General features: G+C 38.7%; 2 protein-coding genes across 6 annotated transcripts in view; both read left to right on the top strand.

The window, feature by feature from the left end:
• cpeb1b (cytoplasmic polyadenylation element binding protein 1b) overlaps window positions 1-3,923 on the top strand; it is a 6,390-nt gene extending 2,467 nt beyond the window's left edge. For both annotated transcript variants that reach the window (XM_043243359.1, XM_043243357.1), the window contains exons 5-12: window positions 37-289; window positions 444-557; window positions 1,302-1,406; window positions 1,667-1,803; window positions 1,949-2,147; window positions 2,227-2,321; window positions 2,476-2,556; window positions 2,628-3,923. In XM_043243359.1, coding sequence (XP_043099294.1) covers window positions 37-289; window positions 444-557; window positions 1,302-1,406; window positions 1,667-1,803; window positions 1,949-2,147; window positions 2,227-2,321; window positions 2,476-2,556; window positions 2,628-2,738 — 1,095 coding nt within the window. In that variant the 3' untranslated portion in view covers window positions 2,739-3,923. The remainder of the gene's footprint in view (window positions 1-36; window positions 290-443; window positions 558-1,301; window positions 1,407-1,666; window positions 1,804-1,948; window positions 2,148-2,226; window positions 2,322-2,475; window positions 2,557-2,627) is intronic.
• A 17,033-nt stretch (window positions 3,924-20,956) lies between these two features.
• Window positions 20,957-71,181, top strand: mtss1lb (MTSS I-BAR domain containing 2b). Of its 4 annotated transcripts, none has more exons than XM_043244432.1 (15): window positions 20,957-21,516; window positions 31,535-31,596; window positions 31,699-31,772; window positions 58,396-58,480; window positions 59,007-59,098; window positions 59,343-59,417; window positions 60,298-60,306; window positions 60,994-61,151; window positions 61,767-61,874; window positions 61,961-62,058; window positions 63,852-64,071; window positions 65,989-66,063; window positions 66,909-67,085; window positions 68,217-68,382; window positions 69,012-71,181. In XM_043244432.1, exons 1-15 carry the CDS (start codon window positions 21,433-21,435, stop codon window positions 69,788-69,790), a joined length of 2,262 nt encoding a protein of 753 aa, XP_043100367.1. In that variant the 5' UTR covers window positions 20,957-21,432; the 3' UTR covers window positions 69,791-71,181. The 4 variants fall into 4 exon arrangements, with proteins under 4 accessions (XP_043100367.1, XP_043100368.1, XP_043100369.1 ...); XM_043244434.1 differs by having other exon boundaries at window positions 20,958-21,516; window positions 63,939-64,071; XM_043244433.1 differs by lacking the exon at window positions 60,298-60,306.
• The last annotated feature ends 908 nt before the right edge of the window (window positions 71,182-72,089 follow it).

The raw sequence follows: 72,089 nt of genomic DNA, 5'->3' as shown, positions 1-72,089 counted from the left end.
TAACTTCTCTCTTGCCTTTTTTTTTTATTTTTGTAGTCGTCTTTGAGGATCTCTCCATCTGTGCCGTTTCTTATGTCCAGTATGCAACGGGATCCTCTCAAGCTAGCTCTGGGCTCTCGTATGGACCACAGTAGCTCTCCTCTCACCCCACCACCCAGTGCTACCCCAAGTGGTGGTCTGTCCCACCGCTGGCCTGGTGCCTCCATCTGGCCCAACTGGGACCTAATGAAGACCCCTGAGAGCCCCTTCAGCATTGAAAGAGAGGCCTGGCTTCACAGACAGGCAGCCTGTATGGCCTATTGCAAGCTACTGTAGCACATGAATTCATAGGCTATCCCCCTCCTGAAACCTCTATTCTCTCTCGCTGCTGTTCTCTGTACTGGTCGTTATCAATACATGCAAGTGTTGCTCTTGTGCTTATGTTGTAAATTTGTGCTCCACAGCCATCAATGAAGCTACCTTCACATGGAGTGGACAGTTGCCCCCCAGACACTACCAAAATCCCATTTACTCCTGCAAGGTCTTTTTAGGAGGAGTTCCCTGGGACATCACTGAAGGTAGAATAACTACTTTTAATGCAAATGTGAAATTGTCCACATTAAGGCCCAAACCCGTTTCTACCCCTTAGCCCTTTACCCCGTTTGTCACAGTCATGTAAAGGGGTATCAATTCTTTGTCCTCGTTGCCAGTAAACGTAGTTATTCCTCTAAAGTGTCTTGTAAGTAGCACATGCATAGAAAAGCGACATTAATATATAAAGGTGAGGAGAATAATAATAATTAAAAATTTACTCTTGACATGTAGTTTATTGGGTAGCTTTTTTTTTTTTTTTTTTTTTTTTTAAGTTTTGGATTTGCTTCTCAGTTCCATATAACTTCAAGCATTTCTTGGCTCATTCCATGTTTTACAGGCAACCTCTGTCCTTTTTAATCAGAAAAGCGTAGCTGGTTTTTAGTTTATTGTAGTTCAGGACTTCATCTTCCGGGAGTTGGTGATCTGTACTTTAATCTCTTTCAGAAAGCCATTTTTAAATGAAGATTAGCTATTCCAGATTAGGCCTACTTCTGGTTTAATTTTTAAACCCTGTCTGGGAAACCGGCCCTGTCTGGGATGTGTATGATGCATGACCTATGAGAGATTTATATATTAGGCATATAGATATTAAAGCTATAATTATTGTAAATGTTTTGATCATTAGGTTTTACAATTTCACTAGTCTTGTTCACAGAAACCTAAATAATATAGGTATGCCTTAACCCTGTTTGCTTCTGGACTAATGGCTTTTCTGTTTTTGTCCCCAGCTGGTTTGATAAACACTTTTAAATGCTATGGCCCTCTCAGCGTGGAGTGGCCGGGTAAGGATGGCAAGCACCCTCGCTGCCCTCCGAAAGGTAATATGCCCAAAGGTAATGCTGAAAGGGTAGGAAACTTATTTTATTACAGCACTGTTGTGGGATGGTGCGGCTCATGGCACTCAACATCTTGGTGACTACAAAAACCCTTCATACACATGGTGGGGGTGTTTATTTTATTTTTTTTTCCCCAATTCTTTGCAAGATGTTAATACCCAACTTAACATTTGTGTAGTCCAGTTTTGGAGATGGCTGCGTGATGGTTGGACTGAATGTTTTGATCATGTGACTTATTTTAACCCCAACCCCCACAGGTTATGTGTACTTGGTGTTTGAATCAGACAAGTCCGTGCGTGGCCTGCTACAGGACTGCACTGAAGATCTGCTCCATCCTGAGGGCTACAGCGAGTATTACTTCAAAATGTCCAGCAGAAGGATGCGCTGCAAAGATGTAAGTTGGTTTTTAGGATGGGATTAGATGGTACTGTTGACCTGGTTAGTTTTAAGTGGCCTAAAATATGCATGTGTAATTGTTTTAGTTGATGCTAACTTTTTTTTTTTTTTTTTTTTTTTTTTTTTTTTTTGGGGACCCTCAGGCACAGGTGATCCCTTGGGTGATTTCGGACAGTAACTATGTGAGTTGCCCCTCTCAAAGGCTGGACCCTAGGAATACTGTGTTTGTAGGAGCCCTGCATGGCATGCTGAATGCTGAGGCCCTGGCCAGCATCATGAATGATCTGTTCGGAGGTGTTGTGTATGCAGGCATTGACACAGACAAGCACAAGTACCCCATTGGTGAGGATACTGCCCCCACCTGTTAAATCAAGGTTAATGTACTTGATTACTGAGAACTGAATTTTTTTTTTTCTCCCAGGGTCTGGACGTGTAACCTTTAACAACCAACGCAGTTATCTGAAAGCTGTGAGTGCTGCATTTGTTGAGATAAAGACACCAAAATTTACAAAGAAGGTAAAGTGGAATATGAAACCCAGTGTTTCTTTACTTTCATTAAATATGGTAATGAGTTCAGTTGGCCCTTTGTTAGTCACATTTGCAACACGTCTGTGCAATAGAGGTAGATATGAAACCTTTTTTTTTTTTTTTTTTTTTTTTTTTTTTTAAGGTTCAGATTGACCCATATTTGGAGGATGCCATCTGTCAATCATGCAGTCGTGAGCCTGGGCCATTCTTCTGCAGGGATAAGGTGTGTGCACTTGCTCAATTCTGTCTCTGTGCATTTTAAGATGCATCATTTAATGACCTTCTCGTCCCCAGACCTGCTTCAAATACTACTGTCGCTCCTGCTGGCATAGGCAGCACTCCATGGACATCCTCAGTAACCACCGCCCTCTGATGCGCAACCAGAAGAAGCGGGACGCCAACTGAAACCACGCATGGCAGCACGATGCCTCAGCCTGGATGTCCATTGCGCCTGCTCCCCTCGGGGAACCGCTCCAGAGTCGGCCCCCTTTCAAAAGGCCCTCCCAGGAGTTGGGGCATGGGGAAACACTGTAGAAAGTTCACTGTTGCACTTTCTTTTTAGTTTGGCTTGTTCACTTTGGCACTGTACACAGTGAGATGGGTTAGCTGGGGTCCGTGAATGGGGAGACCCAGAGTTTTTGAACAAAGTTGAGATTCAGGCCATGGTTGGTGTTATGTGGGGATTTTTTTTTTTTCTCCCCCCTTTATATAGGTTGCTATTTTGTTTTGGTAAATCATTCTAAAGTCTCCTTGTTTAACAGAAGGAAGCCATACAGTGCCTTTAATTGGTTTTCCCTTTTCACATTAGCTTTTTTTTTTTTTTTTTTTTTTTTTTCTGGCACTTTTTTGCCAAGGTTTTTTACTTTTGATGCAACTACAAAAGCCAGATTTTCATCATGACATTTTTTTCACAGTTTTAGTTTTTCATAAATTTTTACATGAAACAGTTTTAAGGTATGGCATGGAAAAGGTCGAATAGCAATCCACCTGGCGGATTTTTAATTTTTGCGCTTTTGGTTTTTTTTCCTCCATGTTTTTGGAGCATGTTTTTTGCCTTATCAGTGTTCTGTTTGGTAGAACAAGAGGTTTGCGCATAACCCTGCAGATCTAATTGCCAATCCAGATCAATTTCAGTGCGTGCCTCCACTAGGCGTTGCTTTTACTGCTCTCAATCAGATTTCAAACCGACTTGATATATTAATCCTGAAATGAGAATGGCCATCGACTGCACGTAGTTTTATTGCACTTTTTAATTTGCACTTTGTAAAGGGGTAGGTTTTTAATCACTTATTGTACATCAGCAGGTGTTGTGGGTGTGAACCCTAATGGCTGCTTGTTGAATTTAAAACCATAGACTTCCCTTGAATGTACCAAGAGCCTTAGCAGACTAAATGCAAATGTCACTTTAATCATCCCCTGCTGAATGTCTGAATGGATAACATTACTTTCAGAACTAGGACTGTCTTCTCTCTTCATTCCATGCAGAGCTATTTCTCAAGCTCCTCTGTCATTCTACCTCATTGTTTGTCTGCCAAGTTTGCTTACAAGGTGAAGTTTGAATTTTGGCACAATAAAGGTGTTTAAGCATTACTTGTTCTGACTAAATGTTTCTTTTTAAATGACCGGTCTTTGCTTGTATAGTTGGGAATTTCGCATTTAAGAAATGCAAGTTTTTGGCTTTTTTTACAAAAAAGTTAACTAGCAATATTAATCTAATGAATGCCTGTATAGTCAAATTCAGTTTTACAAAAGGTCTCTTTTCTCAACATGTCTAGGAATGCACTGATTCTACTTGGCCAGTAGGTGGAAGTGCTGCATTTGTCAATGCAAGCTGGGTTTTTTTTTTTTTTTTTTTTTCTCCTCCTCCAAATAATTTGGTAGTGCAGATTAGTGAAGCTAAGTCTTATGGCTTGATTACTATGTACTAGTAAGGTATAGGCTTTAAATATGCGTGCATTTTGGTTCCAGATTTTAGATTTCCAGATGTGGAACCATTAGCATCTTCTCTTCCTCACTCCATTGACGGCTTAATGCATTTTATTTCCTTTTTGGAGAACGTAAGTTGGTTGGTTTGGCCCCATACACTATCGGTCACAATTCTCCCTAAAAAGCCATGAAAATGTTAGTCCTGCACACCTCCAAATCACTCCTTATTAAAATATCTATAGCATGATGAAAGGGCAATACACATGCTGCTTGCAAAAAAAAAAATAAAAATATATATATATAAATGGTAAAGGATGCTTGTTTCCAGCAGGGGCTTTTCTAACCAGCTAAGCGTTATTTACAGCTAAGTGGATAATTCCAAATAGGAACTTGAATGCAGAGTAAAGGTCTGGAAGAGTGTGTGTGTGAGAAGAACCTGCCAGCTGAGTCCGTGTGAATCATCCAGGAATCACAGGTGTGTGGAGGATGACGAGCGTCTGCGTTTACATAACCTCCTGTTTCTCCTCCTCTTATACACATCCCACTGACACTACAGAAATAACACCCCAACACCATCTGAAACTCGTCAGAAGGTAATCTGATCACTTGGCACGAGAGGTTGGTCCCTGGCACAGATCGTTTAAGCTCACACATAAGCACGAAGATTTTCTCACCGACGCTTTATCTACACATTAGTATATTACACCTGAATGAGGTCTGTATGAGAAACGTGGGCGTAACGTGTTATAGTAGACTCATTCCCAGCTGGACTGAATGGATAAACACTGCCACTGAATAGAGTTGTCTTGTAAAGAGGAATATTTATTTACCATAGCTTATGACCATTTATTTTGTGTCATGCTGCCGTTGCCCTTGTATTCTCAGAGGTCGTATGTGGTGTTAAAAGTGTTGGATTTAGCTGCTCTAAATTTCTGTTGACTTCACTGTGAAGCCATGGTAGCCATGTGTTTATGACTAATCCCACTAATGCTGGAATCCAGCAATATTAATGTTGTTCAGTTCTGTTAATAGAACAAGCCCGTATCTGATGTAACAGATGAACATATAGTATAAGAAACTGATTTTTACTACTTAAATGTTCCTATTAGAATCAGCTGATTGAATATTACCCAGGATTATAATGTTAAAAATGTTGATATGTAATTGCGCTTTTCATTCGGCCACAATTCTCATCGACATCACGCTGTATTTCTTCATTGGTGATACACTTGGGGAGCCATGTCTTGGCATGTCTAAACCATCCCTGTCAGCCATGTTCATTAAAAATAACAATTAAATACCGTGACATTACGAAGCGGGCCTCTATTAATTGGCGATAAAAGATCTGATAAAGCAAAACTAAGATCTAATTTTTTTTGCTTTGTAATGTAACCTTCACGTATAAGTCCTATGCTGTTTAAAGCTGCATGTGTTTTGCATGTTATCGCATTTTTACTCATTTGGATGAAGTACTATTTGTTTAACCCCCTCTTTATTGCAGTGGAGGAGCTGCGTATCATGTGTTGATATAGTCTGAGAGAGTAAGTGAGAAACGGAAACATGGCTGAATTGTGGAAGTGTCTTCTACACCCCCTCCATCCCCCTGTGTTTGTAAACTAAAGCTCTTGCAGGAAACAGAGGGTAATGGGGTTAGGGTTCAACTGTGCCTCTTTGAGGAAGCCTCTCCTCAGGACAGAGAGCTGCTAAACGATCGTGGGAAAGGGGGAGGGGCTTCGGCTGAATCTGCCACCACTTTACTCCATCCTACAAACTAACTAGACCTGAGGGAGTAAAACCCTGCAGCTCTGGAAAACAAAATGAGCTGCTCAACCCTTAAATAGGTAGTTAGCAAACCTAAACCAAAAAACACATGTTCTTGCAGGCACTAGAGGATTCCTTTTGGCACTTAAAAATATCAGTCTGCAAAAAAAATGCAACCCAGTAAATATGAAATATTCCAGTTTCCAACATTAGTTATAAAGAAATAAAATAGCAATGCCGCTGTTGCATTTGCGTCAGTGAAGGCGATTGTGGGTGATAAATTATGATATACTGTGCTAGGGTTTATTTGATTACAGATCTGAACAGAACACTGGAACATTTTACTGGTTGTCGCCACGTTTTTGTGACATCATGCTTTTGTATATACTTTGGATTTGAAAAATCACCTAAAGTATACATATTCATTTATTCTGTATCAAGAGTATGATTTACATCCTGTGCTCCAGAGGGCCTGACTCAGACATCTTTGCCCTACAGGGTCCAGACAGAGATTGAAACATCTCAAGGCACAGGTGCAGCCACAGGTGCAAGCAATTTTAAACAGTTCACTGCTTGACTCTCATTTAAAGCCTAAAAAGACACAGGTGCAGATGCATGAAAGGTTTTGGTTACAGAAACTACACACACATATATATATATATATATATATATATATATATATATATATATATATATATATATATATATATATATATATATATATATATATTTATATATATATATATATATATATATAATTAGCTTTGCATCACAGAAATAAACTACATTTAATAAATAAAAAAGCGTGATATTTATTTCAGATTTTTTTCTGTTTTCATTTATATATATATATATATATATATATATATATATATATATATATATATATATATATATATAAACATTAAATATTTAAGTATAAAACTCTATGCATATATATATATATATATATATATATATATATATATATATATATATATATATATATATATGCATAGAGTTTTATACTTAAATGTTTGTGTTATTCCACATGAACTCCAGACATATCACACAATCTGTTCAACAGATCTTTGACTTTCTCCTCTCATACTACATCTCTCTGATGTCTGCTGTGCTGCACAGTGTTTCAGAAGAAACATCTTCATCCGGTGGGAGATGAAGAGACTGACAGATCGAGGGAAAGAGATGGTCCAAGTGGAAGCGAGAGAGAGAGAGCGGCAGAGAGCAGCAGAGATGTGGACAAGCATGCTGATGCTGATCTCCACATTCTAGGCAGTTGTCATGGAGACAGTGCTGCCTCCTTGGTCTGGCTGCTCTTCATGATGTTTGTGTGAGAATGTATTCCAGTGCGTGTGTGTGTGTGTGTGTGTGTGTGGTGTCACACTGTGATCATAATGTCATACTGTTAGCATGATAGTACAGATTGCCTTGATAGACTTAGCCAGTGTTAAAACTTGGCATGAAAGCTGATATTCTGTGAAATGCTTGTTATTTATGACTATCTGTGGCTGTGTTGCCTTATATAAAAGCAATTCGTAGCTCAGTGCAGCTGCGGCCTTTCATTATCATTACTGAGGCTAATGCTCCCATCTCTCTGCCTCCAGTTACGACTGGTGGAATAACACAAAAAAAGGCTGTTGTCAAAGGAATTGCTATTGAAGAATCTTCCTGTTCATATTCCATGGCTTTCTAAACCCCTTGATTACTCTGTGTGAATCTACCTTCATAGTGAGCACAAAAAAACGTACATTCACCCAAACAATCTGCTACAATCGGACTGATGACTCAAGCAGACTGAAAACGCTTCATGTGAACAGTTCAATCAATCTGACGGAGACTGGATCTGAATTAAATTTGGATTGGATTGGAAAAGATGCGGTAGACCTGAAACAATCTGATCGACAGGATCAAAACTAAGCATGTGTCGGCCTCACTTATTTATTTATTTTTATTACAGCATACAAAAAAGATTCTTGTCCCTTTTCTCAAAAACGTGGATTTAATAAGCCTCAGCTCTGCCTTTTCACCTCACTTCCAAACAATACTTATTTGAAAAAGTAACTTTTTTGTCAATTTAAAAGTATACCCTCACTTTACTTATTTGTTGGAAGTTACTAAGCAATCTGATTGTGCAACTAGTGTTATTTGTAAAGGGCTTCCCCCAAAAAGATCTTTGATAATAATCTTATAATAAGATCTCCAGTTCTGAGTGTGATGACTGAAATCAGATTAGTTCATTCAGATGATTCAGAGAATTGGTTTATGCAGGCTGATTTGAAGTAAAAATCAATGAACAGAACATTCTTTTGAGCCAGTTATTTTTAATGCACCAGTTGAACTGATTCACAGTAAAATTTGGACTGATTTGATAGAAAACTATGTTCAGTGTTCACTGACCTGATCTTACACTACAGTCCTCAGGTTATAAAGCTGTGATAACTGTAGACCTTCGTGAAAATGATCCAAAATATCTATATTTTTGTTTCACAGACGAAAAATGGGTAAAATGGGCTTGGATTTATATAAAGATGAGTAAATGATGACAGAATGTTTCATTTTTGGGTGAACTATCCAAGAGACAGAGAGGGGGGTTATAAAGAGTTAGAGGAAACCTGGCTTCGGCACAGAACTGCTTGGCCTCAACCCTTCTTCCTGTGTCAGTGGTCTCCCGTTCATATGGGGCTGTCTGTGGTTTGTCACGTTCTTCATGAGCAATGAGAGAAAATATGTGTGGGGTTTCATGTGTGCGTCAGCACTGAAGTACGTCAACTAACTACATAAAATAACCGCCAGAACGATTTCTGACCACACAGAATTGTTTGAGAGCAAAACACAGTAGCCGCAAATTAAGCAGATACGCATCCAATGTGGATGTATACTGTCCTTGCCTGATTGCGCGTCCAAGCTATAAAAAAATCAACAGGAAGATGAACACGGCCAAAACATCATAAAGTGATGGAGGGACCGCAGTTAAAACACGTAGTAACTGTACACCATTGCTGAGTCTTCAAAAACATGCTGGAGAACCACAGGTCTTACATCCAATCAACATCCAAAACAGAGAATCAAACATGCTATCTGTCCACACCGAAAGTTTTGCAGTTGTTTCATGGCATTGTCTCTGAATATGACACATGAGAGTAAATTGTAACTCATGGACAGTGTTGGATTCAGTAAGCAAGAGTGATCAAGATCTGTAAACTATCATTGTGGTGACGTACAGTGAGAAGAAGATGGATTTGGTCAGTCAGAGTGCTTTACTTCCATGCAGAAACAGAAACATAAGCTTGTAGTCAGACAGCACGTATGGTCACTATTTGGAAAACACATGACTAATTTCACCTTACAAGTGCTGTGGATTCCTATTGTCTGAATGACCATACAACATGTGGAAAATACAAAACGGAGAAAAAGCATGTGTGAGGCAACATTTTTTTTTCTTTTGTTTTTGAAGACCTATGTTCCATGGAAAAGTTCTCCTTTTAGTCTGATGGGGATCTGAGAGGAAAGAATGATATGGAATGAATGGGGAAAACAGAGGTTTTTGCTTTCACCTCAGAAGGGTTTGTGGGTTTGACTGTAGTACAGTTGAAACACCAAGCAGCGCTAACCGAGAGGTCTCTAACAGCCTGTTTACATTTGAGACCTTGAGCATGACACTGAACCCTAAACTTCTCTGTGTTTGGATTTGCTCTATTAGAGAAGATTTAGATCGAACTAGTCTTTAAATGTGAAATTAACAAATAACTGCAGGGCTTTTTATAGTAAGATCAAGTCATTAAACGCTCAAAAATGATTTTTGTTCCACAGAAAACAATATGACTTCATTATAACTCAGGGCCTTTTTCACTTTTCTGTTTATTTGGCGTTCAGCTTTTATTTGACTGCACAGTGAGAACAGATAAGAAGCAATGAGAACAGGATAAGGCCAGACTGCTGCTCCAATATGAATTCTTATTATACCCAGAGAGTTTTCTGTGCTTTCATTTTTAGTTTTTTAATTTTGTGCCCTTTCCTGGAGTTTCAAAATATCAAAGTCTGCCCGAAAGCCTCTGCGCTAAATCTGTGATATTGTAACAGGTGCGCAAACCACTGAAATGTGCCACTCAATCTGTTAAGGTCAGACGGAAATGATAGTTAAAAATAAACCAGCCACCATTTTCTAATGTTAGGATCCTTCAGAAGGATATATAGAGCAGCAGGTGCTACACACAGCCAGAACAAGCGTGACGTGCACTACATTTTTACAACATTTTACTTTTATCGTTAATTTCCTTCAGAGGATTCTGATGTTTGTGTGATATGAGATGTTTGTGCAGCTTAGTTTTAGTATGTGTTGTCCTGACAAGATGATTTCCCATTGTATGGCCTTTTACCTCTTCGGCTAGTCAAAACTCAAATCTCAGGCCTGAAAAACCCAAAGTCACTTTCCTCACAGCTGGGAAGCACCAGAAGGTGTTTTCTTTTTATCATTTACATAAGGCTGACCAAACTTGAATGACTTCATGAGAAGGTTACAAAAGGACGCGAGAGGGCAGATTTCTCCTTATCATTAAATCCAGGTGCTCTGCACACAGACATGTGTTCACACAAACAGATTTTCCACTAGTTTGAGTAGCTGATACCTTCCTTAGCTATTTAAAGCATTCAGTGGCCAAGGTTACTCATCAAGGATTCACAGTGAAATGGGAGATTTGGTCTCTAAAGAGTGCTTTAATTAGAGCTATAGTTACCAAACCTTCATTCAATTTCATTCTTTAGTGAGTTTTCCCCTGCTGGCCAGGATAGATGTTGAATATTATTATTATTATTATTTTAGAAAAGTCTTAAAACTTTTAAATTTAATTCTAAAGCTTACTTTCTTTGCATGGATATGTAAGATGAAAATAGTCTTGTCACACTAACTATTGTGGGATGCTTTTTTTCCATTAGTGGTAGGCCATCTGTAAATTGTAAGTGCCTAATAATTTAAAGTATTAAACGTGTGGATGGTGTGCTTCTCCTCTTATCAAGAAAGAAAAATAGACTACAAAGACAAAGAAAGTAAAATTCGTCCTTTTTTAATTACAAAAACAGGAGGATAGTCATGGTTTGAAGAATGAGAGAGAGAGAAAAAGAGGGAGAAGGACTGAAGAGAGAGCGACAGTATTGAAATGCAACTTATTTTGGAGTTCATTGAAAATGGAGAGGGCTACTGGCCCTCAGACTTTGCTCATTAGGTGGAGGAGATGTTTGGAAAAGCTGGAGGACAGGGGAAAGTGAGAAAGAGGACAAGTGAAAGAGACAGAGATGGAGTGAATGGGACAGGGTAAGAAGTAGTGTCTCCCTTGTTTTTCGCTTTTTTTTGTTCTGGGTCTCATCTAGTCTGCTCTCCAAACTCTCCAAAAACTCTGTCTTGCTCTCCACAATTTCTTTCTTTCTTTCTTCATACTTTTTACACTTTTCTTTGCTGTTGTTGATCAGAGGCTCTCTGACTTCATACGCTGGCACATTTCTCTATCTAGGTCATGCCGTCTACAGATCATCAAGCTCTCTGCTGAGGCAACAGCTTTGTTCAATCCGAAAACAATGTGAGCAAAAACACAATAAATAACATGAACACAGCTGTGGTAAAACGTGGTTTTGCTTATGGGTTCCGATTTTGTGAGGTTCACTTGTCAGAAGGAGTTGTGTGAAATATATTTATCAGTGCAGCAGAGTAAATGATGAAATTATTGTGCCCAACTTGCACACATAAAATAGTTTTTAATAAAATGATGTTGCATATATGAAAATCCACCAGGGCATCAACAATCAGAATTAACAAGCAAGTACGCGAACTGTGCTGTGGAGCTGTATCTGTAAGCACAAGTTAAAACATCTCGCGTCACACTTTTATGGGGTTATAAGATAGAGAACAGAACAAAAATGAAGTCTTTATTAATGATAAGCTGCTCATTAAATAGTAATTAGTGTTAAAGAATAATAGTCGGCTTCTGTAACTCTTAAATGGAAGAAATTTGAAGCAATTGAAATGAAGACTGGCCAAACTGGGCAAATGTTGAAGAATGGCTTTAAAAAGAGAGGTGAGGAACATGATGCTCTTCCTGGTGGAGCTCTCATGTGTGGAGAAATGTTCGGATGGAAAACCAGCAATGCAACTACAACAATCTGAGCAGTATGGCGGATGGCCAGAAGGAAGTCTCAAAGCATGACATTAAAGCCTGCTTGAAGTTTGAAAGATTTTTTTTAAACAACTGTTAGACTGTGGGAAAAAAAATCTGGTCTGATAAACCTCAAAGCATTAAAGGAATAGTTCACCCAAAAATGAAAATGACTCTATATTTTACTCACCCCGAAGCCATCCTAGGTGTATATGACTTTCTTCTTTCAGACGAACAAAAATTTATCCTGGCTCTTCCAAGCTTGATAATGCTGATGGATAGCGGACATTATTTTGAAAATTGAAGAAATCCACTGCGACCTATACTCCTTCAGGGGGTTACCACATGTCCTCTGAAGTAGATTGATGAGTTTTTGTAAAAAAAACAACTTCTTGGCTGACCTATGACCTGGCGTATGTACGTCGAGTCAGAAGTCAGCCAAGAAGCCGGAGCTCAGTCTGTTATATATGTTATAATGTTAAAAACTAGAAATATTGTTGTTACAAAAACCCATCGATCTGCTTCAGAAGACATGTGATAACTTCCAGTAGACCTCCAAGAGAAATATTACAGTCCTCTGAATGAAGACAAATATCGATACACAGCATGATCTTGCAGCACGAGGTCATTAATAAAAATGTTACATTTTGGCGATGCATACAAGAAAAAGGTCTGAATATGATTAGGGAAACATTACATAATGTAAACATTCAGATTCATAGCTCTTCTAAGTAGGATTAACACTCTATAATCCCCACACTCTGCTTTCTGCAGAGAAGACCAATAATTAAGCATGACACAAGGATACAGCATCGTTTCCACCGCAGCATCATTCAATGCATGTGTGGCAGAATTATACAGATTTTCATTGATAATCACCTACCCAAAATAACTCGACAATTTTCTAAACATGACTCATTTCCACACAAACTTAACAACTGGAGCGTAATGCATATCCCCTCAGTGAGCCAGTTTTGAGTCACACTAATCCCGCAGAAGATACCATACCAACATAACTCGTTTTCAGATCTAATTAAACATGAGAACCAACTGGATAGTTCCACAAACAAACAAAATGATAAATTAAATGCTGAAAACAGTCACATGGGAAACACGGTGTCAGTAAGACGAGAGACGATGAATCTGAAATGTACATTTAACATCCATTATATATGTCTTTTAATAAAATAGAATATCAAATATCAAAATGCTTAAACATCTATCATTTACCTTTAATGCACTGATCTATGAGAATGAAGATTAGTTCATTATTTCCTCATTAGCAACACATATGGACGTCATGCAAATGAGATGTTCGAGGACGTGTGTTATATGCACACTAAGGGGATCCCTGTCCATGATTTATTTAACAGAGGGGGGTGGTGGTTATAGATGAATACACATGTGATGTGATAGATGTGTCCCTCACATGATTTCTGTGTAATGAGCGTGTGTGAGAGAGAGAAAGAGGGAGACCCTGCCATCTCCTTTAATTTCTCCCGTGGGAGACGGTTAAGATCCAGGCTGAGCGAGGGGCAAACTGCCGAAGCTCCCCCTCTCCATCCTTACATTGATCCCTCACCTCTGGGGTTCAATCTCTCCATCTCTGACGCCCCTCAGAGGGAGCAAAGATAAGGTCGTGTCATCAAAAGGAGGAAAGCTCTTGTGCTGAAAACACAAGCCACAGAAAGAGAAAAAGGTCTACCTCTTAGCTACTTGGCATAGATATGTAGCCTAAATATATTTCCCAAGATACAAATTATCCTATTTAAAAGTTGATGTACTCTTGGTTCTTAACCTTATGTTGTGCAAAACTGTTTGACAAAAAGTCTCTGGGTCGTGCAAGTTCTTCGGCTTCCCAGCATGCCCTGCACATTTAGGTTTTTCGCACATGGCTGTATACACAAATTTGCCACTCAGGGACACTCGAGGGATTCATACACATCCCAAAACGCTACAAACAGTTGTTGATGCTTAAGGAGAAAACACGCAACATCGAGAACCAAGGCTAAATCTTTTTTTTAGGACTATTTGTGTAAATTGCATTACTATTTTGTCTTATTGAACTGTTCTTAAATAATTATCATGACTCTTCAGCTTAGCTTCTATAATAGATTTATGCATTTATTAGCACAATACATAGACATATAAAAAATGCACCACCTAAAATCCATATAATGCCTTTTCACACACACACACAAAAAACTAATTAGATTTTTTCTGTGTAAAATAGCAAGCAAAAAAATTTAGTTGGAAGATGTTTTGAATGCATGGTGCAAGCGTCTGTGTGTTTACACAGTGTTGGGAAGGTTACTTTGGAAATGTAATAGCAGATTACAAGTTACATTATTCAAGTAGTGTACCTTTTCAATTACTTTACAAGTATAAACTAGATGCACATTTAAGGGACATGATGTAGACATAAATACCACATAAATAATGAAGCACTCGTAGTATTTTTTTAAATATCTTATAATCCATCACAGTTTGCAAAACAAAATGACAGCAGCTGTGTTTGTATGAAACGAGAGCGCGAGTCCCCTTTATAGGGGTCACATGATGCGATTTCAAGTTTTCCTTTCTCTTTGAGTGTTACAAGCTGTTAGTGCATACATAAGATCACTAAAGTTGCAAAAATAAAAGTTTCAAAACCAAAGAGATATTCTTTATAAAAGTTATCAGCTGTCCACAGTCCTCTAAAACATCTCTAATTTATTTTCAAACACCACCCAAGTGTTTACTCAAAGAAAGAAGGCAGAGCTATTATTCTCGATGCAGTGTTGTTTGCCGCGCCATGTTCTGGAGATGCTGTGTTTCATAGTGAAAGTGAAACTACTTTGTTTGTGCTTCCAACAGAGGACACAACTAGAAATCGGTGGTTAAGTTATATTCACAACACTGCTCCAGAACAGTTCAACACAGATATTAGTGTGTTCAGCGCATTTACGGAGGACTGATTCTTGAACCTAAAAAGAAGCAGCTTACACTCGCTGTGCACTATAAAATGGAACGATTCCAATTCTGCAAGGACAGTCTTGTGCTTCTGACTCACAAAATGCTTAAAGTTTGTAACCAGGCTTTTTTGGGGGTCTCCATTAACTTCCATTGTATTCATTTTCCTACTATGGAAGTCAATGACGACTCAGAACAGCCTGGTTACGAACTTTCTTCAAAATATCTTTCTTTGTGGGTTAAATGCAGAGCACAAACTCCAAGTATGGGTCACCATACCTGACCACAAGTCACTTCGCTTCACTTCAGCACGTGTGTATTCATGAGTGTGCACGAATCTACGTTCTGCATGTACATGCTGTATGTTGTGAATGTGTGCTTATGTGACGCCTCAGTAACTGGGGCAGAACTGATTGCTGCTGATGGCTGTAGGCGCGTAGAGACCTACATTCAGCACACAGACACATGAAGGAGTCAGGGAGAAACAGGAAGGAGGGGATGTTGGAGACAGAGTGTCTACTGTCTTGGTTTCATTCTCCTTTACTAGATGTCCACTGAACAGTTGACTAATAATATGATTAAAAGTAAACATATAAGTAAAATAAAACTAACTGTGTAAAACCAGTGTGAAAACCACTCCAAAGAGAAGTTGAATGGCGAATGAATAACAGATGAAAGAGAAGGAGTGATAAAAAAAAAAAAAAAAAAAAAAAAAAGATAGGTCAATCACCAGGGACAGGATCTGGCCCATCTGCTCAGCTGATATAACAGGGAATTATGCATGCAGATTGGCACTGCATCTCCACGCTCACCCCCAAACACGCTTCATGACGCATTTATGCCGTCTCAAAGATGTAAGGATGTGAGAGGATGAAGAGAGGAATGTGTTATTGGGGTTAACAGAAGTAAAAGGAGGGTGGGCACATTTGAAGAGTTGTTTATGAGGAAAAAGAACATTTGAAAAGCAGAAAGAAATGAGGAAAAATGTGGTTGCTTTACTTGGAGGGAGTATAAAGATGAAGGTGACTTTTCTTCCTGTTTCCTTGTGTCCTTTCACAGGTGTGCGCGCACGCGCGCGCGTGTGTGTGTGTGTGTGTCTATGTGAGTAAGTGTGAGTGTGAACCCCTGTGTGGAGGGAATCTGTTCTTCCTTCTAAGAATCATAATACATGAGCTGACATCATCTCTGACATCATTTCCTTCTAAAACAGAGTATAACTAATGAAAAGGATAGCAAAGAAATTATGATCAGTTAATCTAATTCACTGTATTACATATGCTATTCAGCATTTTGAGATCCGTAAAAAAATCTGGGTGCATTTACTTTAATCCCTACACTTTTGAACCATAGTGCATATTTGCTGTAGATACAATAATTGATTCCAATTTTAATGCCAAGCTCATTTTAATAATAAAAGGAAATATTAATAGAAACATCTCTCTAAAGCGCTCCAAAGTAACACAAATAATGCCTGAACATAAACTGTGATGCTGAATTACACAAATTATAAATGAAAGCCACATACCGTAGGCCGTTCAATTTTTACACATGTGCAGAATTATTAAATGAGCAAAGGGTGATGAGCTCCATGACCTCTGTGATGAAGCTTGTGAAATTTTCCTGAAATGTTAAATAAGAAAGTATACTAATGCCAGAGGGCAAAGGGGTTTTCTCCACACATTGATGAAGCCAGTGAATGAACCCCAGCAGCTACAGCACTCTGAGAGGCCATTATAAATATAATGCAGTATGCCTATACTTTTTAGTTTCTGAAAATCAACTTTTTAGGCTTCATAATGATTGCGAAATTAATTGTATATAATAAGCAGTTCTCAGCATTCGTGGTCACATGAATAAGTCATACACATTTTATTCTTCGTTATTTCCACCGGTGTTGTTGTGTCTGATGTGAATGTATGTAAGCTGTATGTAACAATTGTCAGTATTTCAGTATTCAGTAGTTTTGATTGGGTGGACAACCTGTCAATCAAATGAGCTCCTCCTTAGATTTATAAAAAATACCACACATGGAACAATGGACAAAATGTAATTAGTGTCACTGCTAGCATTACTTCTACATTCTGCTTTTCATTTACCGAACAAAATGTCTAATAAGGGTTTTGTGTTCTTTTTAGGAAAGTATAAGGTGCTTACTTGTTCAAAAATGCTGTTTCTTGAGTAAATTAGGCACGTATAAAGGCACTCCATGTTTTCAGGAAAACTGTTGGCAGAGTTTTTTTTTATTTTGTTCTTATGAGGTTTGCAGTGAATCCAGAGGGTAAGAAACGGATTCAAAAAACAAGTCTTTGATATGTTCTCGAGAACTGGCGTGCTAGATTTGTTACCAGAAACCCAAGGGTCTAATGATCCTTATTCAAGAGACCTCTAAGTTACCCACAACACCGCACTTTATGGAAATCTCCATCTGCCGCTGTGTTGAGCTGTGGCCTTTTAGAAAGATCATATAAACCAAAATAGATTAAATGTATAGAGAGATGGATGATGGGAAACACAATTATACTGCGTCTAGTGGTCTGCAGAGTGAAATGAAAGAAGTCTTTATTTCTGTGAAGATGCCTTATGTGTCCATACGATGATTCACATGGATGTAAAAGTTTGCCATTAAAGATGCTGAAGATTTAGAAGATTGACGTCAAACTGGCCAGTGGGGCATTGGTGGTTAACCGTTGGCTGTTGGTCAGATCTCTTTTGGAAACTCATCCATTTAGTCAAAAGAGTGTGATAGACTTCAAACATGAGAAAGAGAGCTGTGGGCGGTTCTGTACTGTCTAGCAAGAGCTAAAGAGAGGATGGAGAGAGAGAGAGAGAGAGAGAAGAGGGGTTTGCAGAGTGAGTGTGGGTTGTATGACTCATTCTGACCTAGTTTATGGGCTAAGATGGGTAAGTAGGGATAATGCAGAAACATGCTAATAAAATGTATTTTTTGGTCTCTAGCTTTTAAATCGAAGTATATTCTTGAAAGAACCACAAAACCTATTCAATTAGGAGGGGGATCTGATTACAGGTGTGCAGTCAAAGAACTTTTGAAATGATAATATTCAGTGTATTTAATTGAACAAGCGCTATTTCAAGAGCGTATACAGTCATTTTTTCCACCCCTTATTACATATATTTAAATTCAGTCTATGTTTACAATGCAATTTATTGTCGTGCATATGATACTCAGTTTTCGCTTACATATGATGCACATCTAACCCTAATCCTACCACAAATTTTCGTTTTTAATTGGTCTATTAGTTATATGCACATTCATTAGATTGGGTGATAATAAGTAATGCATTATACCTTTTAACGAAGTTTTACGAAGCATTTTTTCCTGTGTGAAACTGCTTAATGAATAAGCAGGGGGTATGCATTCAATTACTGTTCAAGTACTGTCAAGTCAACGTGTAGCTTAGATCAGACTCAACAAAAAGAGACAAACAAAAGCCACTGGCACGAAGGAATGGCTTTGCACACTTCGGACATGTCACACCCACAGTCTGTCATTAGATGCTTTCTTTATATGCGACTCTAGTGTCCATACATACTGGTTTATTTTTAGAAAAAGTATCTCTGGCCCAGTTCCTTCTAGCCCTAAAACTTGATAACTTTAATAGAGCATAATAAAGCCTCATAAAGCAAAAGTTCAAATGTAAACACAGCTCATTGTGAGTGGAAAAGAGAGCAAAAACAAGATGTTTGTGGTAATGCCTGGCCAGTGCACAAAATAACAACGGTGCTGTGAGGTTGATATTTCACTAAATATGGGATATTGCATAGATATTATTGTATCCCGTAGCTCAGAAGAAGTGACTGACCTGTATTTGGACGGCTAGACTGCATAAAAGACCCCAAAAATGAGACTGTGGTTTTCTTTGGCTTCGAAAATGTGAAAGTTTTCCCAGAAATAGTTTGACGAATTGAATTAGTTTTTTCTTGTTATTCTCTCTCTCCATTTTAAGTATTAATAGTGTAAAGACTCAAAGAAAGGGGGCTTGGGGGAGGGTTTATGTTCCACTTGAAATGAATCTGATGTAATGTACTTGGAATTTGGTTAAGGCTATATTAAAGCTTTGTGTTAGCGTGCGGAAGAAAAAGAACAGTTGCAATTGAATGCATATCTGTGCGTGCTCTGTGCAGCAGAAGTGTAAAATCGATTATAGTGCTCTTTCTTTGAACAGCACAAACTGTGTACAAAGCATATACAAGTGATCAAACTTAAAAATAACAGTTTCGAAGTAAAATTGATAATTATGTAACCATTTGCAATTCTGTACCATTTGCTTCCTTCTGAGGAACAGATTTATGAATTAGGAATGAAGATTTTGCCAATATATTTCCAAAACATATGACTAATTACGTAACAGAAGTAATACATTTTGAGAAGAATAAGAAAAAACATTTCTTCCAATTTACTTTTGATTAAAATACCCCCTTATTGCTTTTTCCACTCTCAGGTAAAATTTTAATTCACACTCTGTAGCTCTGGGAGATTTGCGTCATCCCTAGCTCACATGTAAAACAAGTTTCAACAACCGCACTGCAGAGTCCCTGAAAATCAGACTCATTTGGTGCCAACTATATTTAGGTTTTCATGGACACCGTCAGATATACGAGAAACTGAATCCTAAACACTTCACGTTTCTAAACAATAAGAAATCAAATGCGCGAGACAGATGATAACGTATGTGTTTTAATAACAGGGAGAATGAAGGATGGGTGAAGCAGGTGTCTCGGCTCAGTGGTGGTTGGCAGGACAATTTGATGCTGATGCAGGCAGTCTAGCTGTCTTGCTGAGTAATGTATCAAATGGAGGGGAACCTTGTTAGGCACAGACAGTGAAGATGAGCAAAGACAGGGAGTGAGAAAGGGCAAAAAAGAAAAAGTCTTACAGCGAGGGACACTTACGTTTACGACTCAAGCAATAAACAAGCAGTAAATACAGAACCGCTTACATCTCTCTGTCCGGTATACACTGGCAGCAGTGTAGGCCGTGAAGTGTTTTGACTTTAATTCTTTTAAAAAAGACAGAGCTAGTGATACGGAGAGAATTCCCAAAAGAGTTAAAAGGGAGAGACCTTGAAGCTATTTCTGTAAATATGACACCCGGTTTTGGAGACAAAGGCCACTCAGACACTGTGACCTTGGTTTTGGATCTTTGCGAGAGAGAGCATCATTGTCCTCCTTCCACTGTGGCAAGAGAACAAGACGGTCGGGTCTTTATCACAGCGGTGAGAAATCTCATTTCAGCTTCATTTATCACAGAATAACGTTGGCATTAATGAAGTCCCTGAATATGCAGATTGAATCCCACCCTTTATAGCCAAACTGATATGGTTTTCATTAAAGGGACAGTTCACTTAAAAATGAACATTCTGTCATCATTTGCTCGCCCTAATGTTGTTCCAAACCTCTCTGGCTTTTTGCCATCTCTGGAACACAAAAAGACGGTATTTTGAGAATGTTACACGTACTTTCTATTAGAATAACACTTAAAATGTAGGAGAAAATAATATAATATAATATATATATATATATATATATATATATATATATATATATATATATATATATATATATATATATATATATGTGTGTGTGTGTGTGTGTGTGTGTGTGTTTGTGTGTGTATATATATATATATATATTTTTATATATATATATATATATTTTTTAAATATATATATTTTTATTATTTATTTATTTTTATTAAATTAAACTTCTCCCTCACAGACTTTCGGATTCACACCACGCAGACTGAATAACTCGTATCGGTCTGCGTGTTTGCGTCCCATCTCTCCTCCCTCTGGCCTCCATGTGACAAGAGAAAGTGTTCTGCCCAATACGATTCGCATGGATCGAGTTACTGGCCCTCTCGCGCTCCGCCGCCGCTGCTCACTTCACTCACTCACCAGTCTCTGCCGCGCGGGGGGCGCACCGACCCACCGCTCCACACACACACGCACTCCGCTTCTTCTCGCATCCATTCAGCTCGAATCCGCATCGTTGTCCGAAGATGACCGTGACTATTGCGGGGCCATCCACGAGCCTAACCTCCACCAACCGCGGAGAGTAGAACCGGAGCCGAGGAGAGAGAGAGAGAGCGAGCCACCTCTCTCTCTCGTCTCTCCCCATCATCTGCCTCAATCCTCTGGGCAGCAAACCGACAGCCGAAGACGCAGCGATTTCTGCTGAAATCCAGCTCTCTCCCGCGAACACCCTTCTGCTTTTAGCTCTCGAGCCGCGTCTCGTCGGGGTATCGTGGAAGTAATTTCACGCAAGGATTTTTTTTTTCTGATCTGTATTCGCTGAAGATGGATAATATAAACGTGGAGTCGGTGGAGAAGGAGTGCGGGGCGCTTGGCGGATTATTCCAGGCGATTGTCAATGATATGAAGGTGAGAGGTTTGACACGACGCTTCAAACACATGTAACCGTATATTCTGCACGAGCGTGACCAGCATGCAGATGGTGAAGCTCTCAAACCAGTTACCACTAAGTGGCTTTGAGCAAATAACCACAACGCAACATACAATCGCCTATTCATGTTAGACCTAAATGACAGGCGGAGCGCTGTATGACATTCACTATCTTCCCAGAAGATAGACAGATAGATAGATAGATGCATGCATACATACAGGCCTATATAGATTATGGGCTGCATTAATTTGTGAAGGCATGTATCATTCAACTCGATACCGTTCGCCCTAATACCGGTAACGGCTGAATACACTGCATCCACGCGAGAATGTTTTGCATGTAGAGAGGAAATGGAGGGGGTTTCACTCACACAATGGGAAACAGACTGAACCGCTGCTGATTAAGCAGATGCGGCCGCGCGCCATTCCGTGTCACACACCGTGAGATGTGTTGCGTCTGTCTGACGGATTGCAGCGTTCCGTCGTATCATTGGGTCTATGAGCGTACAAAGCGCGCCCGCGCTCGCGTGAAAACGGCGTATTGATCTTCTGTCGGGTTTCATCATTTAAACCGCATCGTGAAAAGGACACGCAGACGTTCTGAATGTCTGCTGAGCGGATTTCGGGAGTCGTTTCCATGCATTATGTTCTGACGCTCTGGCAAACATTCAGCCAGTGAAACCCAATAGCGACCACACGACTGCTCTCCTGAGAAGCCTTCAAGCTGCTTGTTAATATCACAGTTTTTTTTCTTCCCTAGATTGACAAAAACACTCGATTTCCGTGAGGTGTAACAGCTCTGCTTACACAGATACCGTCTTCTCATTCATAATTTAACTCTTACTTCTCCAGCACGCTCATGGTCACATTTGCTTCCTAAGCAATGGGGTTTGCAAAATATGGGTCAGCTATTATACCGACATGTCTGTGGGAGGACTTTGAGCAGACAGCGGCATTGGCACATGGTTGTCGATGATGTTCGCCTCAGAGCTCTTCATTTCTGCGTCTGGCACAGTTTGCTCATGAACAAGCATTGCCTGAGAGACCTAGATCCAGGCTTCACCTTTAAGATGTAGGTTGATTCAGGTGCTGCGCTGTTCCTGGTCTCAGGCAAGCTCGCTCTGTGATTGGACCCTGTTGCCACGTGGATTCAATGCAGACATGCAGTTTTCCCTCGCCATCCTCTGATGTTGCTAGATTGAGATAGGAAAAGCAGGAAAGCAGCTGAGCGCCGTAAAGAGAGTTAAGTTTAACTGTGATTATAAATGCATTTCGTTCATTAATAAATCAACAAATGACGTTATTGTTCAAGAGCCAAGATTTGAAAATCTACCGCTGTCTTCTGCCTTTGCGTGTCTTTGTGTGATGTGGGTAGCCTGTGGGTATTGCCAGCTCTCTTGTCATATGTGCCTCATCACCAGAATGTCAGTTGGATCTTCTTTGTTCCTTCTCTGAGATCCCAACAGTACTGGAATAAACAAGGAGCCCAAATTCCCCAACGGAATCAATAAAGTATAGATTCAGCTTACTGTTCTTCTAGCGCTCTTCATCACCCAGCAGATCTGAAGGATGCTGTTTGGAAACTGGCCTTGTTTCCTGTCAAATAGGAACAGGAAGGAATAATACGCAGTATATGACTCTATTTTACTCCACAGGGGAATGCGAACATCAATTGGGTTTCAAAATAGATGTTGGTTTGATATTGATACAGAACTGTACTGTGGTGTGTTTTTGTGTCCCGCTCTTGGGAGGGCATTGTTGCAAAAGGGTTGTTATGAGTATGGCTGTGGATCATGGGGGGAGGATGATCGGATTTGAGGGGAGGGGGAAGGAGAAACGAGATGGAAAGGGATGAGGAATGGGGCGGGCTGTCATATTTAGGCCCACATTCTTACCCCCCTTCTTTAGGTGAAAGGGCCCTAAGCAAGCGGGAGAGGGACACCGGCGTTAGACGTGATGATGACACAAGCACAAAGTTGTCTTGTTTGCCAGCTGGACCTGTTGTATATCACTACTGTTTACATTCGCATGCCTCACACTGAGTTGTGCATACCAGCCTGTAGAGCAGAGACGCTCGTATGGACTCACACACTCGGTCTAGATCTCATTCTGCCTGGCTACTGAAGCTGGCTATGCCTTCAGTAATCCTGTGAATGTTTGTCTAGAGATAGAACTAGGATCATAGTATATGTGGGGGTCTCTTTGGCTTTGGGTGCTTTTGTTGTTGCTTTTTTATTAAAATTGATTTTTATTAGGGTTGATTTTTATTAAAATATATATATAATATATATATATATATATATATAATTTCAACCTTCTCTTTTTGTTATATTTATATCACATTCATTTTACACTATGAGAATCCATCACAGAAAAACGAATAATCTTTTGAATTGTCATAAATTAAGATAATATGTCATTAGAATTACTTAGAATATACTTCAATGCAAATTAACGTGTATATTTAAAATACATCAAATGTTTGCTTGGAAATTGGCTGATATTTCAAAGTAAATGTTTAAAGTGACATTTTCACCATAGAATGGTATTAAACACATATTTTGCAGAATGGGAGAGCAGTTTGAATTTTCACCTTTTTTTTTTATTTAAAAAGAAACAATGAATAAAGTTTTAATTTTGAGAGTAGGAAAGCCTACACCATAACCGTAACAGTAACAGCAATGAGTGACAACATTGTTGGGAACCACATTAAAGTATATTTTTCTAGCTAATGAATGATAAAAGCGTCGACTGCCTTTTAGAATCCACCCATTCAAAGAGCTCGATCATTTACAAAAGCAGATGTCATAGTTGCTGTAATCTTATAATAGACAGAATGTTATTGCGCGTTGGCGTGGATGCTAATATGGTAATTGTTTTCAGTGTGAACGGGGCTGTACTGTTTTGGTCAAGCAGTGAAACTGAGAATCCTCATGACCACTCAACCCATGTCCACTCGTCATTTAGCTCTTTATTTCTTAATTTGGGAAAGCCCTGAGAAGAGCATGTGTTTTCACCAGGCTCTTGTTAAGCTCGTTAAAGATGAATCAAGTTGCTTTGGGTGGAGGAATTTTCTTGGCAATGTTCCAGGAATACTCAGTGCGTCTTTGTTTGGCCTGTCAAACTCATCTCATCTCTTATGTCTGCTGACATGAGGAAAATCTCCCAAAGCTTGATGATGGGTAAGCACTGAAATATGTGTCAAATGAACATTTTACTGCTCAGGTTCAAAGCAGGGGGAGCTTTGCCGATGGGAATGCTGTCATATGAGCCCAGTGGCCTCTTGGTAGGGCATCAGATTTGGAGCTGAGGATTGTGGGTTTGAGCCCCATCTGGGTTGCCTTTTAAGCTCAGCTGATCCTGCAGCTGAATGTGTATCAATCTAAACTGCATTTCATTTTTAAAGCCCTTCTTTCACACATGGTGCAGCCTAATGGATAAGGATCAGGGGTGTTAACAGAAAGGTTTAAATGCCGTGTCAATTAAGGGACAGGAGAGGCACATGTTGCTCCCGAGACCCGTTCTTTACATCAGAAATACTTTTAAATGGCTCTGAAGGATCCTCAGAGATGCTTCTCTTTACATTTTTAATGCATTGAATGCTCAAAAGTGAGAGTAAAAACATTTATAATGTTACAGAATATATTTTTATTTCTTTGAATTCACTGAATGCTGCTGCAAAATCGCACAAATAATTACATTTACAATCTTTTTGATCAAAGAAATGCACCATTGCAAAATTAATTGGTGCTCAAAAGTTTGAAAAAGAAAGTTAGTGCATTTGCTTGAAAGAGTGTAGACATACTTCATTGTGTTTCTCACTAGCTCCATAGCCAGAGCTAGAGACAGATATTGTTGCACACAAAGGCACCTGTTCCTTTCAGCCTGATGACAGCCCTGTCATTAAAGTAGCACCATTTCTCTCACTGGTAGTCAATCACAGTAACCTCCCTTCCTTTTAAATTACACACAGCATCAGGCTATACAACATCTAGTATCTCTGAGTGGTTTCTGTCATATAGCTTTCAATCAGACTAAGTACCCTTACTGAATGTGAGGAAGGAAAACAACAAACCGATTTGAGTCGGGTTGGTTGGTTGGGTGCATAAAAATAAGAAAGATATATGTTTATATACACACTCAAATCAGTCTCTGTCAGTGCCTAACAGCTTTCAACCTCATGTTCTGTTATTATAAGGAAACAAAAAAAAAAGAATGGAAATTACTGATGGTTGCATATTAGAAAAGAATTCGTGGAACCAAATGGAAGGAAAGGGAAATGAAAATGAGCAGTTCAAGGAAAGACACATTTATATTAGAGAACGGATGAGAGAGAGATGGAGAAAGAAAATAAGAGCTTGCGTAGCGCTCATGTTAAGTGATTTCCATTATTCATTAGAGCATGGCTTCAGGCCGCTGTGGTAAATGTCAGAAATAGAGATGATTTGCCTCAATCTTTCATTCATTCATTCATTCGTTCATTCGCACCAAAGGCTTCTGTGTACTGTAGTGAGGGTCTGACAGCTTTGAACACACTGGCAGTTTCTGTCCTCTGCCCACAAAGGCACAAAGCCAATCAGTGCCGCTTCAAAGGAGCCCAGCGGAAGCAGGACAGCCAATCACGTTTCACGGCTTCCACTAGCCCCTTGATGTCCGTTCTCCAAATACGTGCATTCCTCCATTCCCCCCATTCATCCCTTTATCTGCTGGTTGTAGAGGTGACGGCGGAGCGGAGATCGTCTTATCAAGAGCATATCAAGGTCTCCGAGGTTCTGCCACAGACCCTTTATTAGTTATAGCTGAGGAAAAAGAAGAAAAACAGCTCATTTAAATAGAGCATATCCCATTCTGCTAAAAAGGCATCCGAGTGTTATAATTTGTTTGTATTAGTATGTTAGCATAAGTAAGCTGCTTTGCTCATAAATTATGAAGCATACAATCTCACTGTTCGATCTGACAACAATTTACTGCCTGTCTGCCAGTGTAATTCAAGCTTGGTGATTTGCCAGAGAGTCAGAGACATGATGCTCAACCGACAATCTGTTAGCAATATCATTTCATTCTGTGCAACTCTTTAACCCCATAAACATCTTTGTTAATATTATTAACTTTGCAGTGTTTCATTAATTAGTGAGAAAATTCAACGTTCATGTTGATTGCGGGGAATATTATAGATAACCAGCTAAATATTTAAATGTAGAACAATTAAATATTCATCGCCTACGTTTAACCTTCACAACTCGCATAGTGCTAATGAAAATATTAACAACGAGGCCCTCTTCCTAATGAGCTACTGATCAGGGCACAGTCCTCAAGGATCACTTATTACAGTCATGTGACTCTTCTCAGTTTGAATTTCTGATTTAATTAAAGTTATATGACTCTATCTTTCCGACTCTCTAGAAGAGTCTTTAGCTTCTCACCGTTGTAAAAAGCGAGCTGCACCTCTAGAGTCATGTTTGTGTTAAAACAGAATTCTAGCAATGAGATCTTAAGAACAAATTAAGCTTCAAAAGAAATTAATCATACAGTAGCGATACACCACATATTGGAGCTTGGACATAGTGGGGAAAAAGAAAAGACTTCAGTTGTAAAAGTGATACCCTAGATAAGTATATGAATTATAACACAAAATCCGTTATTGTTCAATGGCTGGAGCTATTGTTCGCCATTTGAATTGATTCGCGTGTAGAAATGGAATTAGTCTAATGCAGCGCCGCTTTTGTCTTCTGCAATCACCAGTGAAAGCAGTGGGGAAGAAAAGACAAATTAAACCAGCGGTGAGCTTTTCATTTTCAGAGCATAAATGAAAATGAGTCAGTTGAACTTTGACAGAACGTGTCTTTAAGCTCTGAGGCACTGGCTCCTCGTGGGATTCCATTAGCAAGAACGATGCAGAGAGGGCTTCCTTTCTTAAGCCAGATCAATAGCAGGAAAATCAGTCTTCTCTGGTGATTTCAGGGACGTGAATTGGATCTAAACTTTTCTATAGTTTCTTGTGTCACTTCTATAGTCTGGTTTAGCGATAGTGCATATGCAGACATAGGCTACTGGAGTGTTTGGGGAGTTGGGGAGATAGTGGATTTACTTAAGGATCACTGACACGATGAGCTCAAATTGAGCAAGAAGTTTTTCTCTGAACACGCTGAGCTGACCTTTGGAAGGGTCATCATCATGATCAATTGGATTTAATCCTCGCCACATTATCAAGGCATAGAGTCGTTTGCCCTGTGCACCTCTACTACAGAATCAGAGATAATGGCTGACAGAATGTATTTAAGGCCAATGAGAGCAAACAATACAGTGTCTGAACGATACAGATGCTCATCCTACTCTACATCTGCAGCTAATTCACCTGCCTTGAGTAATGTGATTCTCTTAAGATTCATAATAATGTTGACTGAATCAGAGCACCAAGTCTATATGCCATTTTGGAAGGTGTGTTTTTCTTTTTTTCCATGTATACATCTGTAATTTTTTTCAGAAGTATTTCATTTAATTATTTATTTATATATTTAGTTTGTGATATATGATGGTAATCGAACTGCCTTGAAATCATAAAAACCACTGAAGACCTGCATGACCTTCTTAACTCAAAAATGGAAAAAAAGAAAAATTTAAAAAATAAACATTCAAAAATAATTAGGAGGAAGAAGTTGAAGGAGATTTTTGTTTGCTGACAATAATGGTATAGAGGTGTTAATTGAAAAATGTAAAATATATTGATTTTTATATATATATATATATATATATATATATATATATATATATATATATATATATATATATATATATATGTGTGTGTGTATGTATTATAATTATTTTTTTTATAATGGTACATGGGTATTAAACTATACCATATGTATTCAACATGAGCCATTAGGTATTGGTTAGACACATGCATTAGATTTGTTTAATTGTCATTGATCCAAATGCTAAATCCTCTAGCAGCTGGCAGCTGTGGTAATGTTGGCAGATTTTGTTGTATCACTATACTGCACTGTTACTTATGGAATGCATAAAATGGCTTTAGCTTTTATCATTTGCCAGGATTCTGGCTGTTTTTTGGCCTTATTAAAATTCACCTTTAATGCTGCTTTTCCACTTGGTTTGGCAAAACCGAAAATAGCCTGCTTCCTTTACAGGGCCCATCTGATGTTTTATCTCAAATGGCGGGGAGAGGTACTTATCCAATTGTTTGTGGATCACTTGGCAAGTCAAGAAAGAGATTGAATAAAGAAAGGGATGGAAAGATGGGAAATAACTTTAGTGAAAATGAGCCAGCTAACAATATTTGCATAATTGGAGTCGTTGCAGCCCTGCTATTGGATTAGCCCAGTGAATATGCTAATGTCTGGGGATGGATGATAGAGGCGGGTCTTGTGCCTTATCGCTCTCCTACAAGCCCCCCGAAGATGATGAACCTCGGCCCCGTGCAGCAGATTAGGGCACTTCAAACAGCGGAGGGGTCCCCAGGGAGTAACGTGTTCAGATTTCAGAGCAAATTAGCAGACATCAAACAAGCAGGACGAGATGCTGGATCAAAGGAGAGACGCTCACCATCTTTGTCAGCATAGCAGCTTTTGTAGTGTCACCAGTGACTGTGCCCTTCTGCACTTGTCCTGCACTGTTCCTTCTTTCTTTCTTTCTTTCTTTCTTTCTTTCTTTCTTTCTTTCTTTCTTTTTCTTGCTTGTTTAACAGACAACTTTGTATTTTAACATTTCAGCTGTCACTTTTTAATCAGCATTTTAGGTTTTAAGGCTAAATTTTTACATTTACAGTAAATAAATACTAATATATGGAAGTGCACATAGTGTCATACCCTCAATTACAAAGCTCCATCATGATAACAGCTTACAAATGTAACAACATAAGATACTGTCACTGGGGCGGTACCTTTTCAAAAACTACACTTTTGTAACTATTAGCTTCTAATATGTACTCTTCGGGTACTAAAGAGTATGTATATGTACCTTTAAGGTGCCAAAATGAACCATTGGTATCGCACCAGTGACAGATTTTGTACCTTTATTTCTGATAGTGTGTGAGTATATGTATGCTCATTTTTGTCTGGCGTTTCTACAGCTGCAAATCTTTATTACAGACAATTCCATATTAGAAACAAAATTGACATCTTGATTCTGTCCGAAAATTAAATTTTGCATTAAAAATAGTAACTCTGACACCGTGTATGAAATGAGTCCCATCCGAAAAGCACTGTAGGCTACACATTTTGCTGGTCCCCATGTGTCAGTCCCTTTTCCTTTGTATCTCAAAATCATTCTTGCTTCTGATGGCCGTGGGGTAAGGTGAGAGATGGCACAGGGGGGTATTTTGGTAATGTATGGGTGTAAGAGGAAGGGTAGCGGTCTGTTTCCAGTAGCTGAGCTCAATCTTGACCTCCAGCTACGCTCTGAAGTGCGGCTAATTTCACCCCTTGACACACAGCAGTCTGAATCTGCCCCGCTCAAAGCTCAACTGAGCTTAGCAGTCTTAAGATGCTAACAAAGACAGCTGTGGCCAGGAGCTGCTTCACCAGCAGTGACACAGGTACATGGAGATACTGTAAAGTGATATAGAGATCGCAATATGACAAGTGATAATAGGAGATTTAACATCTCAAAAAAACATACTTCATAACTTTTTTATAATATTTTGGGAGCAACTTCGTACCATAGTATAAAAAAAGTAACCTGCAATTGTTTCTTTAAAGAACTGTTTCTATGTGATCATATCCCCAAATTTAGTTTTGTTGGTGTAACTTAATATATTTCGGTTGATTCAGTAATATTTTAATTGAATTAAATGTAAATGTTACTACATGAAGTTCATTTTCTATTACTATTTCTTCATCGCCAACAATAGTAAAAAAATTTTACTTTGTTGATAGTTTGCTAAATTTAGTGATAAAGTAATACATTTCAGTCTCCGATTGAACAATTTGAGAATTCGGTTTAATTAAATATATCATTTTTTGAAGTGAGATTCTCATTGAAGAGAGAAAAACACCATTACGGCTTAGGATGACAGTCACAAGATTGTGTGTATAGTCGTCATGCTTGTTAGTTTCTGCTCGGCTACTGTGATATTGCATTTAGCCCATGGCCTGTTGTAAAGCAGACTTCACACAGAATACTTCGTCTGCTGCGTTTCCGTGGCAACTGGGCAGAAATGTACATGGCTCACCCCCTTATCGCTGGACGACACTCCTATTCCTGCCCCAGGACAAACCACATCCTCTACAAATTATTGTACGCATATAGACGCACACATTATGTATGTAAAGGCCCACATGACAACTGTTTTTTTTTTTATCTAACATCCTGCTGCAATGACTAAACATACTTGATTAAATTCACATTGACCTTTATTTTTATTCTTACCGATGCCACATTTAAAAAAAGTACATGCGTTTGCTTTTATTAGGAATATTGATGGCACAACTATATATCTTTTTTGAATAAATTAATATTTTTATTCAGTAAGGGCATATTAAATTGATCAAAAGTGACATCAAAGACATTAAAGTAACAAAAATTTAAATATTTAAAATAAATGGTGCTCTTTTTATGCTTAAGTATATATCAATATATCAGAAGGTATCACAGTTTAAACAAAAATCAAGCAGCACTTGTTTTAATGTTGAATGAAAAATGATTAAGAAAAAAATGTAAATGATTTCTGAAGGATAATGTGAAACTGAAGACTGCAGTTATGACCCTAGTAAAAAAAGTGATGTATTTATTGACATACATTTATTTCATACTCAATGTATAATAGTATTGTTCAAATCTGTTTAGCATATTTACTGACGTATCAGTCATTTGAAAATGTTTTAAAATAGAAAAAAAAAATGAATTTCATTAATATTTTATAATTTTACATGCAATGTTTTACGAACAATGCACTGAACCTAAAAAAACGTCACATTTAGTGCTTTGTACATTCGAATCCATACAAATTCACACCTCACCTTGCGTCTTTGTTCTTTTGCAGTGTTCGTATCCTGTCTGGGAAGACTTCAGTGCCAAGGCCACCAAGCTGCACTCTCAACTCCGGTAAGCTCGGTCTCCGGCTCACATCCGCACCTGTCATGTGAGGAGGGTTTTATTGAATGCTGAGAAAAGACATGGTCATCAATTTAACCCATTGCTTTTCAGGACCACGGTTTTAGCAGCAGTGGCATTTCTGGATGCCTTTCAGAAGGTGGCAGACATGGCGACCAACACGAGAGGTAGGCCCGTGTGAGTGTGTGTGTGTGCGTCTGAGTGGGTTCGCTTTCTGTCCAGCGCGCAGGCATATGTATATCTCATTATGAAGGATATGCATTGGATAAAACGCTACTGGAGAGAGAAAGATTACGCTATGTGTCCAAAACCATGGATTATAGAATCTACAGAGCCAGAGCCTCTCGATTTAACGCTCTCAAAACAATGTGTGTGAGGATGTCTTTGTGTTAATGTTCTTTATTTTTACGAATGTATTGGTTAGGTTTTATCAGGAAATAATTAAACGACTGTATTATTCATCTTCATCTCTGGTGAGTTTTGAACAGTCTGTTCACATGGCAGAAGTAAGCGGATGTTGTAAATCCTTGACAATAATGGATAAATGAGAGGGAACAAAGACGTGCCTCATAGCTGTAGAGAGGCGTGTTGGCTGTTTTCGGTTATTTATGGCATGGTGCTTTAGTAATGATTTGACAGAGTCAAGATCTTCAAGGAGAATCGACTGACGAAAATAATGTTGTTTGGAAATAAACCAGCAGTCTCGTTATGATTATATTACTGTATTGGGTTGTTTTTGCTCTTCGTCTGGGGATTTGGATTTTTTTTTTTCATTTCATCTCATCTTGTGGCCTGCCCGAGGTAAAGAGTGCGTTTGAAGGAGTATGATGATCTGTGTTATTATGGGTTCATGTGGGCATGTTGTGTTTTTAATGAGCTGACGGAGCTGGGAGCCTTCCTCTGTGCATTGTAAAAGCGGTGAGGATCTCATCCGACCCCAACTGTGACTCATAGGCGGCTGTTTTAGATGGAGATTTCTGGGGTATGAAAAGCAAGGGGAAACTTGAACAGAGAGTGAGAACAATTAACAAAAGGAATGTGAAAAAAAATCACAAGAAAATAAGACGGCATACTTTTATTATAACAATGATTTTTCTATTATTATTATTTTTTTATTGTTTACAACCACGACTTGCGTGATACCGTTTGCAATATTTTATTCATTATATTTTAGTTATTGTGCCAAACTGTTTCACAGCTGTGGAATCAATATAACTATTTAAGCTAAAATATTCTTTTCATTTTATGTATTTATTTTTTGTCCCTAATGACGGTTATTTTTTGTCTAATACAGTGCTTACAATTGTTTATCGTTCCCAAGCTTTTAATGTTCTGTTAGTATGAATTAAATTTATGTGCTGCTAAATATTTGGAGTGTTCTCTTTTCAATCTATTTTCCTAAAATAATAGTCATAAATTCTTAAAATATGTCTTGAATATAAATGGAATTTGTTTGCATTCCAAATGCATTTTTTTTGGCCAATTTTGAGCATTAATCTCCCCAAAATGTGTCATTTTATTTCTTAAATATGTATTAATAATCCTATTACTGTTGTCTCATTGCTCTCACCAGTTCATTGTAAATTATAGATGACGTGTAGTTATGTAGTTCAGAACTGGTGTCTTGGATGTAGGTCAGATGCTGCATCACACTCCTTTTTTATTTCTTTAGCACTGTTTTAGTGATTTGATATGCAAGCCTTTGGGTCTGCTTTGATTTCCTATGTTGTTATTTAGACATGCATCAGCCATAGCCCACATCCAGCATTAGGCTCAGAACAGACTGAGACTGACAGTAGTTGAGAGGATGACAACAGCTTTTACAGGTTTACATTTCAGAATGATATTAGCAAAATTTGATATTTCACCAGCCAATAGAAAGGAAATTAACGTGACACGGAGTAGATAAAAGCGGAGTAGATAACCTGGGCACAGGTCAGGGCTCTTAAGCACAGGTCTTTCTGGGAAAGGAGGGGTCGCATGCTGCTCAGTGATCATGTGACCTGATTGATGTGAAATTGCTGAATGCCAAAGGGAGAGCAACCGCCAAGGTCCGACACACCTCACAGACGTGCCCTGGAACGACTTCAAAGAGAGAGAGAGATCTATAGTCTGTGGATCAAACGGTGTGTGGACCACAGGGCTGCTGGAAGACAAGAACTGAGAGATTTAAGACAGAAAGAGGAACGGAAGGAGTGAATATGAGGGTATGGTTTGGGTGCTGTGTAACATGATAGAAATGAAGTGAACTATGATAGGATGACGTATCATAACATATTCAACCAACACAGTCCTCATCCCTAACTCGTCACACATTGATGCTTGGTCAGGACACTTTTTGACGCTCAAGGTAACTCACAGCGCACAGGGGTGTCCTTTTATCGTCACTTTTCGACAAGCAGGGTCCTCTATTGTTTTTAGATGTTTGTCTTAATTTAATGGTCTGCATTCACGTAAATAAAATATTTTTAAAAATATCAGGTCGTGCCAAAAAAAGTACAGTCACAGGTATTTATCTGGCCACAAACTGACCACAAAAAGCAGTATAAAAGCATTACAGGCAAGTTGTGTTGCATTGCAAGTGTTCTGAAGACATACAATATCTTCATGCGAAGAAAAGAGTAAAACATAAGGTTTCAATGGCTGAAAATGATCCCGCTCTGTTAACGCGCTAACATCTCATTCAAAAAGATGCTTCTGTAGCATGATTATCATTGGTCATGAAACCCAAAGAAGGCTGAAGGCTTTTTCTAGCGGTGTTTTTAGAATTTGTGCACATGGTGAGATTTATGGCGGTCACGTCTATTCCTCTCACAACCTTTTTGCCTCAGAAGACTTGGAATATTAATATTTTATTAATAAATTATGACTGTATCTGTATCTGGCTGCTATATTTTGTGTTTTATTAACAAATGTTAAATTCAGGTGCAAGGGTTGGATTACATGCTCATAAATGTGTAATCAGTGTAAAGTAAATAAAACTGTTGCGACTGTTTACATAGAAAAATCACACCCCAACATATAAGCAATAATGGCAATATTATGACCCATATCTATAATGTAATTATGGTGATAACATTACTAATGCCTTCGCCATAGGTTTCTTGTTTAAAGCAAAAGAGGACCCTGCACATCAAAAAGGGTATCCTGTGCATCAAAAAGTGAAGATAGACGATGAGTTGGGAGTGAGAATGAGTTGATTCAACATATACATTTTTGGAAACTCTCATTATAGCAGGGCTGTCATGAGAAAACCGAGAACATTTTGATTAAAGAAACACAATATTGTTCCAAATGAGCCCTGAAATTTGTTACAGTTTTTTAAAATCTATTCCACTATCCATTATATATATAATATATAAATGTAAAAAAGTATATTTCATAAAACTAGAGCCATGCATTTTTGTAAAACTTGAATAATTGCTGTGTATAAACTCCAATATCCTTTTTATACAAATGATGGTTACCTTAGTGGATGATTTGTAAACTTTTATATTTTGATGTTTGAGTCACATAACCAGCTCCCTATGTATTGCTTTTCTGATGTAAACTTGCTCAATAGCTCACCTGGCGCAAGTGAAACAGAAGTCATGAGAAAAGAACCCAAAGACTTAAACTTGCTCAAATGGCTTCAGCAAAATTGGATTTATTTATTTATATTTATTCTTATACTTGTTTTTGTTAAGATTATTGATTAGGTTTAGTTTTGGGTTTAGTGCAAAAGGAGGATTAATACATACAACAACCAAGAAAACACTTTGCCAGATTCAAAGTGTTGCGAAACAACATTAAAAAAGCATTTTAATATGCGATTTTCACAGGCACATTTTTCCAGTGAGCATGGGTTGCATATTCCTGTATATCTGGTAAGGTTTGTGTTTTGCAAGACAAGCTTCACCCCTTCCTCACTGCCACGAAGGAAAGAGGAGGGAACGGCACTGAACTGCAATAAAACGGAAGCAAACACACAAACACAACTGCACACACACACACACACACACACACAAACACACCCCAGGCCTTCATACTCTCAATGGGGGTCCACCACTATAGTGAGGGAGGAAACTGATGCTTCCTGCTAGTAACTGCCTATAATCTGCTTCTCATTTACTGTTCTTTACTGCTCTTCATCTTTACGTTCATCCTCCTCCTCCTTTCCTGCTATGGCTGAGTCATAGTTCTCTGCATCACCAGCATTTTTTTCTTGTGGTCTTACTTTGGCTATAGATTTACATAAAGAGATTCTGTCATCATTTACTCACTCATGTCGTTCCAATCCCAACCTGAAAGAAGATGCTGGGGTCGAAGTTTTGTTTGGGACTACTTTGACTAATTGTACAGACAAAAACAAAAAAAGTTCACAGCAAAAAAACAAAAGGTTATACAGTTTTGGATAACTAAAGGATGATAATATTATCCATTTGGTCTGAGCCAAAATTAAAACAAAAAGCGCTTTTGCTTGTCTTTTCTGCCTCTCACTTTCTCTTTTTCTTCTTGCTGAGCCTCTCACATGGAGTTACTTTAATACTTTAATATTTCGCAGTATAGTTTTGACTGTGTTTTTCCTCAAATAGAGCATACTGTAAGTGACATATTTCAAAAAACAAAAACAAACAGAGCAACCACAAATCATACGAACCCCAAAATTAGCGTATATCTGCCATTTATAGGATAATGTAAAAGCAAATTATAATAAAATAGATAAAAAAATAAAGAAAATTATTTAATAATTAGTGTATAGTTTTATTTTTGAATAATTGAAATGGTTTTATTTTTATGTAATATTTGTATTATCAAATTCAAATTCAAATTCAAATTTTATTTGTCACATACACATACATACATGGTACGACATGCAGTGAAATGTTTTTACAACCGTCCAGCGTCAGAATAGAAAACCAATATATATATATATATATATAAAAAAAGTGTAAAAATGAATTGTTGAGTGAATTATCCCTTTAAGATTATGGTCTCCGACTGTCTCCCTCAAGGAAAATCAGGGCTTTAGCCAAGCTTTTGGCTTTTTCACATGTGTACAATAAGTGGCAGGGGGAAAGAACACAGCGTCGGGAGGCCTAGATAATAATCTCGTTCTGTATGGACGGATTCAGTGGAGGGAGTCTGGCTGTGTGTGTGAAAACCCTAATTCATGAGCCAGAATCCAAACAAAAAGTGCTTTGGCTTGTCCTCTCGATCTTCCTCTTGGCCTCTCGCTCTCTCTTTCTCCTCGCGCTCAGTCTCTCACACAGAGACTCTCTTTCCCACTCTGTTCTTGGCTGTGGTGGGAATGAATGTTGATAGATCGCAGCCTGTCCTAGAAGCCTGGCACGGGGGCTCGTAAAAAAAAAGGAGGTCTGCAGATGTGTGCGTGGCGCGGAAAGCTCGTCCGGCGCTTCATAGGGGTGTTTTACTGCCCTGCCTGCATGAACGGAATAGTAGCAACCATAATGAACGTCATAAATCTGATTCATACACCAGGGGGCAAAATGGCTGCCCCTCATAGTCAAAGAGAACATGAAAAAAAATGTCTGCCAGCTCAGCAACCGGCGAGCTATTTGCAGGATCAGTTTGTGTGTCTGAGTGTGTTTGTGTGTGTGATGGGGGTTAGTATTTCCCCAGATGTTTGAAGTAGACTGGTGTAGTCAGCAGGGTGTTACCATTCACACGGCAGTGTAAGCAAACACCAGCCAAACAGTCTGAGAGGAGCATTCTCAGTCGCCTTAACACGTCTATTTCTGATAAGGCCTAGGGTAGATTTACACGGCACTCTCTATAACATCAACAAGACATAGTAAATGCTGCTTGAAGTGCTGTACAAATGCAGGTAGTACAAATGATACCTAATGAAATTTTCACCACAAGAGCAGCACAGCTGTCATTTACGTGACCCAGAATTGTAAAGTGTGAAGTTGTGCTGTAAATATGAGGTCGGGGGGGGGGAATAATAATAATAACAATAATAATTAGTAAAAATGCAAAAATGGCTACTTATTTAGCACACCAACCAACATAAACCGTAATTCATTTGGTGATTTTATATATATGTATATATATATGTGTGTATGTGTCCCAAAACTGATTGGTAGTGTACATTTTGGAGTTTATTTATATATTACACTACGTTACATTATATTTAATGCAAATATATACAAAAACGTATTTATATTCTCAATGTAAATGTCACAATGTCTTTCGCCACCTCTAAATTTAATTAGAATTCTTCATTTCTCTAATCCGTTCCGCTTCATAAAGCATGTGAGAATATCAACCAAACGAAGGGGAGCAGGTGCTGTTGTGAATGGTAAATTTTTTACGTTTTAATTCACTATAATTCATTACCGTTCTGTTTGTAAGTGCTTTCGCTTTTTTTCACAAGGAAGAACAGTCTGACACTGCATTTAAATGACAGAGGATCAAGTGAAGTCCATCTGTATGTCTCTCCACAGCCAAGTGTTTGACAGTCAATGACCTTGAATGATCCCATTTCTGTACAGTACAGCCAGACACTGTTATGTCTTTAGAGCTGCTATTATTTTCTCATTAAAAGATCCATTTACTAAAGAGAACAAGCGTTTTGATTACTTTGAAAATGCAAGTTCTGTTTATTAATATAATGGCAGCTCAAGGACATAAGAGTAGTTGTGTGATTAAGAAGAAAAGCGAAAAAACACTACACAGCCTTGTGATATTCGTTTAATAGCAACGGCTGGCAAAAAAAAAAGTATTAAAAAAGACAAGAAGAAAGAATCTCTTCTTACAAACCATCACTGGCTATGTGCTTCCCATCAACACTCTCTTATTACAGGAAAATTACTTCTGCTCTTTAATTCTACGGGGCGGTTTGATGGTGCAGGACCTCCCGCTAACATGGTGAGCCTGACTCAGCTTTCCCCGTATACCTCCCCAAACACACACACACACACTGTTGACCTCCTCTTGGGAACACCTGTTCTCAGTGAGAGACTTGTACAGCTCAGCACTCCTACACCCTCCCAAACTGTACTATCATTAAGACCTTATAATCAAGAAACACTATTAACAAAGAACAGGATGCTTGGAATGAGCTCCTCAACAAGAAGCCAGAAACAAAGATCTCCATGAACATTTTTTTTTTACCTACTGCGATAAAGACCACCATGAAGGACCTGCTTTTTCCTGTCAGTACTTTTTTTGAGAAATTCAAAGATTAAATACCATTTTGTGGCTCTTTAATGTGTTATGACAGATCAAGATATTAATTTAATGTTTACTGAATTATTGTGTAGTAAAAACTTTAAAACATCACAATATTCAAACAACCCTATTTTTCTTGCGAGGTTATGTACATATTGGGCAGTGAACAAGCACTGCTTTTAATAGTTTCTGTTTGTGAACATGTACAAAACAAGTCTTTGAACATTGTACAACATTTTCACACAACATTATCTAATTACACCTATGCCTTAGTGTTTTCTGTATTCATTGTCAGGTTTTGTCTTTACATAGAGGTAGACTGGTGTGCTCAGATTTGATTTTTATGTTTTCATGTTCTTTGTACTGTACTTTAGTTATATTATTAAATAATCGGCAATGGGATCCAGCTCTCCTGTGTCTTTGAGTTCAGAGCATGACGGTACATTTCCATCAGGATATGAACAGCTCTGAAACAGCATGTACAATATGAAAATTCTGGGGCTCGATTTTGCATTAATGACAATTAAATATTAACAGTGGTTTGAGTTATAGACCTAATTAAGATAGCATCCTGTGTAGGCCCTCCAGCTCAGTCCCCCTGAGATGATTCAAAAAGCTGCTCAGAAGCAGAAGATGATGTCAAAAACTGATTGAAAGACCTTTATTTATTTTTTTCTACGAAGACTACTTACTGGTTGTTTTCATGGATCTTAATCATACAATAAGGTCCTGATGGAATTATCTTTTTTCCAAAAAGAGGTATACTGCATTTTCAATGTTTTTTTCATATAAAAATAACAGAATAATTGAGAAAGTCTACTGTGAATTATAGCTTCTAGGGAGATATTTTATGCTCTTTTCCTGCTTCGCCCTAATTCCTGTCTTCTGATTGGCTTTCACAGCTCAATATGGCCAGACTCTCATAATAATAGACTAATCCATGCGGGCTAGTGCGTGTGTTTCAAGGGGCTCTCTGCATTTGATGTTGACTGTTTTTCCTCAAGCTAATCTGAAGCGCGGCGCAGTGGCACATGACACACAGGTAAACTCTCTAGCCCACTGCCAGCCTGCTCATCGCAAGGGGAGGGCGATCGCTGCAGTGTTGCCTAGAAACAGAGACAGAGGTGCCCCTGTTGCTTGTAGTGTTGCTAAGAAACTGGGAAAAATGTTGCAGTCGTTTACGGTGTTTGCAGAGTGGCAGAGAGTAACATGGTAGGCTACAAGCAGGGCTGATGTTGTCTGTGTTTTTACAGCGTCGAATGAACCGAAGGGTTCAATAGAGGACACAGACTTACAAACCTTGAGGCTGTAGGTGAAAACCAGAGACGATTCTGAACCGGAACTTAAAGTGTGGGCGAACATAGAAGAGGATGCGTCTCTTGTCATTAGTAACAGAATCTCTGTCTCGCACATAGATGCTCCCATGCGCTCAAACGCACACACTCGCCTCTCTCATTAAGAAGATGGGAGACTTGCCTTGGCAGCAGAGTCTAGTTTCTGCTGCTTCCCACGTACATGCTGCTGGCTGCAGGCACAAAGAGAGCCTGTGACACAAGGAAGTGTCCTCACAGAGCGGCTAAAGAGAGAGAGAGAGGGATGCAAGGGAGGAAGAGAAGCAAATAGATGAGCATTGTGAGTGCAGCTTAATTAAAGACAATAATGTTGTTTTTGTAGCGCATTCTCAAAAACAAATGGCTGACTCAGGGAGGTGGAGATGGCCTAGTTTCCCACTCGAGAGGAACTCTCAGCTTTTAAGAGAGTTTAGATGAAGTGGGCTTGTAAAACATCTTGTTGAGGTGTAAGAATATACGGTATATTTTATACACGGTCCCATGCTTGATTTGGTGACCCGTGTTAATGACCTATCCATCAAATAAACATTGGACTGATTGTCTTGTGATGTGACAAACTAGCATGACCATAGGTCACACAAATAAAGAGTTTATTCAAAAACAAAAATTCTGTCACCCTTCACTCACCCTCATGTCCTTACACAGCATTCGTTTTTTTTTTTTTTTTTTGAAAAAGAGATTTTGAAAGTCCAAACCTTTATTGACTTCAATTACATGGACGGATCAGCCAGATTCAGAATCATCCTTCTTTTGTGTTTTCCAGAAGAACATGAAGGTATGATGACAGAATTTCCTTTTTTTGGGTGATCTATTCCTTTGAGCAAGTGTGCGAACTCAGTTCAGATGTATGGAAACATTGTATCAGACTTCATTTACATTTAAAAGAATTTAAATGGGTCACATTATAAGGAGTTCTCCTTGATCTTTTGAGATAAAAGAGTTCATTTCACTGTTAAATATACTGTAACTTTCAGAACTCAAAACTTCATGCACTCCAACCCAAAAACAGCATTTTAATGAAAGCAGGGTTCTCATGTAGATAGCTCACATGGTAGAGATAAGTGAATGCACTGACACATGAACACATGCATTTCCACATGAACACTAGATTTTGTTTGGATATGTCAGGAACATGGCCTTCTTGCTTCATGTTCTTGTTTCTCTCTCGGCAAGGACCTGCCTAAATTGAATGTTGCTGAGTTATGTAAGTAAATGGTACTTGTGCTTGTAATGTTCCGTCAAATGTTTGTTTTCAAGGACTAAAGATCTGGCAGAATGAAAAGTGAAGTGAATAACATTTTCTTTCATTTTTTACCACTCTCTTAAGAGAGTGTTCCCTATACTTTGTCATTTTCTCTTCATATTCAAGATTTTAAACCATTATGAACAAGACACAGAGACAAACCTTCGGTGCAGAATGAGTGAAATACTGACACAACCATTTGCATGTCATTTGCTATATCACTTTTTTTTTTGGCCACCCACTAAGATTAATTTTGCACTTTTGGCAAGAATTCCCAGAAAAAGCAGTGGTATACCAAAACCTTTTACCACAAAAGGCCCAAAAACTTGATTGAGGGATGTGGACCAAAGGTATATGTTACCTTTAAACAAAAAAAAACACTATATTCCATAGATTTTAATGCAAAAAAAATTTAATATATGACATGCTGGCCTTAAACAGACAAATCACATGTAAATAGATTCATGTTAGGAAGGCAACAGAGATGTCTTTGGTCCTCAGAGCACTATAAATGTGTATTGATTAGAGACTTCTATTAAAAAGCGTTCGTCACTGACAGTGACACTTATTTCAGTGCCTTCCCTGTAATTTTGTCTTGGTCACAAATGTCAACACTATATGAGTCCACTGATGATGGCGGATGATGGCGTTATGGGCTGTGTTTAAAATGCATGAATGAATGTACGTGGTTTCATCTGCTTGTACATGTAGTGGGTGAGCCCGGGCCCGGACTGAGCATAATCCCAGCTATTAAGAATCAGTAATCAGGCGTGATCTACCTCTACAAGCACTACTGCTGCCTCAGCTGGTGCTATCATCACACATTTCATTAACCCTACATTGGCATTCTCTCTCTCCATCTTGTCTTTGTGTCTCCTTCTCTGCCGTTCCCGGACTGAATATGTCAATCAGGGGCTTTTGATCTGCCTCTGTTTTGTCTGCACTGCGCCCTTTGTGTTCCCTTCACGTACATGTGCATGTCAATCCAGCACAATAAGTGTGTCATATAGTTCTACGCCCCAGCTTAACACTCCAGCGCTTTTTGACATGGCCCATTAATTGCTTGAAATGCTAAAAACTGTCGAAGTCACGAAGTCCAAAGTCCACACATTACGTTAGCAGTGTTGCACTGTTGGACTGAGAGACGACAGGGTCATATGGAAAGAGAGAATGAGTATAGATCTGTATGATAAAATTATTAGAGCATGAATGAAGTTAAAATAAACAGACATTGACAGGTTTATTGATGGTAATGCGAAGTGGCTGTACCCTCATCCCATGATCTGCTTTCCAAATCTCTAACCTTCCTCATCGTTTACTATTATAGTCTTTTTCCTGCCCTCTTTCTCTCGTTCCCAGTGGAAGGAGTACTTTTATAGTGCCTCTATCTTCGTCTTTGGGCGACTACTCACTCTTTTTAATACATCTGCTGTTATTTTTATGTTTTCCTGTTGTTTCTTTCTGATTTTACCTGTGTCTTTCTGTCTCTTGCTACATTTTACTTCTATTTCTGTTAGTCCTTGGGTGTGTTGGCACAGATTTTGCAATTCATAATCTTGATTTAGACTTTTTTGTTTAATGTGCTTGCGTATCACAGGTTTATTTTGCTCCTATTTCTGCATGTGCACATGTTTAGAAGTAAACATCTGTAATGCATAGACACTTCTAGGCTACTAAGTAGCCTTTAATACGTATACATGCAGTACATCAGAATCATACATACGTATTTTTCAATCTTTATCTTACAGTGATTTTACAGATTTACATTCTAGATTTTCAATGAGGACTTTTGGACTACACTGTATGTAGGTGGAGGAAACAATGTATGTATGAATGAAAGCATACCGATTAGACCCAGAGAGAGTGGGAGAGGTTGGAGTTTGGCAGCTCTTTTCACTTTGTAGGGTTTGTGGGGAATCTCTCGGTCCCCCCTAGGAGGTGCATGGAGATGAACTAGGTTGCAGATTCTGTCCCTCTTAGGTTTTCCGTGAATGGCCATCTTGGCCATTGGTGTGTTTGTCTGGTTTGTTACTATTGTCTTGTCATGGTTGAAACTCTGGACACGGAAAAGGTCAGCAAGGGCTCTGGGTTTTCAGTCCTGGTGAAATGATTACAGAGCTCTGCAGTGTCGGACGCTTTTTCCCACAGCCTGTAGAAAAAAGGAGGGCTGGAGCCCAGCCAGATGGGATTGCTGTTAGCAAGGCCATTCTCAGGGAGCCCCTCAACCCAGCGCAAGAGAGAAATCTGGACCCATCACAGAGGGAAAGTGTTTAAATGTCTATGTTATGCTGCAGTAATGCTAAATTCACCCAAAATGGCAGCATTTGGCAACTTATTAGTGTCTTATTATTTTCCTATACTGAATTCATGATAAATTGTCTTGTCTTTGCCTGTCTTCCACTACTTATTTATCAACTGCTCCCTCTTATTTTACATAAAATCTTTCATGCATGTTATTCTTTTTTATTGCCTTCATCGTCTTCTTTTTTCAGTATCCTAAATTTACCCCATGTTCTTAGATTCTTAACTCTATATTGCCCTTGTAACACTGTTATAAAGATTCCTATAAATGTTCCTTTGCAAATTTTAAGGAATTCCCCATAAATTAAGGAGTTGTAAGAATTCCATTAACCCTGTGGAGAGTTTGGAATGTCTGAAATAACCAGAATTCTGTTCTGCTCCCTGTAATGAACTCGCTGACAGCACCTTTTTGTTTACTTGAGTAGTTAAGTGCAGTTGTTATTTAACATAATTGGCCTTACAGAATCTGATTCCATCCTTCTGAATAATCAAACACATTCCTAGAATCTTCTTATCTGCTTGTATTAAACAACATTCCATCATAAATGGATTTTTTTTGTCGATCTGAGGACAAGATGTTTGAGAACATGAGGTCAGATAGTCCCATCTGTTCTCTGCAGTTCTATTCTAGATTTTACAGCTGTACGTGAAAACATACAGTACATTATTTGTTTAAACAATGTCATGAAACAACGTCTTTTAAGGACTTCATGATTCATGAGTCCATCTTACAAAGGTTGTTCTGTGTATGTCGTTTTTTCCCCTGTAAAATGGATTGCATTTAGTGTTTGTATTTATTCAGTGTTAAATTTTCATGCGCAGCAAAATGGCAATGAAAGTAATTACAACAACTACAGCTGTACTTGTATGTGTGAGACAGAATATGAGATGGTGTATCGATTCGTGTATTTATAGTTACACTGTTGTGGGTATTTTCTGAATGAAATTAATTTTTCATGAAGACACCGACAATCTGGCTGGGGCAGCATGTTGTTTGCGTGTGTTTAATGGGCCACAGGGTTAGTGGTTATATCATCACAGTCAGTTTCAGTGGGATTATAGCAGGGCTAATAGTTAGTGGATATTACAGCACTATTGCATGTATGTGTGTGTGTGTGTGGGCATGTGCTATGTCTGTGGTCGTATATGTAATCCTCTTTGTCACTGTGACACACAGACCGAGTTTTTATGAGACCTGGCATGCCTCTACTTACATACGCCTGTGTGTTTGGGTGAAGCTCAGCAGATGGTGCCTAATCATTTCAGCCATCAGGTTTAGAGGTGGAGGGCATGTGTGTGAGGTGAAAGATACACGCATGCATACCCATGTGCATTTACACATATGCTCATATACAGCTCTGCACTGATCGTACAGAGCTGTTAACCTCTGCAGTGTTGTGCGGTGTTAAGGTGCTCCTCTGTGCGCTTTTATAGGTTATCTGATTGTTCTTACAAATGAACTACATGTTTTCAGATTTGTCTGAAATGCTACAAAGATTTTATTGAAGATTCAGTAAAAATGCTCAAATGTATGCTGATTTAGGGCTTCGTTGTTGTTTTAGAGCACAGAGAATATGTGTGAGAAAAATTAATGATAATAACCCATATGAACTGAAACTTATTAGCATTATCTTCAAAAACAGTTTGAATATTTCATGTGTAACTATGCAAAAGGTGCTTGCTTTCACCCTCCACCAACCCCAGCCTGCCCTTTATCTGTCTGTTCATCATGTGTCTTTAGTTAAAGGAAGAGTACAATCGTTTTTGGCTTGTTTTTCTTTCTTCTCAGAGCTGCTGTCCATATGTGTAGTCTAGAGCTTCTTCCCAGGGAGTTCTAATATATTTTGGGGAAAGCTTTCCATTAGTGTCCCATTCATTCTAATGGCAGTTGCTTGGCTGGTGTTTTCAGCCCCAGAAGTATGTGAATTGGACGCTGCTTTTTAGAAAACACTTTTTTGAGTCTTGTAGCTGAACCGTAAATACCATTTGACAGATCATGCTAGAATTGATGTCATTTTCCAGAATGACTAACAGTCTATTTCATACCATCAAAAGCTCTTCATAAAATGTTTCACTTCACTAATAAAATACATTTTACACCTTTTAAATTTAAGATGCTAGTTTTATTAATACTATTTATTTAACGTTATATTATGTTTATTTTGAACGTACTGCTTTTTTAGTGGAAAAACATATTTTTCATTGGAGATTCTGGAGTTGACCGTTCAAACCTTGACCCCTGGTTCATCCTCTTTTGCCCTGGAGAGTGTCTGTTGGCCTTCCTCTTTACATCCTGTCAGCACTTCTCCTGTCCTGACATATGCAGAAACACACTTCCTCTTCTCTCGTTTGCATGCATACAGCATGCACACATTTTCTCAATCTCGTCTCAGTTGCCACTCCTCACTCATTATCTGTGCATCAGGAAGTAAGCTGGCTAAAATGAAACATCAATGGGTCACATCCTTTTAAGTGTCTCCAGAGATTGGGTGAGATTTTCACCAAAAATGTTTTATCTCTATAGTGCACATCATGCATAGTTGTATAGGGAAGTTTGTAATTACTGGAATGCTATCAACCCAACAAGAAGAAAAACTACATCACATCTGTAGCTGTAACCCTATAGAATATATTATGACATAGAATTCAGCTTATATGGAGGAGTGCAAGCATATGCAAAGAAATGCTATATTTTCCTGCAAACCAAAGTTCAAGTTAGGTGAACTGTGACCCATGAATTCCTATAGCAAATGTTTGACCAGAATGTAGTTTGCATTGTTAGGGCAAAGTAGAGGACATTGCACATTTAATGCATTGCTATTTCTGTTTTTTATTTATTCAGATCAGAAGCTCCAAAATGTGTCTTTCTTATATCTCATCATATTCTGTTTCCTATATTAACAGCATAATCCAAAGTCATTTGCTTTAATTAAGATATATAAAATTATAGTCACAATGTTTCTTTGGCATATTTACTACCATTACTACTACAACCTCAGTTTTTCTACAGTACTATGTTTAAACTATGGTTAGTGTTGCATTGGTTTAACGATTGGATTGTTTTGTATGTTTGTTTTATTTGTGGTAAAACCATGGTTAATTTTTGTAAGAGTTGTCTTCACCTTAACATTTAAGTCTTAACATTTATAAATAATTTTATAAGAGTCATTTATAAGTCATTGCTGACAAATTAAGACCATTGGAAGTTGAGATACCACTCCAAATGATTCAGTGCATGAGTGATCTGCCTGAATGAATCATTTTCTAAAAATTCAATTTGACATTGCTAGTTCTCATTCATCAGCTTACACACACACACACACAAACACACACACACACACACACACACACACACACACACACACACACACACACACACACACACACACACACACACACACATCCTCTAAGGCTTATACCCTAGTAAAAACACCTAAATGCAAACTACCTCTAAGGAATTTCACACTATCCAAAACATTATCCAACACTATCCAAACATTATTCTCCTAAGAGTCTGGGAAGGGGTTAGGAAAAGAGAAAGTTTGGACTATGCACTATGGCAAAAGCTCAGATGAGCGAGCGTTTGTATTGTTTAGTGCTGGTGAGCTCATGTCCTCCGAGTGCTGTTTTTACCGCCTACTGTACATGGATCCATCAGCCATGAGGTCATCGTGTTTCCTGAAATACTTTGGCAAATCTCTGAAAGAGTCGGGACGGAAAAAGAAAGAGTGAGCAAGATTGGGTGGATTGATCCAAGAGCAGACTGAAGAAAAGTTCAACTGTAAAAGGGTTACGATGATGCCAAAGCGCGAGAGGAAAACAGAAATAGGCAGAGGGTGAGGTTGTGCTATATAATGCATGTTTGGCTAAAACTTCTATAACATTTTCCCCCGCACTTTTTCTATTTAATGAAAAAGACATCTGGTGTCGGCAGTGGCGTATTTTTAGCCACGGCGCTGTTCCTTTACCAAGAACTTCCTTTTAGAGTAAATATTTCTTGCCCTCTGTCTGTTTCATTCTCCTTTCAGCCTTAGGAGGACTGGGTAAGCGCTTGCTAATCAAACCCAGTCCCTGTCATGGCCTGTAGCCCAGCTGATTCCAATCATCCTCCATTATACCACCATAGTTAACAGCTGCGCTGATTGGCCCGCTGGCTTTTGTCTTGCACCTCTGGGCCAATCCCCTGTTTCGGGTTCACGTTAAACAGGTGATCACAGGCTTTGATGTGCTCTCCATAAGCTAAGCCAACATTCCCGATTATCTGCGTTGCAGCATAGCTCATAATGCTGCTAGCCTCGCTAATGAAAAGGTTCACCCAGCATTCACCTTAAAACCAATCCAATAATGCCTTTAAACTCCCTCTGACTTTGTTCATGGACGCCTTGATCTTTGCGTTGAGTTTCCATCTGGAAAGCATCAAACTCACAGTCGTACGATGGCTTAGAGTTCACATTTTTTTCTGACGCTGAAGAACGTTGATGTACCGTGACTAGGAGGTTAATGTGTTAATATGAGTGTGTGAAGTGTTAAAACTAACAATCATCGTTACTGATTAAATTTCACACACTCAACTGAGCAGTTGAGGAGTCTGGTTTGGTTTTGTTCATCTTTCAGGTCACTGAATAACCAGGTTGATTGTTTGAAAGTGGTCAATTAGGGATTTTTGGGGGGAGTTTGCATTGAGATTTTGCAATATAAAGGGATTCCAGGACAGACAATGAATGAGGCTTCTTCGTGTCTGAAAACGGGTCTGGTCAGGGAGATCAGAAGGTTGCGAGAGGAGCACACTGACCTACTGTTGTTTGGTAATGAATGACCAGAGGGCCTTTCTGATCTGGATCTATGCTTCTAACTTTGGTGATGGAAAGTTTCATGTCTGGATTAGAATGGCACATGATCGGTGCTTCAGTGTCTCTGAGGGTTTGTTGGCCTCAATCAGAGGGACATTGAGGCCTGCAGACCTACTTTCTTATCCTCATAATTAGACTTTTTTTAACTGCTGATGTGTGTTAATGGACAGTATATGGCTTGATGGAAGATTGGAGGCACTTAGCTCCTCTCAGATATGAACTGACCTCACTCTTTAGACTTGGATGTCCTTCTGGGCCTGAAAGAATATGGATTGTTGATATTTTTGGAATCTCGCTGACATTTGGGATTTTCAGCAGAGTATATCCATGCATCCATGCGTTATGTAAACAGAAAGACACTTTGTGTATTGTTCAGGGGCCGTAGCTGTATGTTTCTCAGCCTTGCTATAGCATAAATGGATACAAAAAACATATGCACTTCAACTAAGTGATCCAGTGTTGCAACATTAAACTTTTTAGATGTGGGGTCAGATTTTTTGGGGGATTGTGAAGGAAATCTCTTACCAAGATTCAAATTATTTGATAAAAAAATACAATAATACTGTCAAAAGTTATTGCAGTTTAAGTAATTGTGATTTAGTAAGTTTTCAGGCTTCAGTGAATAACCCTTCAGAAATCATACTGATTTGCTGCTCAAGAAACATTTATTATTATTCTTGTCGCTTTTATATTATTATTATTATTATTATTATTATTATTATTATTATTATTATTATAAACAGTTGTGCCTGCTAGATATAAAATAATAACAATATTGTTTTCCCAGGATTATGATGAGCTGTTCAAAAGCTGTATATATATTTTTAAACAGAAATCTTTTGTAACATTATGAATATATTTTCTATAAAGTTTGATTAATTTAACAAAGTAACAAATATAGCAAATGAAATAATAGTTCGTTTGACCCTAGTGTGAACTTAATGCTTCAGTTTAAGTAACATCTTATAAATAGCAGCTGCTACCCTACACCACCCTGTACATGTGATCTGTAAGATTGAGTATGAGCTCTTCCAGATGTCTTAAATGTTGGTCTCAAGCCAATAAAAGTGAGGACAGTGTCATCTAGAGAGACATGTCCCTGCACGTCCCTGCATGTCATGCATATAATATAAAATAGTAATAATAACATTGCAAGCACCCCTTTCAAATGTATGTGTAAAAGTTGGCAGGCATAAATCCCAGAATGACAGAGTGGTGAGATGTGAGAAAGAGTAACCTGGTGTTGATCATGACGTCAGGTACGGTTCACCACTCTAGTCAGCCGTGTTACTGTAATGCAAAGTGACACACATACACTCTGACTCAGTGCAGCACCTCATCTGACCTCACAAGTCTCTCTCCAGGAACTGAGCTCAGCCAACGGGCAATGTGCTGTTATGCATTATGAATACATGCTTTATGTGCACGAGTAAATTATATATTATGTCACTCATTGATTAGGATTATTAGTAGTATTAGAGTTCCTGTATTCTTAAATTTAGAACTAAGTAATAATAATAATCACCATTATATAGCTTATTACCTTGCAGCCTTTTGCATTCGAAAATGTATTGATTATCAAGGGCTCAAAAGCCAAGTTCCTGGCAGTTCTCTATACACCAGTCACACTATATGAGTGATTTTGGTGTGAAAGAAAATACTTCAGCACAAAAAAAACCCCACACTCCTCTCTGCAGTCAGTTTTAACGTTCTATTTTCTCTATGGTACAATTAATTTTCTTTTATTTTCCACACATATTCCATTCATGAGCTCTGCAAACACAGATAGGTGGCACTCAGAGAATGGTTGAACCTTGCATGCTGTTTTTCATGTCCACATTTCCAACCCAGCACTGTAGGATTAATAATTAGGAATGATTATCAACCTAAATTGGGTCAGATCAACCCCCGATTCCCCAACAGTCTCAACCCAGCATTTGGATTAAAAAAAAAATAGCCCTGCGCTTTTTGCGGTGCATTAACATTTATTTTTTGTTCATGTTTTTATTCATGTATTCGCCTTTTTATTTATTTAATGAAATTCACGCAGTGTCAGGTCTGACGCAGATTTCAGTGTCAGTGATTGTCAGTGTTTCTTTATGCTGTGCTTTCTGAGCATCTCAGTCTAATCAGAAGCAGTTTTTGGGGGCAGAAGCTCTGAGGTACAGATGCATGCTGAGAGGAGAATCAAGGCTTGCATGAATTATGCTATTTCATGTGCTGCTGCAGTCAGCGTTTGTTGTCTCAGTCTTTCTCTTTCTTCCTGTTAGCTCTGCTTTGCCTTAGCCTGCACTCTTAAACAGCACAGAACAGTATTTTTTATTTATTTATTTTTTTTTACAAAAACTGCCCAACTGCAGTCTGTTCAAATCAGGACTATACAGTAATATGGAAATAATATTTAGTTTTTTCATATCTTTTCTTGTTTAAGGCATAAATCTAACATGGAGATTTATGCTTAAAGTTGCAATATAACAGAGGCAGAGACAGATCATTTTTTTCTGTATTGTGACGCACATCCAAGTGAAATGTATTTTCAAAAAAAAAAAATGTGGTAAGGGAACGTGAGTCTGCTTGGAGGCAGATCTGAATGCAAGCTTGAGGTCGAGTGTACAAGAGAAGTAGGATTTAAGAAGACTAAGTTATTGGAATTATGTCTGACATATATATATATATGTCAGACATAATTCCAATAACTTATTCCACTTAATTAATTTTCGGTGTGTTTAAAATATGTATTTAGATATTTTAAATTATTAACATTTATGACATGCTACTTCTCTTTGTATTTTCTTGATAGCTTTTACAGGAAAACACACACACACACACACACACACACACACACACACACACACTCACACACATGTGCACAAGATGGCAATAAAGTTTTGCAGTGATTCTAACGTTTTAGGGTTTCATCCTGTCTTCAGTCTCTGTTGGATGTCTTGGACTAATGTTAACACCCCCATCTGGCACACTGAATGAAATGAATCTTTTGTTCTCACACTGATTTTGGCAGCGCTGTCTGAGAAAATTAATTTGCCTCTGTAATGGGCTATAAACAATTTTAAAAATGGCTTTAATGTGAAATTTAGTTGACATTTGTCAGTGCAAAATCAGTCCTTAACCTCACGCTCTGATCTATGGGACAACCCACACTGAGGCATCAAACGAGGCTGTTATGTTAGATTACATTTCATTTTAAATACATATTTGAGTATTTTTTTTATGTATTGTATTTTTGTAGCGATATGTAATAATGGCACTCTAGAAGTCCACGAATGTATGATGCTAGGAGCCACAGACCATCTTCTAAACTATCTTGGTACTTATACATACAGTACAAACAAACAGGCACCCACTAAAACCTATAATACTCTTGGGGCCTAGTTCTTTATAATCTCTTGTTCTTAATTGTCGCCTGTTTTTGAGCCAGTACTGGTGTCTCATTTTGTGTTGTCTGTGCTGTAAAATGTTCCATTATTGAGACTCTTCTGATCATTGTCTGTGCTCTGTGTAAGGCGATAATAGATTTTCTTCTTGTATATGCGATATGAATACATAAAGTATTACCATGTTCATGCAGCTGTATTACATCGAAACCTTAAGTGTGTGTGTGTTTCTGTGCGGGCATGTCTGCATTGTATGAATGGTGCAGCGAGAAATAAGAGGGCGGGCACAAATCCTTCGCTGGATTTCATGTCTCTTGTTGCTATGGCAAAGTATGAGCTGGAAGGGCATAAAGCCATAGGAGCAAAGCAGAGGAAACACTTTCGTGTGATTCAGAGAGAGAGAGACGGGAAATAATGATAACACCATTACCTTACTGAGGTTAACCAATAGTTCATGAAAAATGAGCTTGATGTGAAGGAGGTAAATAAACTCAGTTCTTCCTCAATGAATGACTGAATTAAGCAGAGACTATATAATATTAAGCTGAGACTAAATAATATTCATTTAAAGTAGTAGTCATTTTATTCTTTCTCTGGATGCTTGTTGAAATCTTTGGAGTGTATGGGTTTATTCATGTGTGGGACTCTTGTTTGACAGCTGCCTGTTTCTCTTTAGTGATTGTTGACCTGTTTTGTAAGTTCTATTTTACGTTTGTACACGAGTGTATGGAAGCGGCTTGATCTTATATGATGAGGCTTGGGACGACTCTAATGTCGACATCAACTCAGACTATGATGTACATTTATACTTCTGTGCTTCTAGAGACCACATTACCACAAATGCTATTCTAGGTGTCAGTACGAAGTGAAAATGGTACAACGAACAGAAATGTGAAGACAGGAACCAATGAGCATAACAGTTTTGCCACTGTTGAGACGCATACGGTTACTCTAGTGTTCATCCATTCATCCATCTCAGTAATACAGTCAGGTTTTAAATGTATATAAATCTGCATAGCATTAGCATAGAAATTACTACGGGGGCCAAACGATTTTAAGAGATTGGCAAGTGGTGACAGACAAATATTAAAAAGTACCGGGCCCAAGACTGACCCCTGAGGAACGCCGGTAAAAATCTTAGCTAATCTCAGAGCTAATCTGAGGTACACATATCAAAGCACCTGCATCATTCACTGTAGTAATTTATTAGTGTATATCAAAGGTTAGGTCCGTAAGGTCTGGTGAAATGAGGGCAGTGAATGTTTTGGAGAGGTGGAGGCTGGTCTGTGTGGGGGTTTTAGGCCCTGCAGGCTGAAGTCTCTCTGACAGACTTTCATGTTCAGCAGCTCAACAGGGAGTCATGAGGCAACATGCGCCACACATCATCAGGTCTCGTGACGGAGAAAAAAAGAGATGCCTGAATTACTTCTAGGAAAGGGGTGGTGAGGGGTTCGGCAAAAGTGAGGAGATATAAAAGAAGAAAAATGGCTGGGGAGGGAAAGAATGATACAGGTGGAGAAAAATATGAAAAAAATACTTTTACTGCATATTCTAATGTTTTCTTTCCTTCTTTGGCGGACAGTGTACAGTGACAGTATTTCATTACATAATTTGTATTCATTTTAAAACAAATAGTTTTTGTTCTTGTTTAGGTCTCTTTATTTTAAGGTCTAGTTCTCACTAACTGCTAACTATGCCTTTTGCCTTAATAAAACGCTAATTTGCTGTTATTACTAATAGTATCCGTTTCATAATATTTAATGTGATATCATTAAATTAAAAACACATTTATTTTGACAAGTTGGTGGCAAATCTGCATGGTTTCTGGGGTGGAAAAGCCGAGCATGAAGGTCCATCCTAAAAACATCTTTGGGGTGTAAGCAGATTGTATGAGAATCTACAACTAAAATGTAAAATAAATAATCAGTTAAGTTAAATCTTAATGAAATCTTAAGTTGCCTTAAGAGTGTGCTGGCTGTTTTGATAATCGGTATTAGATTTTATTCATTAAAGTATGTATTATATCTAGTGACAATATCAATGGACAAGACTTTTTTAAATGTCAAATGATTGCAACATGATGGAAAAGAAGGCTGCTGTAGTAATAGATGACAGTGTCCGGTCATGGCAGTATATCTGTCCTGTCATTCTGCACAGACTGATTGATTTTTGCACCACTCACTGACCTGTCTGTCCTGAGACCTGCGCTGCTCTACATGTCTCACCCACCATCTGTTGCCCTGGAAACAGCAGAAAGGCTGGACAGTAGCAGCTGCCCATACAGCGGGCGAAAACACTCATAATTCACGTCTTACTTAGACATAAGCAGAGTTGTAACGAGTTTCTGTTAATATTCCTGTACTGTATTTGCCTCGGTACACCTTCTGCTTTATATTACCTATTCTGTGCCACTGGTGCGCTACTTATGACCTAGATTTTACACTGAACATCAAGTGATGAACCATTGCAATACCGATAATTTGTTTTACAAGGAAAAATGGCATACACACTTATTAACATGTTTATGTGAATTGTTTTATGGTTTATGAGGGCATAGTCTGTGTTGGTCTAATATTAGAGCTATAAGTGACAGAAGAATTTGGATTTGAATTTGTATTTGCATATAGCACTGTTCAATTGGGAAGCACTCTTCCATATCTGTCTTTATTCTAAAATTTGGTTGGTGCATTCGTTCACTGTCGTCATCTTCAGATTCGCTTTGTTTACAATGAGACAGCAAGTCAAGATTAACGACGATAATGTTGTGTAAATGCACCTGTACCTCAGCTATTTGTGAAAACTCAGCTAAACATTATAGACCTGCCGCTCTCTCTCTCTCTCTCTCTCTCGTAAGTGCTCTGTATGTCTTTCTGCTGGTCGTCAGCCAAGTAAATGGCCTTGTTTATCCAGTTACTCTATTCAATTAAGTTTGGAAGCCACAGAAGGAATTCCCAACAGACTGATTTCATCCATTTTTGTCTCAGATAAAAACGATCATACAGTACATACTGACACAGAAACACAGAACAGTTATTATCAGGTATGAACAAATATTCTGCTGTTAATACTGTTAATAATGCTGTTAGAAAATAAACTCGTGCACGGCTGGCGATTTTGATGACGGAAGGGATGTATTGATATCAGCTATAATTTTAACTCAAATTAAATTTTTTTTTATGTTATGGCCTTGTTTACGTGTTGAATTGATAGTATTAACATTCTATATTATTTTGTCTATATAAGTTAATATTAATTCATTTTGAAATTTTTTTAAAGGGTAAAATAAAGAGCGTTATTAAATTATTATTTAAGGATTAAATGAGCTTTAACACACTTAAAGATACTCTACTGAAGCAATGCACTTTAAAATTTGGGATAAAAAAGTGTGATCAATGTTAAAAGATGTTGTTGTGCTACCTAATATTTTATAAACATAGCAAGCAAATAATTTGAACAGCATTTATTTAAAATTTTAGGACAGACCCAGACTTTTAAATGTTAATGAGCATCAACAGATACTAATAAATTAAAAACTATATATATATATATATATATATATATATATATATATATATATATATATATATATATATATATATATAATATCTAAGTAGTAATTTTATAAATTAATAAACTATATGGTCCCCATGTTGTTACATGTTTGTTAATTATTCCCCACCTGTGTTTGCTCACCTGTTTCTGTTCTTTGTGTTTAAATACCCTGTCTCTTGCTTTCTCCCTTGTCTGCCCTTAATGTTATTAAATTACTACGTGTGTTGATGCTGAGTTCCTGTATTAAAAGAATAATTTTTGTTATATCCTTTGCTGAGACGATTTACTACAACCATGCAACGTGACACACGTTATACATGCCAGTGCTAGATACGAGCCATTCAACTATTATTAATTTGATATATTATTTTTTATTGATATTGTCCTGGGCAGAAATTGATTAGACAAATACAGTCATTTATGAGGAAGGTTTTTACATCATTACACATGTTGGTCAACTTGTACTTTTCTTTTCCCAGAATGGTCATTTTCACATCGTGGTGACTAAATGCCATGAGAAAATTCAATATGTCGATGCTGGTGTGGCAGTGCGGGTCTTGGCGATGAGGCCAACAGTAAACACAGACTGCTGTAACAGATGGAGGCGACAGCACTCTGTGAATACTGCCACTCTGTACAGATTACTGCGGTAACAACAGTACACTGCTTCAGAGCACACGCCGAGCCGGACATTCTCAAGTGGCCATCAGAGACATTTCAATGTGATATTTTCTCAGAAATGGTTTGCTACAAGACACGCAGCGGGAGAACTGAGCACGCACATGGAGAACATGTAACATTAGACAGATGTTAGCTGTCTTCTTTTACATTAAAGTTGCGAAGAAACAGAAGCAGCAACAGATCACGTCTTCGTGTACGTTCGAGTGAGGTGGATTAATGAAAAAGAAACAAAAAATGTAGGAGGATCTGGTTCTTTTCATTGGCCGTTGATTGGATGAGGGCAGATCTGAATGAATGCTTGAGGACGATAGTGAAAAATAAAAATGAATACACATGCGTACTTTCAGAAAATCACGTTTAGAAAAAATTGTGAGGTAACAAGCAAGACTGCTGCACATACACGCACTAAAGGATGTCTAATTTTTGAAACAATTTAAATGTGTGAAGAACGCCTTTTCCGTTCTCACACTTTCTCACTCCCAGTTTTGTCTTTTGTGATTTTCTCTCACTATCTTAAAGCGCGGTGGCACTTTGACATTAGACACTGTATAATCTCACTCGTGTGTGTTTGTGGGATGGATTAATGAATGGTTGCTGGGTAGAACAGGAGGCATGAGGCAGGAATGTGTTAATTATGAATGGAGCTTCTCTCGTGGTTTACTGGAGTCTCATTGGAGAAACACTCTGTTTGTATGCATGTGTGCCCTTCTGAAAGTGTGTGCGTGTGTGTGTGTCTCATTGTGCTCGGAGCAGCCATGCAGAAAATCTGTGTTAGTGCACATATTACTGCAAAATGGCAATGGATAATAGACACAAGAGTCAAAAGCATGGCAATGTTTGTCCAGGGCAGTCTTATATGCGTTTGTATATAGATAATGAATAGTGTTTGGTATTTTTTTCTGGTCTGATTCTTTAAACGTTCATTAGCTTTAATGCTATTGCTTGATTGACTCATCTGCTGTCTGAGACCGATGTGTATGCATAATATTTAGGCAAAATGAACTCTTTTTAGAATTTATTTGTGTGTATACAGTATGTGCTTTTTGTGCAAGTCATTCAGGGCTAATGTAAGTAACTAAGAAAGTTAGGAGAGAAAATGGCAGATTAGATCTTTTAAATCTTGTTTCTCTGAGACGGCATTGGGATTAAATGGAGTAGAAATGTAAAAGATCTCCACAATGTCTCAAGCTATGTTCCTGTTTGTCAAGGCACCAACATCTATAATAAAAGTCAAAACACAAATGTTTCTAATCAATCCTCCTAATCTGAACCACGGTATTCACATTCATTTTATAACCCTCTGTTCTCAGCTGTGTAATTAAATTCAAGCCTCATTTAGATCTTTTTCTCTCCTTAGAAACTTTAGGAGAATCATCCACACATGGTCAATATTTGGTCTTCAAAATCTTTAGGTTCAGGGTTGATTATTTATGGTGTGGGCCCAGATTAACCCTGTAAGACCTAGGATACTGAACTGCTCTAATCTGGTTGAATCTCATTCGCTGGTTTGGAGATCTGAGATCTACTGGAAATCTGAGGTCAGGGTTTACTGTATTGCTGGAATGTAGGTTTTTATCAACCTGTGAATAAGCCAAAAGTACTAATGCAAACCTTTCCTTCCAGCCTTTCTCCCTCAAAGAAGCATACTGCTTTAAGGTTTATTGATAATCTTTTAATCACACGACATTGTGGTCGTTTGCCAGTCAAATCTTCAAATTTTCACAGTGAGTTTTTAAATTGTAAATAATCATTTGTTTCTTCTACCGAAGATGGTACAGTTAAATTTAAAGGGCTAGTGCAGTTCCAGGCAACACTTTTAGCCTCCTTAGTTTAACAATTCAGTTTGACATGTAAACACTTAAGGGAAATAATAGCAGTCCAGGCCACCTTCTTTGGAAGAAAGCACACTCCCTCCTATAAATACTGGGGTCAGGATTTTCCAAACGTTTTTTTCCAACCTGCAACTAAAAATAGCCTAATTTATACTGTGGCTACAGGTTTCGCACACACTTTGGGAGCCTTTTAAATGAAATCGATTTATTTGGACTGCAGCAAGTATAAATTACTGATCAATGTTAACAATACATATTTGAATGGCAGGAAGTTGTAGACTTGATGGTTTTGGACTGCAGCCAATGTTTTTTACTGTGCTGGTTTTGGTCAATGAACTATACGTGTATCCTGTGTGTTCTTATTTTTGCATGATGTTCTGACAGTTTTTTTGTCTCTTCTGTCTCCCGTAGGTGCTACCAGAGACATCGGATCAGCGCTGACCCGCATGTGTATGAGGCATCGCAGCATTGAGGCTAAACTACGCCATTTTACTAAGTACGAGAAAACTCCTCCTGTCATCTGCTTACTGTGTGTCGTACTTTAGAGGTCTATACACAACACAAATGCATATGATTATATGCATTGCAAGGACATAGAGAGCACAAACAAGGGAAATTATGAATTTCGTACATCGTTCTCATTCGTCTTATGTAGAATTGTTAGTCTCTCGCTGATTGATATGTGCCGGTGCGCATATATCTGTTTGAATATCACAATACACTATAATCGCAGACTCACTCTCAAAGTCTGATGACACTGGCAAGACAAGAGAACACAAATACACACACTTTTCACACTTCATTAAAGGACATCTGCTGACAATTCCCTCTGACAGTCTAATGAATGGATGCCTCAGACTCTAAGCCACGCTGTAAACCAAAGCCTTCATTTCTCATGGTCTGAACCCCCACAGGGTTGATGATATTTCCTCGTGAATGTTCATATTGCTCTGTAATTTAATGAGAAACTGTGACTCAGCTGTGAACGGTTGAGAACATGATCCTCTCTCCATTGCTCTCAGTGCTTTGATGGAGAGCCTGATCACTCCGCTACAGGACCGCATTGAAGACTGGAAGAAGACAGCCAATCAACTGGACAAGGACCATGCCAAAGGTGACTAAGCCCCTTTTTTGTCCACACGCACACTAATGTCGGTCCTCACTGAGTAGAGAGCATACAAATGTTCAGTGACACTTTATTTTACAGTACATGTACTTACATTGTACTTAACCAAAAAAGCACTGGGTAGTACAATAACTACATGGTTTAATGTTAAGACAGCTTTGGGGTTAGTATCTAGTTATTAAAATAAGTAGTGTAAATCTTAATATGTTTGTTTTTTTGTTTTTTTTTAAAGAGTACAAACGGTCTCGTCATGAGATAAAGAAGAAATCTTCAGACACCATGAAATTGCAGAAGAAAGCCAGGAAAGGTAACAGATCTTTTTTAACAATACTACAAAGTAATGTTAAGCAAGGCAGCAGTATCGCAAACAACCGATACTAGAACACAAGCGTTTAATATCATTGAAAGTAATGGATCAATGTTACATAACACTGCCCTATTACAAAGCAGAAACGTGTTGGGAATGAGTCAAGGGCATTTTCCCAAGGTCAAAAGCAACTGTTTTATTTGACGTTCTGACCAACCTGCTGTTCTTATGCAATCAGCATATGTTGAATGCATTTTCAGTGGCTCTTATGGTTGGTGATGGACAGTTGAATCTCAGAAGTGTTGTTAAAGCCACATAGACTGTGACTGCACTGTGTTCGATAAAATTACTGACCCTTCTTCATACGAGGGAAACGGTCCTCTGCAATGTAAGCAACCCCCTCTGCTGGCTGAAATGCAGAAGTGCAACTCTCACCTCATTTGCTAAGCTGTTCGTGTTCATATCCCAGCAGCCAATAATTTCTGCTTTTGAAGATAGGATGACAATCCTGTGTGTTACTAGGAAGACTTCAGTGTTAAAGGAAACGCTTCCTATTTACGCTGTTTAGTCAGGCATCTCATTCCTTATAAGACCATTCAGTTTGATAAGATTACGTATATGATATTATTTTTGGCACATTAAATAATACATTTTTGGGCTGATTTCTGAATTTGGTTTTGGTTCGATTTGCTTTGTTGGTTTGGCTTTTCTTAAACATTTTGGCCGTGAAATGAGCTGAATTGCTTCCTAATACTAACCCTAACACAGTGCTCTCCCTCCTCTCTTTCTCTGTATCTCTTTCTATCTGTCCCTTACCCTCTCTTGGATTCCCCCCATGTTGTGTTCTCTCTCTCTTTGTCATTCTACTCTCTTTCTATAGAGCTACAAGGTAAGTATGTTTTTTTCCACACCAAGCTGTGGCTCACTTAGACACTCTGCATGGCCCTTTAACCCGGCCTCGACTTGAAAAAGACCCAAAACACGTCTGCAGACAGTTCCGTGGCCGTCGGATTTAACCCCCACCTAACATTCTGGCTTGACAGCTGATTTAAGATTACAGCCTTTCTCTTTTCCCCCATCGTAACACCTGAGGGTTTGCTTCGTGCATGATTTTGCTGATGCCGTCCCAGCATGCATGCTGCTTGTGTTCCTGAAAGCAGTTCTACTGCTGATAGCTGACTTTGCTTCCTCGGCAAAGGTCGTGACCATCACTAACAATCTAGTCTGCATGAGTTAACCTTTTAACTTCCTCTGGGAGGTTCCATTAAGAGTAGAAGATGTTTGACTGCAGAGTTCAGAAGCGTCCGTCTCCATCTGTTGTGTAGGTGCTAGTCGAGTAGTTCGTTTTGTTCTGTGTTCACATTACGTTCATATTGTTGGAGGCTGGAAGAGAGATGTTCTCATGTTCTGTGTGTTCTCTTGTGTTCTGCCTCATTTGATTGTCCTTTACATTCTTCTCATTCTTCCATTCGACCTGCTGTTTTGTCTGATTCTTTGGCCATTTTTTTTCTTCACCGTTTCATCCCTCTCTTTCCCCCTCTTTTTTTTCTGTTATGCCCTCCGTCGCCCCCTCTAGGCCGGGGGGACCTTCAGCCACAGCTGGACAGTGCAATGCAGGATGTGAATGACATGTACCTTCTGATGGAGGAGACGGAGAAACAGGCGGTGCGACGTGCTCTAGTGGAGGAGAGAGGACGCTTTTGTACCTTCATCAGCTTCCTGCAGCCTGTAGTGGTACTTCCCACATCATTAAAAAGATCTCTTTTTTTTTTTTTTTTTTTTTTTGTTGAATGCAGCACTGTTTAAAAAAAAATGATGTTGTGAAATATTATTACAATTTTAAATAACTTTGTGTTTAATATATTTTGTAATAATAATACAAATAATTGACAAATAATAGACAATAATTGTCATTTATTTAAAAAGCCATTACTCCAGTCACATATTCCTTATGATATCCTCATTTGGTCACAATTTATTTTAAGGCTCTATTCTCACTATTTAAAAACCATTAACTATGACCATAGTGTCAATAAAGTCCTAATTAGCTGCTTATAAATAGTTAGTAAGGCAAGTTTAGGTGTTGGGTAGGATTAGGGATGTACAATATGGTCGTGCAGAATATGTGCTTTATAAGTACTAATAAACAGCCAGTATGCTAATAATAGGCATGCTATATAAGCAACTGGTGAATAGTTAGAATTGCTCTTCATACAAAAGTAATAATAGTTTGTTCTGTAAAATAATTACTCTATAAGAAGCTCTTCGAATGTGTTATTGGCTGTCGTTTAATGGCATTGCGTTGATTTTGATCTATGAACTTGTGCTTCTGTCCTTGTGTGACGTTAGAATGGAGAGATTGCCATGTTGGGAGAGATCACTCATCTCCAGGCCATTATTGATGACCTCACTGTGTTAACCTCAGACCCCCACAAACTGCCCCCAGCCAGCGAGCAGGTGCACACGCTTATATACACCAGTCACAGCATGTACTGCACAGTGCTTTACAGAAACAAACTAAAAGAAGTCTCCCTTTTTTTCAGGTAATAAAAGACCTTAAGGGTTCTGATTACTCTTGGTCCTACCAGACTCCCCGCTCTTCTCCCAGCAGCTCTGGCTCCAGGAAAAGCAGCATGTGCAGGTGAGAGCGAGAGGGATAAAGAAATAGAGACATTATGCTGCCAGTAATGTTAATCTTTATTTCTGGCTATTAGTCTTTTTTTGCTGCACAGATTTGTTGTTTGTGGTGTGTGTATTGCGTTGCTCGGCTTTTCGTTGTTGTGATTGTTTCAAAAATTGCATTTTTTTTGCAAAAAGGCAAGTACGATAGACTACAAATTAAAATTGCCAAGTGGCAGCTTGTACTTGTAACCCCCGCTGGAAAATCAAGCTTATGCAGTGTCTTGGGACATGGTACAGTAGCTGGTATTTCATTGGTTTAAGCTGGTCTGAGCCATAAAGCTTGTAGACCATACTGAATCAGAAAACAAACCAGCTGTTCAGACCGTGTTAAAGGAATAAATTATGAATTCTGCACTCAGTTACTCATTTAAACCTGTTTTCTCTCCATTCAAAGTCCATTTCACAAAAAAAAATAAAATAAATAAATTCTCTAATAAAAGATTTAATCTAAACATTTATCAATGCACATAAATAGAGCACACCAAAAATCTTCTATGAAAACTTGTGCCAACTGTGTGCTTGTGCCATAATTTCTTTATGAACTTCTTGAAGTGTCAAGGTTTTAGTGGGCTGGACTTAATCTTATGGCTTCAGAATGACATGAGGTCGAGTAAATGATTATAGAATAGCCATTTCTTTTGGTAAACTATGCCTTTAGAGGTAATGCTAATGCCTGCAACCATGACTAGCTCGAAACTACTAGCTTAAGTTTTTTTCAGTGTTTTTTCAGGGAGGTTATATTTTATAAGTGTGTGTGTATTGAGGGGGCCGCTGATGCTGCTGCTGCTGCTACACAATCTCACTGTATGTTGACATCACATGTAACCCCAACAACACCTTAGAGACAGAGCACTGCGGTCATTAAACAAAAAAGTTATTTTGTATTCCTTCAAGAGCCTTGCTTTCAACGGGCAGTTTAATGCTTATTGATTTACGTTATTCACCCACTGATTCCTTTTGATGAAGTCAAGGATGAAGCGTAGCAATTAGCTACAATTAACACAATTACACTAAAGTAGCCCGTTTAATAAGAGTTTATTACTTTTGTAAATCACTAGCAATTAGTGTGTCTGATTATTGTGACTTCAGTGCTTTGCTCTCTTAAATGAATATTCCAGGTTAAAACCCATTTAAGAACCTCCACAACAGACTCTGTCTAATATCCCTGTGCCGATTTTTAACCTGGAATATGAAATAATGACTTCAAAACAAACTGAAAGCATTTCAAGATCACTTTTACATAACCAGTCCCTGCTGATTTTTTGATTAGACCATTAGTGTTTTGCTTTGGCTCCAGGGCCAATTAAGGCTTCCTTTTTAACAGTGTCATTTAGTACCTGTTTGTGTTTGTTTGTGCCGCCTCGCATGGAGTCATGGGGGTTGATTCAAGTGCGTTGGCTGCGCAAAGGCCCACACATCTGAACACAACCTTCGATCTCCATACTAGGCCCCCTGTGTCACACCTGTCAAACTTTGTCTTACATATGTTCTCCCTCTGCCCCCCCACCCCGACCTCCATCCTTACCCATCAACCCCATCGCTGCTTGAGACCTTTGTTTGTCCTTCTCTTTTTTTTTTCTCCCTCAAATGTTTGTCACGTAATTGTTTTCTGTCAATCACGTTCCTGTCATCTTGTAATCCTGTCATCCTGCTCATTCTGATCTCGTGGGTATGGTTCACACTTACCGCCCTCCGTACCTCACCCTTGCCCCCCGGTCCTCTGCCCTGTCGCACTTTCCCTTGCCCCCGCAGCAGTGTAAACAGCGCCCATAGTAGCGCTTCTCGATCCTCTGGTGGCTCTCAGACTCACTCACCCAGTTCGTCCTGTCGCTACCGCAGCCTGGCCCAGCCGCTAACCACCGCTGCACACCGCCTCAGCAGCGTCTCCTCCCACGACTCCGGCTTCATCTCCCAGGACGCCAACGTCTACTCCAAACCCCCATCGCCCATGCCCTCCGACATAACCAGCCAGGTATTCATTTCAAAGTACTTATTTCCTGCTGACATGATGGTCCTGTAGAAATGTTGGTAACGTGAAGGTAGAGACCTTATTTTTGACAGGAATGAAAACAAGGCTGTGAGGGATAGAAGTACTGTGTTCAGTGAATTGTGCTGTTGTTTAGCTCAACAGTGATTGTTCAGCTGACAAAACGTCTTTCTGAGAAAAACAAACATCCAAAAACAGATTTGAAACTTGTAAAAAAGTGATTTATACAGCGCCACTGTAAAGACTTGTACATAGTACTGCATCCACGTTACATTCAGCATGGTGTCTAACCTAAAGTTTATTTAACTGAGTGAATTGATTTGTCAGTCAAAATAACTCATGCAAAACAATAGCGCTATAATATTTTTTGTAGTAATATATGGTAAATATTTATGATATTTATTTACAGTAGTGTTGAAATATTTTTGGAAGAAGTCTCATGCTCAACAAACATCATTAATTGAATATATATATATATATATATATATATATATATATATATATATATATATATATATATATATAGATAGATAGATAGATAGATAGATAGATAGTATAATATATAGATAATAGCTAGAGTTAAAGTAGATTTAAAAACCCAAAATATATCAGTTAATGAAGTTATAATTGTGAGCCCACCAAATTATAGGCCTACATCTTTTCCTGCTGGCATTGCAATGACTACCCCATAGAAATTTTTGAAGAAACCACAGTATTACTGCACATCTGTGTCCCAGCTTCAAACATGCATATTCCCTGTGTGCAAATTAATAGTGACCTCTTGTGGACAAGTCTATGAACCACTGTATGCCAGTTTTTTTTTTTTTTTGTTAGTTTTTTTGTTTGCCAATGTTCAGAATAGGAGTGAAGCTGATTTTTAAAAATGGTGACAATCGGTACAGAGCTTGAAATGTACTTGCAAAGCATTGTATATGGAACATAGGCCTCACAGTATATACACAGAGGCAGCTCCTTCTATACACTGTCTTTGGAGTAAAGCAAGAGAAATGCACTCGTCTCGGAGCTCACATGCTACTCTCACCATGGAAAGAAAAGGGGATTGTGCCTGGCTGTGAATCTACCAAACGTATAGTGTGGAACACAATGAAGGATTAGCATATTGAGGGTCAAGCTAGCATAAATAATTCAGAAAAACGCCAGGCGATGTTCATGATTCATGCATATCGCATATAAAAATGATCAAATGACTGAATTTCATATCAAAATAAATAAAGAAATAAAAAATAACTAACCAAAAAACTAATTTAACTTTAATAAATATAAATATATATATAAATGTATATATAATATATATATATATAAATATATATATAAATGTATATATATAAATATATATATATATATATATATATATATATATATATATATATATATATATATATATATATATATATATATATATATATATATATATATAAAATCAACCAGCAGATGGCAACAAAACCATTAGTTTTTAATTTTTTTACTTGGAAGTAATTCTATGGGCAAGACTTTTAGCCACTATAGGTAAATAATGAGAAGAATAACAACGTGCAGTAAATGGTCAAATTGGTTTGCATTACAAAGATAATACATTACAATAATACGATAAGACACACATATTTCCAATATCAAGCAGCAAAACAAACTTTAATATAGCTAAAAATAGCTGGATGCGGTGTGAGACCGGAATAAGCTAAACAATTTGAATTGTAATTTATCAATCCGTCAATTACTCTCTTCCCTGATGGTCACTTACTTGGAAACACCAAGTTGAAGCACTTGAAGTGCTGTTTAGAAAAAAATGTGAGTTTTGTGTTAACGAAGTGTCCATTGATTTCAAACAGAGACCCTCTAAACATTTCCCTGCTGACATCCCATCTTTCATGATTTCTCTTTCAGAAGTCGTCAAGTTCAGCGTCCTCAGAAGCTTCAGAGACCTGCCAGTCAGTTAGTGAGTGTAGCTCTCCAACCACAGTAAGTACTAAGTCCTCTGTCCATAAGACACACGTGTGCTGAAACTGTCAGTGAGATTTTGTATTGTCTGTGGGACCCGTGAGGATTGTGCTGCGGCTGACTGGCAGGCTGGGGTCTGCTCTGTCTCCGTCTTTGTGCTGTCATGAGATCTGATCTTTCCTGCCACTCTCAGCATGTATCTGCGAAGCCACACACACAAAGGCTCCCATGCCCACGGGTAAAGGGAAGGGGGTCTCTTGCTGCACTGACGGTCTCGATCTTATCTCTCCATTCCGCAGTTTGGCTCGTCCTTCGCTACCTTCCGCCCTGCTCTCTCTCACACTGGCTCCATCAGGCCTTTCTCTGTCATACTTCCTGCGTCCCCACCCTATAACCGCTCCCCTGGATCCAACACACCCTCTCCCACATCCAAGGTTCCTTGCTGGAAGGTTTGTCTCCATCGGCAATTGTCATTGCAGTTTTGTTCATCTCCTCTTCTTTTTGCGTTGAATACGTGGCTCCTGAATAACACCTACTGAGAGTGTTTTTGTTTTGATTTCATTCTGCTTAACTTCATTCATTACCTCATTTTGCTTTTTAACACGCGCCTTTTCTGTTGGCTGTTTGATCCTGGTTTCAAATCTCTGGCTGTGAGATTTGCTAAACCGAGCAGACCACGGAAGGTACCTATCTACTCAGACAGTAAAGCAAACACTGAGATTGGGCTTTTTCTAAAACACATAAGACCGTATCTATTGAAAGGACACTCAAACTGCTGGATCGTGGGCCAGGCTTCTCTCTCGCCCCTGAGACCGTTGCATCTGTTGCTATTCACTGACCTGAATTAACCGTGTCTGCTTCCTCAGGACTGGTCCAAGGTAGGTTCCAGTGAGCAGCCGCTGGCCAGCACACTTCAGAGAAGGAAGGAGCCTCTGGATAGGCTGAGGGAGGCAGAAACGTCTCCTCAGTCACAGGGGTATTCTGGGATGCATTCAGAAGACCCCCAGAGGCCAAGGATGAACCCGGCCACTATAGCTGCCAAGGTAACTTTCTCAATATATGAAACATTCATCATTTTGTGTGGCAAAATTGTGTGTTTGCTTAAGGCTGGTTTCTTCAAATGTGGGCTGCAGTGGCCTTGAATACTTAATAATGCAATGGTTGTCCACCTGGAGCATCTGAACTCATTTCAGTGAACGGCCAGTTGGCTTAAAAATAACGAAAAATAAACTTTAAAATACGCTAAAAGATCTAAAACTTTACTTGTTTTCCTCACCAACTTGAATTTTAAGGTAAGAAGAGTTATCGTGTTCCTGTAAAAGCAGATTTCTGTACTTGGACAAGCTTTGAAAACTAATAAATTCTTAAAAAGTTATTTTAAAAGGAATTTTTTGTATGTTGTGTCAAGCTTTAAAATCTATATTTTAGGTAAAAATTGTTATTTCTACATAATAACTCACAAACACAAACAACTAGAAAAGTCAACTAGAGCTATAACAGTAATATAAATGTAATGGAAATACATTAGGTGTAAGCCCTGAATAACACTTTTGGAATTGTTTGTTTAATTATTTTAATACATGCCACTATTCTTTTCTTAAAAATACAAAAAACATTTGAAAATGAGCAGCTACTGTATGTCAATACAACTGAATACTGAATACCATAAATACTGTATCTTCGTGGACCTGAAACATTATCTTTGACAATGTGGGGCTTGAAGACAAAACAGATTTAAGAAAAGTCAGACACAGACTCAGCATCATTAAATAATGGTGCAAATACCAGTAATTCGACAAGCGCAAACGTTAGTAAAATGCGTTGCGTGATTCATTCGAATACCCTCCACCATATTTTTTGCATCTGAAAGGGAAACTCCTACAAATGCATATTCAATAAGGTCAGACAACAAAATAACTGTCCTTTTCGGCACTAATTCATTGCTCATCTTTAGTAAAACCTGCCAGTACAATTTTAACAACAATAGACTGTTTGCCCAGGCGCAAGCTGTCAGTATGTACCATAAATGAATGCATTTTAATAATATTTTTGCATAATTGCATTTTTATTTATCCAATTTTCATAGTTCTGGTTTACGTTTGCACACAGATTAAGCTACAGGTGTCAAGTCTGTGTTTGATGTAACTGTATGTGTGTACTGTTTCATGGTGCAGCACGGTGAGGAGGTGTCCCCAGCTGCTAGTGATCTAGCTATGGTCCTGACACGAGGCCTCAGCATGGAGCAGCAGAAGAGCAGCCGAGACTCTCTGCAGTACTCTAGTGGATACAGCACTCAGACAACCACCCCATCCTGCTCTGAAGATACCATCCCCTCACAGGGTAATACACAGTCAAAAATAAGCATGACAACTATAATGCTAACTGTATTACACACCAAGTTTTTTTTATTACAAGCATGGACTGCAGTTGTCGTCTGTCACTCTAAACGCTCAAGCTCTTCAAAATCAGTTAATTGGCTGTCGATTTACTTCACTATCATTACGCTGCATCATTGTCGTTTTTATTCTCTTATTGTCGGAAACCTTAAAGGGTTAGTTCACCCAAAAATAAAAAAAATCTGTCATCAATTACTCACCCTCATGTTGTTCCAAACCTGCAAGACCTTCATCCATCTTCAACACAAAGATGTTTTTGATGAAATCCTAGATCTTATTGACCCTGCAGCAGCGCAACTACCACATTCAAGGCCTAGAGGGGTAGTCGGGACATTGTTAAAATAATAAGTGGTTCAACTGTAATGTTATAAAGGTACTGTTTTATTGATGTCCTGGGCCTTGAATGTGATAGTTGCGTTGCTGTCTGTAGAGAATCAGAAAAACTTCTGGATGACATGGGGGTGAGTAATTAATGCGGGAATGAATTTTCACAGATTTGTGTTCATTATTCTTTGCGTTTAACCCTAGTTATAAGACAAGTTACAAGTGGGTTTGTTTTTTTGTTGTTGTCAGGCTCCGATTACGATGGTTACTCAGTGAACGGAGATACTGAGGCTGACGGCCAGGCTGAATTTGATAAATCCTCCACTATTCCCCGTCACAGTAATATCGCCCAGAACTACCGGCGCATGATACAGACTAAGCGTCCCGCCAGCACAGCGGGCCTGCCCAGCGGAGTGGGTGCTCTGGGCGGACCACCCGGCGGAGGGGGCGGTATTCCCGGCACGGCCACCATTCGCCGTACACCGTCTACGAAGCCAGGGGTGAGGCGCACCCTCTCCAACGCTGGCCCTATTCCTATACGCCCACCCATCGTGCCAGTCAAGACCCCCACTGTGCCTGACTCACCCGGCGGGTACACTGGCCCACCCGCCCGTGTGGGCAGCGAAGAATGTGTCTTTTATGTGCCGGATGACGCCTCCCCTGGAGCGCTGGAGTACGTGAAGGCCTCTCCGAAGCGACTGAGCCTGCCTAACACAGCCTGGGGCTCGGGGGGCGTAGGCGGCTTAGAGATGAGCGTCTACGGCCAACCGGGCGAAGAAGATCACCTGCTGGCTGCCAATCGCCACAGTCTGGTGGAGAAGATCGGGGAGCTGGTGGCCAGTGCTCACGCCTTAGGTGAGGGCCAGTTCCCTTTCCCCTCGCTTCCAAACCAGCCCCCGCCGGGCCCCGAGACCCAACCCGATCCCGAAGCGCCCCAGGAGGGTGAGGACATGCTGAGGTCTATTCGTCGAGGGGTGCGACTGCGTAAAACCGTCTCCAACGATCGCTCAGCACCCCGGATTTTGTGATGCCTCCTGGAGAGATGGGAGAATATGAGCGAAGTAACCCAGAAAAAAAAAAAAAAAACTTCACAATGACTCTTTAGAAAATCAGCTATGAAAAAGAGGATTAAAAAATTAAATGTTTAAAGTCATTATAGAAAATAATGAATAACAGTAATGAAAAAAGTAAATGATATGTAACAGCAGGCTCAGGCCACTATAACTCTTAGCGCGTCCGAACGCATGTTTGTCTTATTAACACGCCCATCACCGCGGGATAGTTGAACTTTAGTGAGACAATTAACTACTGACAGAACAAGGGACCAGGATGTCCGCATGGTCCCCGTAGAATAACGGCCCTCCTCAAATTATGGACCCCAGGAATCAGTGCTGGAGAAGCTCACGGGGTACGCAGGGGCTCGTCGAAATCCTTGCCCTCCACAACGCTCTCTCTAACCCCGCCCTCACCTCCAGTAAAATTGACATCCTGAAAGTCTTGTGGTATCGCTGTTGTGTGTTGGTCTGCAGTCTGGAGGTGAGCAGGGCTTTGCTGCAGGTCAGCTCGTGGTTGCGTAGAGGGACAGGATCTATCTTTCGTTTGTACACTTCCGTTGTCTTGTTTGTCTTATTAACAAGCAGTTAATCGCCTCCTAGCTCCTAAGAGTAGGAAACGTTCATGTCAGGTATGTGGATTTCTGTAGATTTAGGGTGAAAAAACGCCATGATAATGTGGAGCAATAATGCTTTTTCATTTTTTGTTTCCTTTGATGGGGGAAGGCGACGAAGATCAGCTTTTAATAAAGTTTTTGATGTTCAGGTGTCTTTGGGGAAGCAAGACGCTTTCGAAGACTTCTTGTTGAGTCTAATTATGGCTTATTTAAAAAGAAAATGAAAAATAGAAAGGATGCAGAGCACTTTTAAGGCGTAGTTTTGACCACTAGTTGTCACTGTGGCCACACTGTGTGTGGTGAATGCTGTGATACGCCGCGGTCACGTGCCCTGGTACATAGGGAGACAAATGCGCGTAGTGATGTTGCGATATAGGAAAAAAGTGAGAGATGGGATGTGAAGCAGAGATGGATGTAAGAAGAATGATTTGGCAACACTTTGCAGTAAGATCAATCTGTTAACAGTGTTAATTAATGTATTAGGTATCACAAACTAGAATTGATTCATCTAGATCAATGTTCATTTCTCCTTATTCTTGTGCAATTTTTATATTTCAAGTGTAATAAATTAGCATCGGCTAATGTATTATGAACAATAGTACACTGCCATTCAAAGGGTTAGCGTCAATAAAATATTAATACATTTATTCAGCAAGTATTCTTTGATCAAAAGTAACAGTAAAGACATTTATAATGTAACAAAATATTTCTGTTTCAAAGACTTTCATTTTCATTTGAACTTTCTATTCATCAAATAATCAAAAAATCCTGCAAAAAAAAAAAAAAAAAAAAAAAAAGATTAGGGTTTCCATAAAAGCGCAAAAAATATAATTTCAGTCCTGATTTAAAAAAAAAAACAGCTTTGCCATGACAGCAATTGTTAGTAAAATAAAAGTAGAAAAGTGTTTTTGCTGCATTTTTGATTTGACTTCTTTCAAAGACATTACAAATCTAACGGCCCCCGACTTTTGAACGGTATGTATTTATAAATGAAAATTAACTAGATATTTTTTGATAAGTTGTGCCTTGTCCAAGCACACCTTGCAATACCTACTGCAATTAACTGTTAACCAGATTAATCTTACTGTAAAGTGTGACCAATGATCTTGAAAGGGAATCGGTTGATGCGTTATATTTAATTTCCAATTTAAGATTCTAAATAAGTTGAAAAAAAATATTTTCTTTTACTTGTCAAGCCTCAAACCACAGTCCCTTTGATATCTTTAGGAGGGGTGGAGAGAACGAGCTAAGATGAAGGCACACACCTGGCTGCCATTTTTTGGGTCATAAGAATGAACTTTGGATCTGCAGAGGGAAGAAGGGATGAATAAAGGAGGTGGAGAGAATGAACTCTGGGAAGAAAACTCATCCAGTTGTTTATGATAAAAGCATTCCACTGCCTGTTTTAGATGATCTAGGAGTAAACACCTATGACATGAAAGGTTGCTGGTTACCCCGGTTCACTCTACGTGAAGAAAAACGATGCTCTTGTGATGATACTGGATGTGGAAGTGATACGTAGGAGGTCGAAACATAGTTTTTAGTCATGTAGTGTCTGTTTGTGAGTGACTTTCTGTTCTCCCAAGACTCCCTATATCCCCTGCGGTCATAAATAGTGCTGTTGCGCCAGACACTTGCTCCTTACTCTTTTGGGTTGT

Source organism: Puntigrus tetrazona, chromosome 7 (assembly GCF_018831695.1).
Source record: "Puntigrus tetrazona isolate hp1 chromosome 7, ASM1883169v1, whole genome shotgun sequence".
In the NCBI taxonomy this organism is placed as follows: Eukaryota; Metazoa; Chordata; class Actinopteri; order Cypriniformes; family Cyprinidae; genus Puntigrus; species Puntigrus tetrazona.
The sequence above is the reverse complement of the archived record's forward strand: the minus strand, read 5'-3'. Positions and strand labels throughout refer to the sequence as shown.

Excerpts from the sequence above, each read along its gene's own strand:
- mtss1lb (XM_043244432.1), top strand. The coding sequence starts at position 21,433 with ATGGATAATATAAACGTGGAGTCGGTGGAGAAGGAGTGCGGGGCGCTT. Across the intron at positions 59,099-59,342 it reads GGACAAGGACCATGCCAAAG|AGTACAAACGGTCTCGTCAT; the intron begins GTGACTAAGCCC and ends TTTTTTTTAAAG. Across the intron at positions 64,072-65,988 it reads CCTCCGACATAACCAGCCAG|AAGTCGTCAAGTTCAGCGTC; the intron begins GTATTCATTTCA and ends TTTCTCTTTCAG.